At 39.1% G+C, this 70957-nt stretch overlaps 6 protein-coding genes across 20 annotated transcripts in view; 4 read left to right on the top strand and 2 right to left on the bottom strand.

The window, feature by feature from the left end:
• Positions 1-12518: 12518 nt before the first annotated feature.
• On the bottom strand, positions 12519-25588 carry zmp:0000001088 (trypsin-3). Its single transcript, XM_023261433.3, has 5 exons — positions 25442-25588; positions 20825-20984; positions 15634-15775; positions 15250-15516; positions 12519-14418 (listed from the first exon to the last, which is right to left on the bottom strand). The coding sequence occupies exons 1-5, from the start codon at positions 25494-25496 to the stop codon at positions 14248-14250; spliced, it is 795 nt and encodes a 264-aa protein (XP_023117201.1). The 5' UTR covers positions 25497-25588; the 3' UTR covers positions 12519-14247.
• A 4933-nt stretch (positions 25589-30521) lies between these two features.
• LOC111562745 (trypsin) lies at positions 30522-34367 on the top strand. The gene is made up of 6 exons (XM_035944074.2): positions 30522-30600; positions 31156-31227; positions 31555-31708; positions 32195-32333; positions 32489-32740; positions 33621-34367. The coding sequence occupies exons 2-6, from the start codon at positions 31170-31172 to the stop codon at positions 33771-33773; spliced, it is 756 nt and encodes a 251-aa protein (XP_035799967.2). The 5' UTR covers positions 30522-30600; positions 31156-31169; the 3' UTR covers positions 33774-34367.
• A 970-nt stretch (positions 34368-35337) lies between these two features.
• On the top strand, positions 35338-40749 carry pink1 (PTEN induced kinase 1). The gene is made up of 8 exons (XM_023261449.3): positions 35338-35802; positions 36696-36971; positions 37102-37205; positions 37296-37478; positions 37626-37789; positions 37896-38023; positions 38461-38691; positions 39405-40749. The coding sequence occupies exons 1-8, from the start codon at positions 35446-35448 to the stop codon at positions 39687-39689; spliced, it is 1728 nt and encodes a 575-aa protein (XP_023117217.2). The 5' UTR covers positions 35338-35445; the 3' UTR covers positions 39690-40749.
• Positions 40750-41033: 284 nt separating this feature from the next.
• LOC111562729 (tubulin alpha-1B chain) lies at positions 41034-43848 on the bottom strand. Its single transcript, XM_023261417.3, has 4 exons — positions 43689-43848; positions 42504-42726; positions 42264-42412; positions 41034-42168 (listed from the first exon to the last, which is right to left on the bottom strand). Exons 1-4 carry the CDS (start codon positions 43689-43691, stop codon positions 41188-41190), a joined length of 1356 nt encoding a protein of 451 aa, XP_023117185.1. The 5' UTR covers positions 43692-43848; the 3' UTR covers positions 41034-41187.
• A 2771-nt stretch (positions 43849-46619) lies between these two features.
• Positions 46620-51757, top strand: agmat (agmatine ureohydrolase (agmatinase)). Its single transcript, XM_023261432.3, has 7 exons — positions 46620-46963; positions 48084-48286; positions 48490-48538; positions 49618-49813; positions 50945-51124; positions 51255-51339; positions 51424-51757. Exons 1-7 carry the CDS (start codon positions 46662-46664, stop codon positions 51495-51497), a joined length of 1089 nt encoding a protein of 362 aa, XP_023117200.2. The 5' UTR covers positions 46620-46661; the 3' UTR covers positions 51498-51757.
• Positions 51758-60960: 9203 nt separating this feature from the next.
• The window catches only part of hspg2 (heparan sulfate proteoglycan 2), a 107960-nt gene continuing 97963 nt past the window's right edge, over positions 60961-70957 (top strand). For 9 of the 15 annotated variants that reach the window (XM_055012586.1, XM_055012589.1, XM_055012587.1 and 6 more), the window contains exon 1: positions 60961-61459. In XM_055012586.1, coding sequence (XP_054868561.1) covers positions 61391-61459 — 69 coding nt within the window. In that variant the 5' untranslated portion in view covers positions 60961-61390. The remainder of the gene's footprint in view (positions 61460-70957) is intronic. The other 6 variants (XM_055012588.1, XM_055012596.1, XM_055012597.1 and 3 more) reach the window with 4 other exon arrangements.

The following is a 70957-nucleotide window of genomic DNA, read 5'->3' on the forward strand; positions in this document are numbered from 1 at the left end:
GCTTTTCTTGTTACTTTTGAGATTATAAATTGGACTTTTTATAAAACCGTATAAAATACAATTGTTCAAAATCAAATCTGTGGTTTGCAGTCATTTCTGAGTTGCTAGCAGTTACCCAGATTTATCGAGTGTCCCGTTGGGGGGGCACGGCAATTCAGTTGAGAACCAGACTAAAAGTGCTTAATGCATCAGTATTAATATTCTAATAAAGTCATATGCAATATTGATTATTTGGGTACAATGAGACCTGTCAAGAAGCTGGATATATTAATCAGCAAAATAGCTCCGACCTGTCTAGGCCTGGACTCCACAGACCTCTGAGGGCGTGCTGGGGTGTCCCGAGGCTACCAATACACAAGCGACCTTCAGTAATGACTTCAACAGTCAGTGTGGGTCAAAATGCCATTACAGGCTTATTAAAAACAAGGTCACCAACATCAAATCTAATTAGGGTAAAAATTCTGCAGGGGGCTGCAATGGCAATCAGTGGGCCGATGCACCGGGAGTGTGCTAGTAGTAGTAGTACATACAAAATATATCTATTTTATGGAAAACCACAGCAAAAACAAAACAAACAAAATAACGACACAGTGTCACAGCAAAACTAACCCTAACCCTAACCACAGATTAACAGGTGAGTTTCAACTGCATCACCCCCAAGCAGAGGTTTGACCTCAGCCTACAGCACTAAAAGTCACTTAAAATCAAACAATGTAAAGCAACAAATAAAAAATAAACAAAAAAACAGATGAGTTTATTACAAAGCAAAATTATTGATGATGTTGAGCCTGAAGCCACCAAGTCTGCTTTACACTGCTGGTACTGCAGCTAATAGAACACGGAGTAAAAAACTGATTTGTCTATTAGTATTAATCAGAGAGAATATTCAATTAATACCATCAGTTTCACTTTGATTTGACTAAAAACTGAAGTGACTTTCACATTATTATCCGTCATTATGGGACAGAGTCAGATTTAAATGCACTTCTTCAGTATTGTGTTTAAGTAATGAACTTTTCCACCAGCACTCCCCTCGTGCATCATTTGCAGCAGCAGCGTTTTATACCGTAATAAATTTTTATATTCTTCATATCCCTCCATTAAAAAAAGAAAGCAGAAACCACTGTCATGACACCTGTTATCTCTGACTGGTTGTGTAGCTCCATAGCACACCCCTCAGCACTTTGTGAATTTAACACAATTCAGATTCACCTCAGAAATAAAAAACGCAGCTTAATATCATAGAGATAGCTGCCTACCTTGCTCCTTTATGATAGACAGCAAATTAGAGACATATTTTTTCAAATAAATTCCATAAAAAAAATCAGCACCTCAGGGTACTACATTACCTCAACAATTAAAATACAGCTAATTGTAAGAGTTTGCTTGGCTTACCAAGGAAACAGCACGCAGGAGTGATCACATAAGGCAGAGTGAAGCTGACACACCTGTACTCCTCCTCTTAACATATTAGGTGCTGTCAGATTGATTGGCCAAATTGTGCCTGAGTTCTATCTATCTGTCTATCTATCTGTCTGTCTGTCTGTCTGTCTGTCTGTCTGTCTGTCTGTCTGTCTGTCTGTCTGTCTGTCTGTCTGTCTGTCTGTCTGTCTGTCTGTCTGTCTGTCTGTCTGTCTGTCTGTCTGTCTGTCTGTCTGTCTGTCTATCTATCTATCTATCTATCTATCTATCTATCTATCTATCTATCTATCTATCTATCTATCTATCTATCTATCTATCTATCTATCTATCTATCTATCTATCTATCTATCTATCTATCTATCTATCTAGTGTCCCTCTACTACAGTCAAGAAGGTGGTACATGTCACAGTAAGAACCACATGAATGCCAGAACTGCAGGTTTCCCAGTAAAATGTTAATTACAGCGTCACATTGCTTCCACTAGCTCACCTTCTTCCCATAATGCATCCTGCTGCCTTCTCATCCACAGGGAAACAACACGCCCAAACATCCACATTATATAAATAAACACGTAGGTCATCCAACCAGGCCATCTTCTGCCATCCATCCATCCATTATCTATACACCGCTTAATCCTCATTAGGATCACAGGGGGCTGGAGTCTATCCCAGCTGACTTAGGGTGAAGCCAGGGGACACCCTGGACAGGTCACCAGTCTATCACAGGGATACACACAGAGACAAGCAAGCACACTCACACTCACACCTACGGACAATTTAGAATCACCAATTAACCTGAGCATGTTTCTGGACTGCGGGAGGAAGCTGGAGAACATGCAAACTCCACACAGAAAGAACCGGGGATGTTCTAGCTGGGAGGCGACAGTGCTAACCACTGAACAACTGTGCAGCCCCTATTGCACCAAGATGCAGGTAAAAGTCACTCCACAGGGCCAAGAAGTAGTTCTGCAGCTTCTTATAAAGCCACAGCTTGTTGTTTGTGCACTGGTTTCTGTATAGACAAACTAGATACAGGTTAAGCTAAGCTAAATGGCTGCTACCTGTAGGTTTAGTGTATAGATGCTAAAATGCTGTTAACAGTCTCATCTGCCTGTTGGCGAGAGAGCAACTAAGTGGATTTACCTCAAAATGTGTGCTTAAGCCAACCAAGCAACAAAACTACTGCGCATCATCCTTTAACAGTATTCATGAAGCAAAAATATCTAACTGTAATTGTCTAAAATTGCCACTTAAACTCACTTTAACTAGATTTACTCTGACCTTGTATCCCCAGTTTAGTGTACCGGCTCTTAATAAGGACGCCATGTGATGTCTGCTTCAAAGAGTGATTATAGTGAACCTATAAAAAGCCAACACAGAAGGTGGTTTAAGAGCAGGAGTGTCAGTTTGTTGTGGCGAAGGCTTGTTAATCCTAATTAGTGCCCTTCACTAATGAAGCCATTGGCCCTGTTGTGTAGCCAGAGGCATGCAGCGTGCTGCTACAGATGCTCTTATTTTCATCCTCTGTTTCAGCTTCACAAGTGGCCTTTAATAAATGATGAATCATGTACTTTAATTTTGCAAATAATGCTTGTTAAAAAGCACCTGTTCCAGATTATATGCACATTCAGTATTATTTTTAAATGTTGAGCCTCATTACACTAAAACACTTCAGCTGGTTGAATTTCAAATAGTGGAGTCAGTGCATCACTTTAAAATGAGTCTGGAGTTAGACAACACCTTGTTCTTTTGTTGCTGCAGTTTGCAAGGATGCTTGTTTGTACTTGTGAGCAGAGGCAGCAGCTGGCCTGAAGGCTGAATACTTATTAATGTATGGAGAACCCAAAATGCTAATGAATAAAAGCCTATCTTGGCAGCGAATCAGTCCATACTGCATGAAAGTCATTGAATTAATTAACTGGTGATCAAGCATCATCATGAAGTGGCCAAGAGTGCTGCTAAAATCAAACAGATGCTTCAAAGTCAGATAATCCATCAGTGAATTATTAAATGATCTTTATGTAACCTTGTCATATCTAATGTTCCAACTGTTCTTGTAGAAAAAAAACATCTAAAATAGTTGTTTATGATGCAAAATATTCTGCACCTGCAGCAAAGAAAAGACAACTAAACACATATAAAGTAGCATTAACAACAATGTGAAAGATGTTCCCAGGGTGGTCAAAACTGACAAATATGAAATACTTGGTTTTCTGGTTATATTTAACTACTATCGTTCTACTACAGCCTGTACACGAGTCCTTTCACTGTCTCTGTCTTGACAGTTTATTTGAATAAATTAATAGATGTGCTGCAAATATCCACAGCTGGAAAATAAATCATGAGATCACAAACTAAACGACTAAAATCAACAAATATATCATTAGCAACACAACTCGTGTCTGTGTTTCTCAGTTCTAATAGATTTTTGTGGCCTGTTTTTATATTCTATTTTTTGTATTTGCTGCATTGTATTGCATACATGTTGTGAATGTAGTGAAGACATCTTCCTTATTTTCTCATGCTGTATCTAGTTTTTGAGCTCATTTTGAGCTCTCTGGACCACCGTGAACAACAAAACAAAGACCTTGAACTCACTTATTTCCTTCTAACCACATCACACCAAACCCAGTCTGACAACTCCTCTCTCAGGTCTCACAAGAAGCATCATGTCTTGCACAGATTGCTCTCTTCTTTCCCATCGCACTCAGAGAAACTCCATCAAACTTGGGCATGTGGATCGCTCTGGGGCTCTGCAGCCTCATAACACCTGTCTCTGCTTGGAAATGGCCAGGCACTAACATGGATCTGTTTAGATCAGGCCGGTGTACTCCAATATTCAATCAGCCCCTCTTTCTCCATATTGATTGCCACGCCTCCTCCTCTACCAGCGATCCCTGGCTTGCAGCGAAGTGGGGATGACAGCGGTTCTTGCATTCTGCATACGGATGAGATGTAATCTGTCTGCCATCTCCAGCTGGAAGTGCTATCTGGCGGCTGCAGGGCAGAGGAGCGGAAATGACTCGTTCTGTTCAATCATTGTTCTTTCTGGAAGCAGGTCTCTCGGACAAAACCGAGAGCTGGAAGATTTTGCTTTCACGCACACACACGGAGGCTGTCCGCTTGATGAGTCCTATCCACCTGGAGTGCAGAGTTTCAGGGCGACAGTCTGACCTCTCAGTGTCCATCTCTGGCTCTGCTTTATTTTCTAAGTGACAGAGATAATTTTCTAAAACTTTCAAGTTTCCGGATCACCTTTGACCTTTGCAGTTCTGCAGAGCGAGCTTGATACCCTCTCGGCTCGGCAATCTGCAAAGAGTCACATGATGAAAGCAGCTCGGCCTCAGATGTGACACCACTGCTGGCCTCTGACACGGGATCGGATGCCTTTCTTGCCGGCGACACCACAGAAGCTTGTTAAAGTAGCTTCTCTTTGGGGAGATCTATTAAACTTTCAGACTGTTGGCCAAGTACATTTGAGATTCTGCCTGAGTGGTTCAACTTCAAAAGGAAATTCGGGACCAATCCGCAGCACACCCACCAATCACTGTCAAACCCTACCCTTGCTTCTCTTTGCACGACAGCTTTGGAGATCTCGTCTCTGTCGCCCTGCTAGATTTGGATGGAAGTGTGATTATGGGCTCTTCTCTGTGGCAGCATCAGTTTTACACAGTGAAGCTTCAGAGCACATGAAGATTAATTGCGCCACTTTGTCCTCTTGCCACCTTTGCCTTTACACGATTTCAACTTTGTTTAGCCTCATAGACGTCAAAACAAAAAAGCGTCTTGTCATCTGTTAACACGGGGCTTTTCTCTCTTATTACGCAACGTTCTCTTTGGTGTAATCACTGTAACATTAGCTGTAGCTGCAGTGTGTTATTAAGTTAGGATGGATGTTCTCCCCTTCTGTCCAACGTGACATGTACACTGGAGGCACGCACGCCGAGGGCAAGCAGTACAATAACGATGCTGCCTTCATAGTTTATTGTTATATAAAACCACAGCTCAATACTGACAGGAGGCAGTGGACGTGTATTATTAAAGTGGAAGGAGTGACAGATACTCACATCCAAGCACAAGAAGCCTCATGGCTAGTTTGCAACACTCTGTCAACTCCGATGTGATGAGATAGTTTGTTTAATCCCCTCACATCGGCCCTTCTTGACTCCCACTCTCTTATACTTCCTCACACATCTTCCATCGGAGCCCCAAATGCTGCCTGTCTCACCATCTGACACCAAGCGAGACATGAGTGTCACTTCTGACAAGTTTTAAATTAGCACAGTTACTTACTTGTAATTATCTTCCACCTTCTGGACCAGTGATCACATTATCTGGGAGTAGTTTCAGTAACTGAGGTGTAAGGTACTCCGTGGTGGAAGAAAACATTCAGTCCTCCAATATACAATGTATTTGTAAATTGGATTATTATTACAGATGCATTAATGGAAAGAAATGTTGCACTTCCTACATCACAACACTTATCTGACAGCTTTGGTTGCTTTTAAGGCGAAGATTTGACACACAGGATAATATAACAAGCTTTCAAAATACAACACTGTTAAAGATTAACTCAGACATTCCCAACCTTTGTGACTTCTTACAAAAAACACTACATAGTCGGGGTTGCATTTCAGATGTCTGTGATTTGCTAACAACTCCACCAAAAGGTGTTGTTTCCGTTGTTTCATTTCAATAAAAGTTCAAATGATCCACTGTCTCGCCAAAATTCAAAGATTAGAGAAAAACTGAAGGCAGATTTCTCTCCTTTCCTCCTTGTTTTAACATTTGGAAGCCCTTTAAGATTATGTGCTGTTCATGTATGATAAAGACAGGAATAAAATTGTTCAAAGCTGCAGCAGCTACATCAGTAACATGTTACTGGCACACTGATGTTTTAACATTATTCATCTCATGATGTCTTATATAATGATATTTCAACCATAGGGACCCAACCAGTACTTTTACTGTTATACCCACTTGCATTTTCTAGGTAATGCTGATGTGCTTTTACAGGAGTAGAATTTTCCTGCAAGCATTACTCGTAATGGATTATTTTGTCGCTGTTTTATTGGTACTTTTAGTTAAATGAGTGCTTTTTCCACTTCTGGCTAATTGAAGCAACTTTGGGTATAACAATAATCATGTAATTTTATAAGCAGATCAGTCTTAATCTGCAAGGTAACCAGTCACTTACTCATATGTAGTGAAGCTAATGCTACGTGTGCAGTAAAATGTTTGCAATAATGAATGAATCATAACTGACAGGCAACTCCACTGGACACAAACTCATGTTTCTTAGTTTCCTGGAAGCAGTTTTTGTCTTGCTACTTGGTTTCGTTTGGTTCTGTGCAACATCCAGATCTGTCTTTTTTTCAGTGCATTCAGCTCTCAGGTCTGACTTACTTATACAAACTATCGGCCAGCTGTTCTATAACTAGCTACAAAGCAAAATACTCCGCCCTGGAATGTAATGTATTACAAGTATAAATTATTCAAAATATAATTTAAAATTCACATTAATGCAATCCACCAGTAGACATAATCCATTGCTCTCTGTCACTGAGGACAGATTAACATTTAAAGCAACCCTGACAATACACAAGTGATGTTTCCACAAGTGAGTCTCCCCTGTTATTAGTTGGTACAGAGGTGGGGGGATAATGTCAGCAGGCTCTGATCTGAGGCTTTGGGGGGTTATCAGCCATATCGTCTCAGCAGAACAAAGCTCTGCCTCCCTTTGATGGCAGCCCTAAGTTAGGAAACATGATTAAAGTGCTCTACTTTCTGCTAATCCTCTGAGGGGAAACTTGATAAATCTACCGAGCACTAAAAAGGACATGGAAAGGAGCAGAGGCAAAATCGGAATGAAAAAAAAGTGGGAGGATGGAAGCGGCAGCTTTTCAAAGTCTGTCTTGTCATCCAGTCTTTACATGTTAAAAAGCAAAACTAAAGAAGCATTTTCTTGCCTGCATTTGATAATCAGTGAACAAATAAGTTCAATGAAATGTGTGTGAAACTGTGAATCCAAAAAATATCCTTACAGGCTTTCTCACTTGACTGTCTAAGAGCATGAAAAGATCTCTGTCATTCTCCGTGGAAACAGTCTTTCATGGAAGCTGAAGTGCTGTTATTTGCAATTATCAGCCCCATCCCCTTTCTCAATACTAATCATTCTCTATTTTCTTGCCCCTCAAACCATTTCAGACTGTCCCAGTCTGACATTTTGCACCGTACTTAGACTCTAAACAGTTTCCCACTTCTTCTAAGTGAATTAATTGCTGTGTTGTAGTGGAGCAGATGTCTTTTTGTCTCAGCATTTGTGTGTTATGCAACTCCGACATCTGTGTGGTACAGGCAACTTGATGAACAGCAACTATACCTGCAACGCTGCCCCCAAATCCCAAGGGCCCTGTACTGTAGTGCTTTAAAAATGCTCACATACACACAGTGCATTGGCTCACTGTAAAACACTATTATTCAGAGGGGGAGTGGAACACGGATGTATTGAGCCATTAGTATATGTGAGGGTGTATTTCCTGCTCTTGTCACCTAGTGCCATATTCCTGACTCCATAAATGTTTTAACATTCGGTTGCGCTCCCAGGTGTGCACTGCCAAAATTGTCAGGATGTAGCATTCAAGTAATTCATCTCCATTTAGCCCCAAACTCTCGTCAATGGATGGAGGAAACAAATGGCCCCATTTTAGGTGTAATGGATTTTTAGCACAGCCTGCTTGTAACACCTTGCAGAACTTCAGCTGAATTATAAGATAGGAAAAATCTCAAATTGAAGATTCCGTCTTCTGCAGCATGAATCGATGACTTATTTTCCGTATTAGCGAATAGTTCAGCTTGTTTCAGGTTTTTAGCTCCCCACGACTCTGAGTGCTGCATCCTGTGGAGTGGAAGTAGTCTGAACTGGAGTGGCTGATTCAGTCACCCAGCCTACTCATTACCCTGTGAATCTGTCCTCCTGTTAGAGACCAGCATCTATTTTTGGTGTCTAATACACTCATCAAGAGTGCTTCTGCTATGAAAAGCCACTAATAAAGAAAGCTTGACTGCACAAAAACACGGAGGGACTATTTTCTGGCATCTCCTCTGCTCATATAAAAATCATTTGCAGATTCCAGTAATGATCATCCTTCCTAAAATAATAATAATAAAAAACCTTAATTCAGGCTTTGCCTCTGAGCCAATCATTCCATCTACTGCATATTTTACACATGCCTGTTTGTCCTAGATTCATAAGAAAAGCCTTCCGGCTGAAGCCATGTCAAAGAATTAACCAGAGAAACTGTAAAAAAAAACTAAAGTGCACACATATCTGCAGGGTCAGAGGAGAAAGAAATGAAGGAGAAAAAAAATCAAAAAGAAACCAAACAGCCATTCAACTTCTAAAACAGAAGTTGAATGGCTGTTTGGTTTTGAGAAGAGGACTGCACAATAATCCGGTCACGTTTTCATCTCGGCTTCTGTCATGCCTTGAAGCTTCCTGGCATCCCACTGAACTCGAACAGTTGTCCGGCCTCCAAGACTCTGCACCACCATGGCTATAATAAGTAAAGAGGACCAGGGACATTCAGACAACAAATGCTCTCCTCTTTCTGTCCTGGTTCTCAGTTTCCCCTCTAATGAAGCTTCGCCAGCAGAATAAAAACACAGTAATGCTACATTTTTGTACCATAGACAAGTATGATGTAACGTTTTCATGCGCAGACACAACACTTGAGAGGAATATAATCAGAAAGGAGGAAGGGAAGAGCCAGCAGGGCTGCACCTCATCTGTTGTTTTCTGTTCCTCATGCTTTAGTGATCAAATGCCCCCTGGTGGTACAATTATTCATGTGCATTTTAAAACCTCTGTCATCTCTTGTATATAAAAAAAAATCCATCTGCTTTGAATCACTGGTGACTTTATTTTTTATCCAATAACAGGGTACCTTCAGAAAAGTGTCTGAGTGTCCAGATACAGGTGTAACTATACATGTAATGACTGTAAAGGACTGTGTTGAGGACCTTGTGGTACTGTCGTTAATTTTCAGACTGAAATTTTACATAAAAACACAAGTGATAATGTTATAAAAATGAATCAACTATTGAATTACTTTTTGGCATGTGATCCCTTACAATTAAATAATGAGTGGTTGCAGCATCTTGTCATATTTCAGAGATGATCTGTGAGAACATCTTGTTACCGTCTAGACATGGCATGACTGGTGTATTTTTTCACCTTGTGAGTCTGTGTGGCAAAACGTGGCCATGGAGACACCTGCTGTAGGGCAGACCAACACAAAGGTGGTTTTCAGTGCTTTGGCAGTCGTTCTGTCTTTCTGCGGACAGATTTTGTCCATGCAAATGTGTCGCACCTGTACAAAATGCAGCCTCGAAACTCTGTAGGTGTACAGCTGAGATAAAAAGGGTGAGTTTGAAGATGTGAGTGCTGCTGAACACTCAAAAACTCCTGTAACGATGCAGTAATGGCTGCTGAGGGCTCATTGCTCTGAACATGAGCGAATTCACAGACGTGACATTTAGAGTTTTGTGGGTGTTTCACATCATTTTGAGCTCTTTTCATACTTTATGTACACCCTGCATCCCCCATAAAAATGCAGTCAGTCAAAAACACCATACAAACACACATGTCTGAGTATTGGAACACCAAAGGCATCAAATGTCAGTTCACAACAATACTTATACAAACTTTGTAACACACTCCCACATTCTGAAGCAAATGGTGTTTGCACATACCCCCACTTAGGGGCTTGGTTTGCATCTCCTGACAGAGGTTGTGTTGTAGTTATTTGTCTAAGCAGTCACCGAATACTCATGCAATAATTTAGTATAGACCACCGAGTACTAATGGGTTGCATAGTGAACATGTAACATGTAAATTTCCTAGGTGAATAAATTTTATCTTGTATTATGTTATCTTATGTTATCTTAAAGATTTATTCTTCTCATTTTCACTCCTCAGAATTAGCTTGCGACCTTTTGACAGGGTTGATCTCAGTCTACCAATATACATTGCCTGGCCAAAAAAAGTGACCACCTGGTTTTAACTAAGGAAATAGTTAAGAGCCTTCCATTGAATAATTACTGAAGTGATGAATTTATTTCAGCTGGCAACAACTTATTTAACCTTAGCTGATGCAGTGAGGAGCTTCTCATTTCTTAAACAACCATGTCAGAAGACATATCTGGTGGTCATGGAAAGGATGTTAATCTGTCTCAGAAGGGTCAAATTATTGGCCTGCATCAAGCAAAGAAAACAACTAAGAAGATTTCTGAAACTATTAAAACCAGGCTAAGAACCGCATTATTAAAACCTGAAGGATAGTGGTGAACCATCATCTTCGAGGAACAAATGTGGTCTGATGAGTCCAGATTTACCCTGTTCCAAAGTGATGGGGGCATCAGGGTAAGAAGAGAGGTGGATGAAGTGATGCACTCATCATGTCTAGTGTCTACCAGCCTGTGGAGGTTTGGGTTATGATCTGGGGTTGTTCAGGTTCAGCAACATTATGTTCCCAAAGAATGAGGTCAGCTGACTACCTGAATATACTGAATGACCAGGTCTTTCCATCAATGGAGTTTTTCTTCCCTGATTTCATGAGCATGTTCCAAGATGATGATGCCAGGATTCATGGGGTTCACATCATGAATGAGTGGATCAGGGAGCATGAGACGTCATTTTCATACATGGATTGGCCTCCACAGAGTCCAGACCTCAGCCATACTGAGAATCTTTGGGATGTGCTTTAGAAGATTTTGTGCAGCATTCCAACTCTCCCATCATCAATACAAGATCTTGGTTAAAAATTAATGCACCTCTAGAGAGAATTAAATGCTGTGACATTGCAGAAGCTTATCGAAATGATGCCACAGCGAGTGAGTGCTGTACTCAAAGCTAAAGGCAGTCCAACAAAATATTAGAGTGGAAAAGTTTTTTTTCTGACTGGGCAGTTTATTATGTAGTTCAAATTAACATTACAGGATTGAATGCTACACACTTCAGTTAGCATTTTTCCTCAAGGATGATTTTAAATAAAGGACTTACATCTTTTTTTATGCTCATATATGATCACATCTCAAATGTCTGCAATTATAGCAAACTTTGTTTTTTACATACTGGAAAATAACCGATGCTGGCGGCCTAGTTTGGCGAAAAGAAGCCATTATTATTGTAAAGCCTGTTGTCTTCCCAGCTGCCACAAAGCACCGTCCGTTGGGAGAAGCTATGTGGGGAATGGCCACAATCTGTATACCTCAGTCAATACTTTTCCACACAGCGCAGAGAGGGGCATTGCTTTTTGTGACCCGAGCATATAGGAGGCTCTGCAACATCCACGTCAGCTGATACACTCTAACACTCCCTGGAGAGGCTTTCTCATGCAGGAACAAAGGGAATCAGCCCTCATGTAACCAAGCCTGTAAAATCAGAGGCATAAAAGACCCTGAAATCCATCAATCACAAGGGGCAGTGACACACCCATCAGCACAGAACAAACAGGGCCGAGGAGAGAAACCGGAGCTGCCTCTGAAGTAGGCCATCAACTATTCATTCTGTTGTGATGTGCCAACACCTATCAGGTGTGATGCAGTCTGTACTGATTTTACCTTCGCCGCTGCTCGCCTTTTCGGGAATCACTGCTTCATGAGGAGGAAGGAGTTCAGCGACTCCTCGGAGCCATTACACTGATTGCTCAGAGGGAGGACAGGCCCCATGCATATTTCATGAAGGCATTCCAGTTTTGGGATAATTCTTCAGCTGTCTGAATGAAGCTAGTGACAAGCAGCCGAGACTTGCACTCGCTATCAGAAGGGATCGCTGTAGTTTTGAAAAAAAAAAAAATCATCAGTGTAGTGATTAAAATGTCCCCCTGTAGTGGCTTCATTGACTTGTATAAATGACACAGCATGAAGAGGATTTTGTGAGTTATTTATCCAAACAGCCTGTGTAATCCATTAATAAAGGTCTTCACTCAGAAGCAAAGAGTGATGACAAGCCTCCGAGCTGCAACATCGGCTTTGTAAGTGCACATCGAGAAGTCAGCCAGACAGTGAGTGGAAAAAAACAAAGACGATCAGTCATTTATTAGAGTGTATAAAACAAAAAAACGCAGTTTATTTTGTTGTTTTGAAACACACTCACATTTCATCCACCTGCTTCCATGCATTTACTCATCTCTCACACTTATAAAGGTGCTTTATGCTCAGTCCATAAATACATCATGTGAAATTGGCAGTAATCAGTACTACTTACTAACTGAACTTCATTCTAAAAACCAGATACATGCTTATCAAGCAGCAGCTTCGTTGTCTTCCTCCACCACACACACATATACAGTAAATAAGCACTTAATTATTGTAACTGAGTTAGTTTACGTTCAAAGTGATGGAACAGAAATTCTGCATGCATGCATTGTCTATTATTGATTAAATGTGACTGCGAGGAATGAATCAATCTATTGGTATTAAAGCTGATCAAAGGCTGGAATTTTACCATCTGATGTTTGTTTTTGCAATTCAATACAACAAACCTGTAAACAAAATAAAACACCCTCCTCATGAACTGGGAGTTTTCTGTGCTGAAACTAACAATTATTGTCATGTTCAGTTAAAATTTGACTATTTCCTTAATTAACTAATTGTTATGTAGGAAATACTGGAAAACAGCACCAACAGAGATTATCATTGCACAATAATGTAAGAAAATGGCTTCAGTTTAATTTTTAATAATTTCTGCTTCAGTCTAACAAAACAAAACACTGCGTGCTTCATAGAGGGCACGTTTTTTTGGTTTCTGTTTTTGCTTTTTTTGTAGGTCTGCTGTATTGCCTTGCATTTGTCGCTGTCGGTGTGTCTCTCGCATTAACTGTGATGTTGCTGCTGCAGCACCAGTTACACTGTGGTTTAATGTGAGTTCACCTGCTTACAGCATTTCAAATACTTCTTCATGAAAGCTCTGATTTTGAATGATTTCGAAGCAGTGATATGGCACCTCAATCTTGATACTGTGGAGATGTGGTCAACATATTTTGTCTGAGGGTGTTGGTGGACTATCCATCACTTGTTTTGTTTTTGAAATGCTTAAAACAGACCAACAGTAGGGGTGATGCATGTCAAACTCAAAGAAATACTACAATGCTTTGGGAAGTGTGAGATGAGAAGATCGATACTGCTCTCATATCTGTCCTCTCGGGATGAGGATAGTGGGAAACACAAATATTTAAGAAAAAGCCCAACAAACCACAACAACTGGCAGCAACAAACAGGGAACACGCATGTTAATTGGTTAACTGTAGATATATCATGTATCCGGACTGGTTTTCTCTGGCTTCCTCCTGCAGTCCAGAAACATGCTCAGGTTAATTGGTAGTTCTAAATTGTCCATAGGTGTGACTGTGAGTGTGATTATTTGTCTCTATATGTAGTCCTGTGATAGACAGGTGACCTGTCCAGGGTGTCCCCTGCCTTCACCCTAAGTCAGCTGGGACAGACTCCAGCCCCCCCGCGATCCTAATGAAGATTAAGCAGTGTTTATAGTTAATGGATGGATGAATGTATCCAGACTTTATGCTACATTAAGCCTACACACTGCTACATATTTAACAAACAGCCGTGAGAGTGATATCAATCTTCCCATCTAACTCTCAACAAGAAAAGCAAATAAGACAATTTCCCAAAGTGTCAAACTATCTCTTTCACACATGACCATATACCTTAAATGTGCACAAACGGTAAAACAAATATAACAGTAGGTCAAAGAGGTCAACAGTGACATGAAGCTTGTCAAGTCTCCACTGAGTAACACTGGGCACTAAAACTTGTTACATCTGCTGTAGTAGCTGAATATGGTGTTGTCTATCCATCTACGGAACTTGGACACAGCCGTGTAGACTCCAGGAAACTGAGCATCAGCGCAGCCTCTCCCCCAGGACACCACACCGTAGACCCGGCCGTCGCATACCAGTGGACCGCCTGAGTCCCCCTGAAAGCCGGGATGGAGGGAAAAATCAGGGATGACATGATGCTTTTTCAAGCGTCCCACTAATGTGACATTTTACAGCCTGGTACCCGTCAGGCAAACGGATCTGGTGACACTCTGTAATGTTTATAATGTCGTAAACCAGTATGATGAAAAGACAACACTGAGTTGATCCATCTAATAAGAGGTTGCCACAGCCTGACAACCTCTTACATCTGTTATAAACGTTGTCTGTTTTAACCCACTGAACTTCAAGCAGTTTCTTTCTGTTTTTTGCTGCTGTTACATTTTACTCAATGTGGGCTCATTTGGTATTGACAATACTGGAAAATACAACAGACTTTAAACTATTAACATTTTAAATTCATTTTATTACCTTTCGCCTATCTGCTCTGTGTAAACATTTCCTGCAGTTCAGCCTAGTTCAGCTGAATAGTCCCCTAATTTCTGTCACTTGACTGTCGTTTGCAGTGGAATTACTAAGACTTTACAGTTGCACCAAGAAGCAGAGAATTCTTTGTTTTTTTTTTTTTTTTTACACAGACTTGTTAGAGCAAATCTTTAAATGACATGTAGAATGAAGTGATTTTAATGAATATCAACAGCTTTTAAATTAGATTTGGTAAATTTTCCTCATGAACCAAACGAAACAAGAAACTTTGTTTTTTCAGTTTCTCACTTCAATAAATAGTGTCATTTTGGCAATTTCTAAAAAGACAACAAGCCTCTCCACAGCAATTTTCCTGGTTCAGAGGGTTAAATTACATCTTACATTTATAAGACTGTCCATCACATCCACAGACTTGGTAAAGAAAAATACTGAAATCCTCTTACCTGACAGGCGTCCTTCCCACCAATACTGTAACCGGCACAGAGCATGTTTTCTGTGATGCTGCCGTTGAACGACTCACTGCTGTTACACTTTCCTGAGGAGATGATAGGCAGCTTGACAGTTCGGAGGGTGGAGGGGATCTGGCTCCCGCTAGGACTGGTGTATCCCCAGCCTGACACCCGACACACTCTGCCCTCTGATATGGTGGCGTCCTGCCTGGGCAGCAGGGCGATGGAGACGTAGCTGTTCAGATAGATGGGGGCCCTCAGCTGGACAGATGAAGGACAGTGTGATCAATAAACAGGCCATCTAACACAGATTCAGACACAGATGGAGTAACACCCACTAGTAAAGACAGAAGACGGCTGACAGTTTGTATTTCGGACCTTGATAAGCATAATGTCGCTGTTGTTTGTGGTGCTGTTGTAAGCAGGGTGGGGCACCACAAGGTGGGGCAGGATTTCCTGTTCGGTCCCCTCATAAATGGTCAAAGAGTAGTCTCCTGCCACTATCAGCATTTTATGTACCCTATAGATTAAAAAAAAAAAGACGAAATTAGACTTTTGTGTTAAAATGTAAGGACAACGATGTTAATAAAGTTGCTGTGAAAATTAAGAAATTGCTGAACACATTTTGGGAAATAAAATTCACTTTCTTCTTCTTCCTCCAAAAGCTAGATGGGAATACTGATTCTGCACATTATACAAAGCCACAGCCAGCAGCCAAACCTAATAAAATTCCCAAAGATGAGAGTATAACCTCCACAGTCAGACTCTGTACACACTTTTTGTCACATTTATGAAGCCGCACAGACACCTGACTCTGCTTTATAAATCCCAATCACTGTGGAATTGAGCGCATGTGGAGGAGCCTCATTTTCACTCCCACAGTCTGCAATAAATAGATGTAGAGAGACCCTTAAACACCCATTTGCATATCGATACTTGTGCCCACCACCACTCAGTAAAGCTGCCAACGAACTCAAACGGCAAAGAACAAGTGCCGTTCTACAGATCGTGTTGCGCTCGTGAAGCTCTCCAACCGTTTTGAAACAGGAGGCACAGAGTAATTCAGGATAAAATGAAATAATCATTAATGCAGGGAAATGATGAGTTGAATATTAATAAAAAGAAATTCATCACTGTTAAATAATTCAAAGTGAAGTTTATAAAACAGACGAAGCTTATGTATGCACATTTCCACTGCAGATTACTTTATAAATAGCACTTTATGCAAGGGAATTTTTTGTGCATACTCATCACTTACACACTCATCCCCAGGCAAGATGTAGACAAGGAGGTGGCAAGTTAGGATTCTAATAATAACAATAATAACTTTATTTATATAGCAACCTTAAGAACAGCATTCACAAAGTGCTTGTACAGTCAAAACATGCAACACAGACAATCAAGCAAGACATAAGGAGACAAGACACAGCAGTCAATTAAAAATAAATATTAAAAATGATAATAATTTAAATGAATAATTAGCTAGATTAGCACACATATCAAACAAAGGACCTAGACAGTTTGAAAATTAAAGAATAAGATGGAGGGTTAAAGTTAGAAATGAAAAGTCAATAAATTGTGAGAATTAAAGAATTAGAGACAACATGACACCAAAGAACCAGGCAGAGAGAGAACATCTAAAATAAACAGGACATAATACAAAATAGAACACTAAAACAAAAAAAGCTAAAAGTAAACTTCACATAAAAGCAAGTCTATAAAAGTGGGTTTTCAGAAGTGATTTAAAAGAAGTTACTGACTCTGCAAGCCTTATCTCCTCAAGCAGGTTGTTCCAAAGTCGAAGGGTCCTGATGGAGAAAGCTCCGTCACCCTTAGATTTAAGCTTCAACTTTGGAACAACCAGAGGGGATCTACCTGAGGATGTAAGGCTGCGAGTAAGGTCATAAGGGGTCAACAGATTGTAAATGTATCTGGGGGGAGTCAGTGAGACACGCTCACAAATTTATTTTGTTGCATTTTCCTCTGCTGTACTTTGCTGTGCTTTATGAAGTCGTGTATGAATTAGCTTTTAATCGCAACACATCCAACTCCATCTTTTAATTTTTTTTCTGTCCATAACTTCTAAATGTAACAGAAGTCTAAGGATCACTTTCACTATTGACCTCTTTCATAGAAGATATTTTGTCATAACATGAAAAGCACATTAAAATGAATGATAGCTGAATTCAGTTCATGTGCTTCAGTTTCATCGTCTTGGCACTTGAACAGAACAAAGCCACTGGAAAACAATTTTAATAGCAGGAAATTTTATATTGCCAGGAAAGGTATTAGTGTAAGTAATAGCATCAATAACTGCGGTGTTATATCAGGCCGTTCCAGTAAAGCCTTGCCAGTAAACCAGCACGTTAAATCCAGGTTTCTGGAACACTTAACTGGAGTGTGACTCTTATCACAGTTATTAATTACACACTTAGTCTTTTTTTTTTTTTTTTTTTTTTTTTTTTTTTTTTACAGAAGTGAGCTGTAGCTTGGCACACAATCACCTGAAAAAGTTGCATAACAACTTTTTCCAAAATGCTCATCCGGCAGTTACATGAATGTTCATCTGGAGTAATGTTTGTGATTATATAACAAATAATAGTTTAATTCACTCCCTTTTTCGCTCTGCTTTGGTCTGTGAGGATGAATGAACCAAAATAATGAGCTGAAAGATGTTGAAATACTCAGAGGGAATATTTGTCTTTGGGTCTGTCACTATAAGAAGCATCTGTCACATTTAATTTGTTGTTAATATTGAAATAGCATTAAGTGCAACCGTGAAATTACAAGTCAAGTTTTAAAGTAACGCAGAAGAAGCCTTTGCTCCCAGATAATGGCTGAATGTCTTTGCCAAAGAAAGGCTTGTTAATGAGTGGGATTATAGCATTGTATCAACATTTCTTGGGTTTTTACTGGATTTATGGGTCAAAACAAATATTGAGAGGCATTCATTAAAGACAGATTCATGCATCAAACAGCTCACAATAGAAATACGCAGTGAGGTTTCAAGCAAAAGACTGAATCTGTTTTTAACCCGACACTGGGAATTGCATGTCTTTTTTAATCATTCCTGTAGAAGTAAATATTTTCCACAAAAGTCAATAAAAACATGAAAGGCTGAGCAGCTTTCACATTCAGTCGGGTCACTTGTGTATTCTTGTTTATTTTATTTATTTATTTATTTAATTTTATGTACTCTATTGATCTATTTTCTCATATCACAGGAAGCTGGGATCAGATTGCAGGGTCAGCCACACTAAGGGCCCCTGGAGCAGACAGCGTTAAGGCTTTGACCCCTGACCTTCCAATCAGTAGCTCTAATGTTTGGCCACTGAGCCACCACTGCTTGTGTACAAGCCACCTTCTGGCAACGATTCCGTCTGTGTCCAAACTAGTTTCCAATAGAGGCACACTAAACTTCAAAAGTTTGGGGTCACTTAGAAATGTCCTTATTTTTGAAAGAAAATCTGTTTTTTCAATGAAGATAACATTAAATTAATCAGAAATACAGTCTAAGACATTGTTTATGTGGCAAGTGACTATTCTAGCTGGAAATGGCTGATTTTTAATGGAATATCTACATAGAGGTACAGAGGAACATTTCCAGCAACCATCACTCCTGTGTTCTAATGCTACACTGTATTAGCTAATGGTGTTGAAAGGCTAACTGATGATTAGAAAACCATTGTGCAATTATGTTAGCACATGAATTAAAGTGTGAGTTTTCATGGAAAAAAGGGTGAAATGTAGATCCATCACTACGTATTTGAGGGGAATGTAACTCTGAAAATATTCAGATTATAAAGGTGAAATTGTGCATGACTTCATTAAATATACTAAAGTTACAGTACAGAAAAATCATTTGATTCTGAGAGGATCAGTGGGGGAGGCACTGATTGAATGATAGGGAGTTGGGAAAAAATGATTTCATTTAAATGGCAATAAAGTAAACATGTAGAAGTTCACAATTTTAAGCTTACATTTAGTTAATTGATGGATCCATACAAAACAGATGAGACGTAAAACTCTGATGATACTCACTGTTTTCTCCAGTTTCTGGCTCTGATAAATGGTGTAATTCTGCTTTTTATAACAACATACTTTTCCACAGCAGTTTTTATATTTAAGAGGGTTAAATTACATTTTTGCATTAGAACTGCAATAAGTTGATCTTTAATAGGCAACACCTATAAAAATGTTCATCACATCCATGGACTTAAATTAAAGTTTGCCAGTTCAGGATTCAACGCAAGAGGCTGTAAGTTTGTGATACAGAGAAAGAAGGAACGAAACCCAGCAACTACATCTATAAAGGAAACAAACTTTTTAAAATAACAAGAATTTAACAGTAATTGCTATCTATTCCTTCTGTGCAACAGTTTTCTTTATATACTATTTTGTTTTTGTATTTCTGTTTGTATTTTAAATACTCTGTACTCCTTATATTTATTCCATTTTCTTTTTACAGGTACACATCTTGAAGAAATTAGTGGTCAAATACAAAGTTGTGGGTGGGATTGATGAAGGGAACTGATGGCATCTATGTAATCATATTTATACACATTGCAATATTCAATATAAGGGTTGCTATGTTTCAAAACTATTAAAGAGAATGTTGAAAAAAATAACACCTAAAAAAAATATAGATGCCAAAAATATTATATCATGCATTTCTTTTGCTTCTCTGCTAGTCTAATAACATACCAAACTCTTAACGTGCAACCGACAGAGCAAAACCCAAACACGGTTAATTTATGATCACAAATGAGTGACGCTTGAAGCACAGTTTTCTCCAAAAAATGAAAATCAATAAAAAAATTACTCTTCCTTCAAGATATATTTGAGTGCAATCTAGTTCTAGAATACAGAGATGCTCTGTGACAGTATTTCATTTCTGTGCTTTGTCATATTGACATTTAAACAAGGTCTGCAACTGCTATAAAAGCAGAAATTAATTTGACTACAGAAGCTGTTGTTTGTTGACTAACAGTAAAATACGTAATACTGACATTTGGGAATTTGACAGTACAGACAATCCTGCATATGCCATTTAATAAAAGGTCTAATATATCAGTTTGCCGACTGCCGTAACCCTGGAAACTGGATTAAACACCAAACATTATCTAATATGACTGCTTCCTTGTGAGCCAAAGCCATGTAAACCATATGAAAGTGTGAGCCTGGAGGCCATCATATGCTTGTGTCAGATTCCAGGAGCACAGAGCTCCATTGTTACTGGTGGGATTGTATCATTTTCAGGTGTTTTCTTTCAGTCCTGACAATACACAGAAGTGACTATCTGATATGGACTGAAATTACTGGATCTTCTAATGAAATCTTGTCTACACACATTAACACGCAGAGAAGTCAAGTCGAGGTCGTCCTGTGTCAATAGGCCTTTTACTGCTGAATACAACTTCCTTACAAAAAGCTAAATCAGGATACAAACATGTTGAGTATACCGTGACCCAGGATTTATTTTACCACTTCATCAAGTTTGTGTTTATGCCTGAGGTTATGCAACTTTTATACTCAGTGGAGGTAAATCAGAAGGAGAAAATGAGCTCACCCAATGTTACAGTGTGCTGCTGAGACTATCCAGTACTTGTTTATCAAGAAGCCCCCGCAGAAGTGCTGCCGGTCCCTCGTCTGTATCGACACAATGTACTTGATTGAATGTGGAACCGGCGCGTATCCTCCCACTATACGTTCCTGTACGATGTGTTGACCTGCGACACACACAGAGGGAGCAATAAAGATCAGCTCAGACTGGATATAGTGGCAGTAACACACATGGAGGTCCATAAGGTTTTTTCGCCAACCACGCACTCCAGACACAGCTGTACTTTTATTACTGCAGCTGCAGCATCAGCTAGAACAATACAAGTCATAAAGAAAACAACAGAGGAATTCACTCTACGGGCGCCTCTGACTCAGCAGATCAATGAAAATCAATCACATCTCTGTGGTGCATTGATCCACAATGACTCTAACCATCATTATCTATCTGCTGCTAACACAGAGTAATTATGAAGTACTTATTAGTAAGTAATAGGAAGTAGTATTTAATATTAGTATATAAATATGTAGTCAGCTTATAAAATATGATCAGTGTTAAGAAAAAACAAGCAGAACAAGGTAATAGTTCAAATTATCTTCAATTTAAGCAACTACATCAGTAAAATCCTACTTTACACATTGAGGGTGGTCGTTAATGTCGCTGCTGTTATGAAAGTACACTTAACATTTTTTTGCATTTTCAATCCAGGACCTTTATTAGTAGCAGAGTCTTGTTATAATGTAGTATTGCTACTTTTGACCCACTAAAGGACAAAGCAGGTGGAACTAATGATATAGGAGTGTTACTATTTTTCCTTGTAGATCCCATATTGTGTATTTTCAGTACAGTCTCAAATGTCCCTTCAGTGCATCTTTCAGTTTTTCAGCTAAAAAAACTGCAAAGATGGTTCACTTCATCATGACTATGTAACCCCTGGTTTCAGGATTGTTGTGAACAGGTGGTTTTGGTTTGTGAACCACTGAACTTCTGCTGTTCCCACCCCCTTTAGGAAGAACATGTTGTCTGCGCCTGTGATTGACAGCCAGAGCTATGAAGCCCAAACATCTAAACTGCACTGTAGAAAACATCTTTTTGAGTGAAGGAAAACACTGACTCGCTGCATCACCTCTTTTTAAAATTGATGTGGCAACCTTGTTTGGGGTAGCTGTTTAGTTCAACATCCAGCATTGATGGAGTAACATCATCAATTACTTGTTTCTGGCCACCAGATGAACATTTTTTTTTAATGAGGATTAATTATTTCCCCCTTTAGCTCTGATTTTGGTGTCTGCTTATTACTCCTGATTTTAAATTTTCATTCTTCATTCAGCTTGTTAGTTCTCTTAATGGAAGTTAGATAGAGGGTTACTATTAATTAATTTGCCTTCAGCAAACAGGCTGAGGCAGGTGTGATGAGGAGAGGAAACAAAGATCTATCGACAGAGGAGAAAAGACTACATCTGGACTAAGGATATTACAACAACTAAAACTCTGGTGTCAAGTTGCTTTTGAAGGTATTGTAAGGTAGATTACTGCCTCGGGGCAAGCGTGAGATGGTGCAGACCTTTACAGTAGAGGACCCATAATCTGCCCTTTCAGCCCTTCTGTTTCTTTTGTGGTGTCGGATTCCACAGCTTCAACGATAACATTAACTCAGAGCGCACCAAAACTATGTCAGATCATAGTATTCTATGAATACGCAGAAAGGACAGTGGCAGTTTGTTATGTTAACCTGTAATGTGACTTTGATGTTACTGATGGCAATGTTAGAGAGGAGAAGACTGACAAAGACATTGAGAGGGCAGAAAATTGGTGTTTGCTCTCACTGGATTTTGACTAATTATTGTCTGGGTCCACACAGCAGTTTTTTCAGGGCCACTCAGAAGTTGGCTATGTACCCTGAAGTGGCACCTTTTCTCCACCAAAAGCAGGGCTGAAAGAGGTTCTACAGTGGCGATTCCTGTGCTCAGACTAAGTACAAAGACTTAGGCCACCCTGGTAGTAAAGCCAGTAAGCAAATAGCGTCACAGAGCACTCTGAATAAGGAACTTATCAAAGACATACATCCAGGACTTAAAGAAGGGAGAAACCTGTCGGGGGTACTGTGGAAGAATGGGGTACCAGGGCCATTATAAAAAGAGAGAGCTGTCTTCATATCCTCTGCATAAAGTAAAATATGTTTCTGGTTGGCTTTAGACTTGGCCAGTGTTTCCCCTTGTCACTGATCTTGTTTGTGACATTCGTGGACAGAATCTCAAGCTGCAGCTGGGGAGAGGAGGGTGTCCAGGTTTGGGGACCTCAGAGTTGCATCTCTATTTTTTACAGATGATGTGGTTCATCAGCTTCATCAGACCATGACCATGAGTGCTTTGCAGCTGAATGTAAAGTGACTGGGAAGAGAGTTGGCTTCTTCAAGTCTGAGCCATAGTTCTCTCTGGGAAAGTAATGGATTGCTCTCTTTGGGTTGGGGGTGAGTTGCAGCTACAAGTTAAGGACTTTGACTATGTTAGCATATGAGTGACAGGAAAATGGATTGCAAGATAAACAGATAGAGTGATGCAGCATCATCAGTAACACAGGTGTTACAACGGACTGTCATGGTGAAGACGGAGCTGAACCAGAAGGCAAAGCGCTTGATTTACAAGTCAATGAGTGTTCCAACCCCGTATGGTCATGAGCTCTGGGTAGTGACTGAAATTATGTGGATACTAACGCGCAAAAATGAATTTCCTTCATAGGGTCAATGGCCTCAGCCTTAGAGATAGGGTGAAAAGCTTGGACATCCAGAGAAAGCCGTAGAGTCGCTCCTCCTTCACGTCGAAGGGAACCAGTTGAGGTGGTTCAGGGATCTAATTCGGATGCCTTTTGGATGTCTTCCTTTAGAGGTTTTCTGGGCGCATCCAACTGAGAGGAGACCTCAGGGTAGATCCAGAGCTCGATGGAGGGATTACATATCTCATCTGACCTGGAAAATGTTGCTAGGGAGAGGGAAGTCTGGAATGCCCTGCTGCCACTGTGACCCAGCTCCGGGTAAGTAGAAGAAAAGGGATGAATGGATGAATTCTTGTAAAAGTAGTGGAGAATTTGGAGTTCTTTAAGGGCACCCTTGACGGAGAAGTAATAAGTAATGTAGTGCATTACTTTTTTTTCAAATTGCTCAGCACTGATTAAGACTCATATTTAAATTTGAGAACGTTTAAACAAGAAGACTAGTATTACCCCATCAGAACAGGCTTTTAAACAACAGACTTTTACACTGCAAGATTGATTCACTAAACAGCTGACTGACTAAATAAAATGTGAACGTTCAAAATATTTAAACCTTTACAGACTGAGAGGGTGTTCTCTGCACCTGAGCTCATAAGTTAAGTATGTCTAAAACCCTGACTGGGACCCTGAGAGTTTCTACATCGTGAATATTTGAACCTTAAAGGCTAAAATCTAAACTGTAGAGCACAAGAGCGATTTCAAGTGTGGAAATGCTGTCAGGGATGAAATTGTACCTCATTAGTGTCCTAGATATTGATCCCAACCTATAATTAGCAGCAGCGGTTGGTGTCAAGAGCAAAACGGTAACTTTATACAGTACACAGAGCAAGGATTCATTGTGTGAGATTCACATACACTTGCAGGTGCATTAGAAGCATTATGTAAGACACTGGGACCAATGTTTGAACCTCTGAATACAAAATTACACAAAATTAAGGGCTCACTATTAATACACTACATCCATATTTTTAAAAGAAGCCAAAGGACAGGAGGCAAATAAAAATTTTTCCATTTCCAGCATCTGTGAAATTAAAGCTGTATAGTCTCCAATCTTAGACCTGTTTAAGATGTATATCAAAGTCTCTTTTTCTGATTTGTCTTTGTGCCATAATTTCCAGGCACAAAGATAGGCGTTGACCACAATTACTTATTGTTATTTGTGCTGTCAGCCTTCATCTATTGTTGCTGAGGTTTCAAGTTCTTTTTGTGAAAAAATTCACTTTTACTGACCTTTCCTTCACAAAAGCTCTCCGTCTCAGAAGGATATCCTTGTTGTGCTGGATAACAGTGTTTATTCTACAGGAATATTTCATTTTAATTAAAAAACTTTAAAAAAACAAGAGGACCAGACACTTGTGTATTTGCACAACCCCATATCATGAACAGTTACACTGCAGAGGATTTTACAAGGTCGAGAACTATTGGATCTTACAGATTTGGCAAAGGAATATGGTATCTATTTCACTTTTTCTGAAATATTCTTATCATTTTATTTCAAGTCAAATTTATGCCTATTTTCTTCTTTCTATCTCTGCCTGTGTGACTCGTAATTTAAAGTTTCTCAGTCATACCCAGATTGAAATGGCTCTGAGTCACACTTTTTCTCTCAATGGAACATCAGAGCTGCCAGAGCCAAAAAGTGCTAAAAAGGATGTTGCTAAAAATTAATAGAAGAGATTCTAGGAATATATTAGTTACATAATCAGCCCTTGCAAGTACACGCTCAGTTTACGAACCCAAAGCTATTAGTATGTTGGATTTCCAGATGCAACAACCTATTACAGCATTTCAACTTTCTTGCCATTGTAAACCAGAGGATTAATGAGGTGAATGTTAAATATAAAGAAGCTTACTTACATTTTACGGCCACGACTTCCAACAATATGCAAATCAATAAAGATGGCAGGTCCATAGTCAGACAAAGGGAAGAGCAGTCCACCTGCAGTGCAAGGCTTAACCCCTGAGCTCCTTCTAATCTTAAGGGGAAGGCATCTCACCTGCACTCTCAGGTTTCTTTTAGTTTCTGTTTCCGTTTCCATGGTCACCTCCTTGCCCTATACCGATGTATAATTGAAACTTGCAAAGCACGGCCCCCTTCCATGATACTCAAGCTGTCCTATACTTTTCCATTGTTTGTATAACCACCTATTTATTGATGGCTAATTTACTGCCACATTAGGGCTGAAGGATACATTGTGCTTATTGTGCTGCCATGAGCCTAAACAGCAGGACTACCTGTTGAGTTTCAGCATGCATTATTGAACAGCTCCTCTGATGCTGTAGCCCTGGACAGTATGGACATATTTCCATGTGTGACTGGAGCTCCTAATATGGATCAGATGGGCTGCTGTCATGTAAATGAAAGAAGATGCAGTCCCTGCAGCTAGCTCTCATTGATTAGGATTAATGAGGGGGTTTGACTGATGTTAAGCAGCAAAAAGCTTTCGTGACAGACCAGGCCAAGCAGCTCAGCTGCTCCACATCTTTTCTAGGACTTGGTGTCATTAAAAATGGAGCACAGCTCAGGCCGGGCTCATCACAGCTACCATTCCTCTGTGGACTTCCCGACCTCAGCTGACTAATAGCCCTTTCTATTGCCCTCCGTGCTGCTGATAGCTGTAGTTGTGCTCCTGGTACCTCTGTCATCCCCTGAGTGCTGACCACTGCCGTTTTTCCACATGACCCCCTCAGTCCAAGTGTTGTCATTACGACAAAAGGCTGCCACTCCCCAATCTCACATTGATCTGCCACAACGCTGTAATCTACAACTCTCCTCTTTGTTTTAATAGGCTCTCTCAGTGTAAAGTTATGAGTGGAGGTCTGCTTGTTACACTTTATTTTAACACTTTAGCCCCTCTCATTAAGTAAACTTGTATAGGAAACAAGAATATAAACTAATAGGCACACTACAGTACAGTTGGAGGCAGCATAAGGACATTTTATTATATTATAAAAATTCTGTCTATGAGGCATTTATAAGCGGTGCACTAGCAGACAAGAAATAAGTGACAATATAAAACATATATACTATGTAATAACAGAGCTGTAATAAGAGGAAATATGTTTCGAGTTCAACAAAAGCTCAACATGTTTTCATGATTTACAAAATTGTTGGCGAATGTCTTGTTGTCATGTGTTAAACTACAATGTGGCACATTATAAAGATTAGAATGATCAATACATATCATTACAGCTATGTTATAATTTGCTATTAATCATCACTCTTTATATGTCCATTTTGAATGATTTAAAAGAGTTTCAAATATTTACAAATACACCCACAAATGTAAAAATGCCCAAAAATGCCATGTCTATGTAATGCTCATAAATGTTGACCTCCAATGTAAATGTAGTTTCATTTTATTATATCTGCACAACTTATAAATAACCGTATAATTAACCTATCATTAAAAAAATTTAAATCGAGTAGATATTCCTTGAATGGATTTTACAAATTGATGTTTTTTTGTTGACACATGGAGAAAAAAAAATGAATGACTGTAACAAAATGTTTTACTGGAAAGAAAAACACCGAGATCTCCAGATTTTCTTGGTTTTCAGTCTGTTCACTGGAGCAGCAATGACATCTTATCGGTGCCAGTATCACTATCGTCACTTCTCAGCATCAGTGACTCAGCAGCACACGCTTCATGTTTAACCCTTCAGTGATTCCTTCTGGGCAAAATGTCTTCACTTACAAACATGTTTAGCTTGTAAAAGGGAATCCCTAACATGTGTCAGTAGATCATTCTATTTAGTGTCTAAATGTTTTGTTAAAGGTTTCATCCTGCATCAGTAATTTTCGGTGCAACGATACAAGCTGCAAACACAACATTAACATTTAATCGCTTAGTGCAATCACAAGTGTGTTGGCAAACACTCGAACATTTACACACTGAGATACATTAGCATCCATTTTAAGTTAGGGTTGGGTTGCACCTGTTACTCATTAATACATCATGAAGTCTGATTTACAAAATCTGGCTGCACCAGTAAAGGCTTCAGCTGTGTGTTGGTTGGTTATTAGGAAAGATCTGCCAAAAGCCATCAATTACAGTCCTCAGTGATTCAAATCTACTGGCGCTGTGCTTCATCAGCAGACGCAAATGGAGATAAAAGACATAGTATGTTAAAATGACCTGGGTCATCTTTAATTTGAGCAGGTTTAGTATAGAAATATATGTCTTTTCAGTAATAGTTGATACACAAACAAGCTCACATGTTGCCCAGAGTTAACTGAGAGGTGCTTTTTAAAATGCTGAAAAAAGTAGTAGTGTGTCTCGTATGATTAGGGAGTGCATAGCTGCCAATGCAAATGGCCTAGTGGCATTTTATACAGAGCCGTGCAACTGGTTAGATTCTGGACAGTGGCACAGTTCAGCAGCAATAAAATGGAAGTCACTGTTACAGTTTAAGCAGTAACATAACTTATTATAATAATAATGAGTCTGTCAGGTTTTTGTATACATACCTATGACAGCGTTTAATTTCATCAGTGGGTCAAAACCAGGCAGTTTAGTTAAATTAACCATCAACTCTTGTGTTCCCACACATCATTTTCTAAATGTTAAATAGATTAAATCATATTCAGTAGATAAAGTAATGCTGTGATCAGTTGGATGTATAGCCTTAAAATTTTACACAATCTCAAATATTATCATGAAAAATTTGTGGAAAAATCTTGTTTGTGTTTCAAAAGGTGTGGTTGCATTAGACAGACACAAACACAAATTATATATTTTTTTGTTTATTGTTTACAAGAAAAACTAACAAAACTAAATTCTTGACAGTTTCAATATATCAGTTCTCAACATTGTCGGTACCAAAGTCAACAAATAACAGACTGTGTTCAATACGGAACAAAAAATAAATAAACCATCACATCATCATTAATATTTAGTAGTCCTGCCATTAGCAGCAGTAGAGCTCTAATACTGGCTGGCATGTTCCCCATGAACCGTTCACACTGTTGAGAGGTAATCTTTGTCCCGTTCTTCTTGAATTACTGCTTTTAATTCTTCTAAATTCTTTGCTTTACGCTTTGAAATAGACCTTTTGATAATCCACCACAGATTTTCAATGGGGTTCATGTCCACGGATTGAGCTGGCCACTTTAAGACCTGGATACTGAGCTCCTGGAGCCAAGTTCTACTGGCCCCAGATGTGTGGCAAGGGGCATTATCCAGTTCTTGTGTGCTTGGGCCCAACGCTGCTGGGTAAACCTCTGTTGCTCATTGATCAAGGGCTTCTTGACAGCCTTGTAGGACCTTAAGCCATGATCTAAAAGTCGGCCATGTACAGTGCAGTTGGAACACTGGACACCAGTTTGGTTTGACCACTGCTGCTGAAGCTCCTGTGAAGTCGTTCGGCAGTTTTCCCTGCACATGTGGATCAGGATGCGACCAGTTCTTGCTGAAGAGCGTATCCAACTATTGAAGGACTGCATCTACACTTCCTGGCTATCTGGCGGCAGCTGGACCCTTCCTGACTGAGAATCTATATCTTCAGGCATGTTTCCTGCTTTAGGTTCCTTGTTTTGGCCATCTTTGTCTCTGAAGAACTTTCAAATGTGCTGGCTTTATATAGACACGAAGCACGGCAACAAAAATTCTGTCTTTTAATAAAAAGCACGACCTTCATGAGTGGATCACTGGTACTCGAATGACCCAATGCTCAAAATTTCTTATGTATTTTACAGAACCAATCAATTTTATGTTTTTAATGGCTTTTTTAGGATTTGTTTAGTATTTTGGCTGTGACTGTACTAAAGAAATTGCATTTGAAGACCTAAGAGTGATTCTTAATGCAATATTTCACAAATGCATGGAGTGTCGGAAAACTTTTTTTCCACCACTGTAGTTTGTCTCTCTTTCATGTGGACCACTTTCATGTTAAATAGTGTTTTAATTTATCATTAGGCCTTATCGCATTTCCCTCAAAACTTTCTGTTGTCTTCTCGTATATGAGGCTTTGTTGCTTTTCTTTATTTGAAATCACTGTAAACTGAACCTCTTCAGTTAGAAAACTCATTAAAAACACAGTTTTCCCTTTTCAGAGACAATTAAAAATTTTGACAAAAAACTATTATTTTCATTATGACTATGCCTAATATGTTTTAAATGATCAATTACTATTGATTAATTAATCTAGAAAATGTGTTTTCTGAGTTATTCAAATGGCAGCTAAAATAGTCTTTCTTTTAGAAGAAGTAGATGGTAATTAGTATAGTATTCATTACTGCTGCCTGAGCTTAAGTAGTAGGTAGATTTCAGAGCAGTAGCTCACAACTGTATTGTTGAGCCTTTTTGTTTAGTTTAAAAATGTCTGATGATCACAACATATAGCATCTTTGGCTAAATGTGTTGTATATCAGTGATGTCTAACAAAACCTGGAGGTGTAGTACAACATAAAGCCTGTTTGAGGCTGCTTGTAATGGAGACAACAGAGCGTACATCAGATCAGGTAATGTCCTCTGAGTTTTCTACTGAATATGTCCTCATACAGTGCGTCATTTATACAGATTTAAAAGGGAAATCAATAAAGAAATAATGCCCCTTTCCTGGCTTCTATCAGTGTTCTTTATAGAAAAAGATTTGTTTTTAATATCTACATGCTGTCCTTGTATTAACACAATATGCAGCATATGGCCAGACAATCAAATTTTTATAGCCATTAACATGGTGGAATGATTAATCTTTTAATTAAACTTTCATTTAAGATGTACATTTGTATTTTAAATATTTACTCTGCTCATAGCCCGGTGATGATGACTGGAGAAATTCCCACCCTAAAAACCTTTGGTACAAGTAGAGCTTAGAAATATACATAATACAAGAGAACATCTCAGCTTTGTCATGTAGTAGGTCAGTTCCATTGTTGCAGCATGAGACGAAAAAGATAATTTAAACAAAAGGCTTGGACAAGGATACAGTTACAGTATAAAAGACAGCAGGAGAGCATTGGTATCATCAGTTGGAGATACTCTAATCTCAGGTTCTTGTGTTTGGACTTTCAGGTGAGCAAAAAATTATTCTAACCATTTTCAATTAAATGTAATACTTCAAACGTAATTGTCTGACCAAATTTCATAGTATACCTATGTTTTAAACATTAATGAAAACTAAATGTCTATTACTGAATTACTTTGCATATACATTTACATTAAAATGATCATTTAATACACTAAAATTCTTGCATGACACACAGCACGATGATAAATTATTATTGTACAATTTTTTAAGCAAGACAGAAAATGTGAAATCAAATCCTAATGAATTACAGTCCACTAGTACATCAGTAACGACAATTTAACCACTGATTTAACATCGCAGTTACCAAAACAAGAAGTGTGTCAGTTTTTGTCAGTTTTGTCAGTTTCTTATTAGTCTCTTACAGCAAATTGTAATGTGATTATCTGCATATGTCATCATACACTATATAAACATCCGTTTTCTTTTGTTTCTCTCAAACATAATCCATTTTATCAGAATAGCTTGATCCTGAGCAGTTAAAGTAATTGGTACATTATACACTGCTAAAAGCTGCTTCAAGTTATGTTTCTGTATTACAGGTATAAGTGAAAACATGGTTCTATTTCAAATCTCTGCTCTGCTGTTGTTTTTGGCCTTCTCAAAAAATTCAGGTAAGTTTTCAAAGCAAGTCTTCAATTCCTGGGCAAATAACAATGTTACGATATCCTAGATTGCAGATCCACAACCATGTTGAAGGAGATTTTTGCTGAGCAATGGCTGACTAGAGGGTGAAAACCTCAGATTTTTAATTTTTTTTTAATGTAGAAATGTTACAACACTGTTCTCTACCTCCTTTTGCTTTGTACTGGCATTCAACGCTTTTTCTCTTTGGCAGGCCACAGAACAATTTGTTTAACATTTTCTTTGGCAACCAAAGGAAATAATAGAAGATATGAACAGTCCAGATGGCTGATTGAACCCGTTATTGCTGTCTACAGAGACGCTTGCAGGGAGGATCATTGGGGGTCATGAGGTGGTGCCATACTCCATCAAATACCAAGCATCTCTGCAGACTGAGACGGGGCAGCACTACTGTGGAGGAACCCTTGTCCACGCACAGTGGGTGGTGTCTGCTGCCCACTGCTGGAGACCGTGAGTACTGATACGACACAGCAATAGACAAGGATGTAGGAATAACACTGATGTTTTGAAGAGTTACAGTGATTTTTTTTTTTATCATCAATTTTTTATTGAGAAAATCACAGTATACCCAAGGCATGTACATTGAACAGTACAATGTAACCATAACTGGTGATCTTCTGTAATTTTCTTAACATCGCATGCTCTAACCCACCTCCCCATCCTCCCTCCCTCAGTCCCACCCCCCCATCCTCCCTCCCTTTGTCCCCTTGCCATCAACAAGCTACAGTACATATGCATGTCATGCAACTACATTATCGCAGAACATATAAATGGCAGTTACATAACACTTCATTCTGAGAGTATTTTTCCAAGATCTTCTATCAGTTGTGACCACAGTTCAGAGTTACAGTGATTTTGAATTGAGTGTGCCATTTAATTGTATTTTATGGTAAGAATGCGGATTTGGAAGAAACTTTGTCTGTTTCTGACTCTCAGGAGCAGTAAAATGAAGGTGGTGTTAGGTGAACACAACATGAATGAAGTAGAAGAATATGAACAGATCTTCAATGTCTCAAAAATATATGTCCACAACTATAAGTACAGGACATATGACAACGACATCATGCTTATTAAGGTAAGCATAAACGTAGACACCTGAACAAATCAATGCAATACATGGAGCTGTTGGCATGTGCACACACTGCTGACTTGTGCTCAGTTGGCAAACGACGTGACTGCTTGTTCAGCATCTGAGAGTTGTACAGCGGTGACTTGGTGTCTGTGTTGCAGCTGAGTAGGCCGGCAGAACTGAATGCAAAAGTGGAGCCAGCCCAGCTACCTGATCAGAACGACTGTCCAACCAGTGGCACGTGCACAGTGAGCGGCTGGGGTGTGACTCAGGTTTACTCGTACTATCTCTCCCCTGTGCTACGTGCTGTGGATGTGCAAATAATCCCACGCTGCAACTGGTACTACTGGGGCAGAATCACAAATAATATGCTGTGTGCTGGATTTCGGTGGGGTGGAAAAGATTCTTGTCAGGTAGAAATGGATGCCACATAAATGTTTTTATTACTACATAATAATATAGCACACCGTTGTTTTGTATGGTACATACCATTTTTTAAATTAGTATTCAGCATGATCTGCATTCTATGAATTACAAGCTTCTTTGTTGTGTGTTAAATCAGAGTCAGTCACTGTTACACTGCATAACACACTTAAGTTCTCTACAATAAATAAGTATGATTAACATTTAAAAATGTACTTAACAACTGTACGTATTACGGTTAAGATTGTACAGCATTTATTTTACAAAGTTTACCTATAAAGCAAAACTACTAAATGAATATTGATAATAAATATTGAGGTTAACACATTACATAATCATATTGTACTGATTTATCTGATTGAATTAAATATTAAAGATAGAATTATTATATATAGTATAAATTTATCTGACGAATTCAAATATTTATGTGAAGAACCTACAATAGTATTTATTACACAAATATACCAGACTAATTTAAATATAAAGGTTGAGACCCCACAATTTTACACATTATACAGACACTACCTGACTACCCTGAATATTAAGAACATACCTACTTATCAAATTACCAGACTATTTTAAAAATTAAAATTAAAACCTCACTAAATTCTACAGAACAACCCAACAATTTACCTTTAAGCAAATATATGGACATGTGGAAAAATGCATCAGAAAAGTCCAAAGTTAGCATCCACCACCTCAGGACCATAGATAAATATATTAAAGTTGATGACGAATCCAGTTATAGAGATATTACAGGCTTACACAAAGCTAGTATATGTCTAAAAGTAGTCTTTTCCATACCATTCAAGATTGAAAATGATATATAATACACGTTCAACATCTCTGATTTGTCTTGGTGATCCACAGGGTGACTCCGGTGGTCCCCTCATCTGCAATGGCTACTTCGAGGGCATTGTCTCCTGGGGGATCAGCTGTGCAAATCCATACTTCCCTGGTGTCTACACCAAAGTGTGTAAATACGTAGACTGGATCACAGACATTATTAACAACACAGCATAAACAGGCACTTATTTACTTTAGAAACAAAGTGATCATTCAACATTATTTTCAGTGGCCTTGTTTAAAAATTACTACTACCTTTGTGTTTTTATAGCACTGAATGTAAATTTACATATTTACTACAACTGCAACTTATAATATTAAGATTTAGTAATTTTCAAATACACGGTTTCCTGGAAAAATGATACTATGCTTGTAATTCGTTGATTTTTTTACTGTTGTTATTGTTATTATTATTAATATTAGTAGTAGTAGTAATAGCAGTAGTAGTCGCAAACTTAAAGCTGTGTTAATTAATTTGTAGAACTGGGCAAAGACAAAGTCAGTAATAGTACTGAATAATACCCAGCCCTATTTATCAATATTTTTTCTTTATTTTCACATTGAATGAAATGACTGTATGTAATGTGTTTATGAGTGACACCTGTCACATTACATCCAATGTAAATTTAAAAATATTGATAAATGAAGCTTTAAGGACATCACAACAGCGTACTGTTTGATGAATTTATAATGTGACTATGTAAAGTGTCTTTGAGCATTTTGAAAAGTGCTATAAAAATAAAATATATTATGATTATTATTATGAGTTGACACATGACTCTTTCCTGAATTTGCTGCCAGCCCAGAATGAAAGAATAAACCATTCACAGTGACAGTGAAGATGAGCTGTTTAATTAATGCTAAGGATTATCTTTGTTGTGCTTCTAGTAATGTCTTGTCAACAGAAGAATAAAAAAGTCAATGAACACAATTGTTACACATTGAAATTGGATTACAGGGAAAATTTTGAATGTCCCAATAGTAGTTGCTCCAAGTAGGAATGATCCTAATTAACATTTGCAATTAAAATTCTGATAACAAGTAAAAGAAAAACTGATGCCTTGTCAGATGTGATTGTATAAATGAGTTGTAACTGGCATTGTGAATGCAACAAAAGTAATTATGACAAACAGATGGGCTGACCTGAGAATGACGGGCAGACTGCACATTGACAGGCAGGAGTTGCCAATGACATGCAGACACATCCTAGCAGTTGTTTCTTCCATCACAGCTGTCAAAATGTGCAATCTTCCAGGGTAGTTTGTTACGTTTGAAGCTAACTTGGTGGACTGTAAGGCAGTTGCTCTTTCTGAATGGCTCACCTGGAACCTGCAGGCAGTGAGAGGCAGACATGAGTGTGACCTATATAATTATTGGTTTGTTAAGTAGCACTTATGTCATATTCTTACATGCTGGTGAAGCTGGGAGGGTATCTGGCTGTGGGGAGGCTTGAAGAATGGCAGAGGGAGACACCTTCATATCTTAGCAGCTTCTACGTTACACCACCAAGTTCAGAGCAACTACACAATAAAAATTAATTTTCAGCATATTTAACTCTTTAAGTTGAAGTTAAGACTAGTCAGAAAGGCCTTTCTAATGCATGTCAAAATAGCTTTCATTGTGGGTTTTTGTATTTTTCAAGGAGAACATTTAAAAAGCGAGTTTTGTTTACCTAACCAGAAGAAGAAGAAGAAGAAGAAGAAGAAGAAGAAGAAGAAGAAGAATTTTGCGCATGCGCAGCAGCAGCAGGCTTGTTTACATAACAGTGTCCTTGCTAGAGCTAGTTGCGACGAGGCTGCTATACAAACGGAACCTGTAAAACAGCTTAAGTTACCTTTCTGGGTAAGTTATGTCTGTGAAACACGCCATTAGCCGTGGGCTCGAGTTGGGCCGGTCGGTTTTTCAGCTGGGCCTCCTCAAGTCAGGTGGCCGAGTCGCAGCAAAGCTCCGAGCTGACCGTTTCCGTGTAGGCCCGTCGGTCCGCACCGTTCAGCCTCAGGCTTTCCTGCCATCTCGGTACCGATATTACCGCACCTCTCTGAACGGCCTGGCAGCCCAGCTTCAGTCCGCCGGCTTTAGGAGGAGGTTTACCGGCTCGTCCCCACGTAACAGGGCCGTGTTTTTGGCATTCGGCCTCGGTGTGGGTCTTATTGAACAACAGCTGGAGGATGACAGAAAGAGTGCAGCGACATGCGAGGAAATCCAGGTATGGTATCAAACAGAAAAAAACAACATGCATACAATGTTGAGGTATTTAGGGATGTCCCATTTACACTACCTATCCTGGTATGTATAGTTACAACGTTAGTTACTTTGCTGATCAAGATTTTACATACAAACCATATGATGAGTATTGTGACAGGATTAACTGCCCCCAAAAGGGATCAAGTAAATACTTTTGCACTTAATGCTTACATAGCAATTTGACATTTTCTTGTAATGACGTAGTTTACTTTGTTTTATCAGCTACTTTTACTTGGGTGAAATACTTAAGTATTTTTTCCACCACTGACCGTCTGATTATAGTGTAATATTGTGATGATGCTAATAGCTAAGTTCAACCTTTTTGTATTGTGTAAGTTTCCCTCATATTATTAGTAAGACGGTGCCTGTGTAGTAGTTACAACTAGTTGTGGTTATGCTTCAAAATGGTTACAGTGCATTACATGTATAGCTAATTTGTATAACAGCTACATATATGGCTTGTTGTCGTGTTTTAAGATATATATCTATATTAAAACTTACAGAACTTAATCAGACTGAAATAGAGGATTTTGACCATTTCAAAAGCAAATAAAATTTTAGGAAACACAAGTGTGTTGGTATTAGTCACATAATGGCAGACACATGCTGATTATACTCAGTGCTTACTGTACCTTTTATTTTTTTACTTTTCTTTTCAGTTGACCTTTTACTCCAAGCAGTGCTTTTCATTAATCAAGTATGAATTTAGTCTAAGCCTGACTTAATTTCTTTTTCTTGTGTCATGGTTTGGAAATTTGTGTACAGAGCGTAGATGTTCCGTTTTTCTTTGACGGAACCTGTTATCTCTATGCTGTGCACACAGCAACTTTAAGTATTACTTCTTCTAATCTGCAGGCTGTATTCAGGAAGAAAAGATTCCAGGCCCCACTCAAGCCATTCACCTCAGGTTATAAACTGGAAGATTACATTATAGGGAACCAGATCGGGAAAGGCTCCAATGCAGCTGTGTACGAGGCTGCAGCTCAGTTTGCCCCTTCAAAGGAGAGTGACCGAAAGTGCTCCCTGGTGCAAATGAGAGAGGATGAAGAGGAAAGTCACACGGCTCGATCACTGACATGCTGCTCACTGAGAAACTTCCCTCTGGCTATCAAGATGATGTGGAACTTTGGGGTGAGTAATCTACGACAGACTTAATTCCCGAGCATTTATTCACTAATTATTAATCCTCAGTGGAAAAGCCAAGGAAATACAAGCCCACATGAGTACTGGTGGACATTTTATTTGTGCTGCTTGTTTGCAGGCCGGATCATCAAGCGAGGCAATATTAAAATCCATGTCACAGGAGTTGGTGCCTGCTGGCCCTCTTGCTTTAAAGCAGGATAAAGAGCAGATTTCTCTGGATGGGTAAATATTATGTCCTCAGTACTTTCAGTCCTGTCCTGCAGTACTGGATAGAAACATGCTCATGAACTGGTGTGATCTCTTTGCATGCAGACATTTTGGAGTCCTGCCCAAAAGAGTGTCAGCACACCCTAATGTGATTAGAGTGTACCGCGCTTTCACAGCAGACGTCCCATTGCTACCAGGTGCCCAGGAAGAATATCCAGATGTGCTGCCAGCCAGACTTAATCCTGCCGGCCTGGGCAACAATCGCACTCTTTTCCTGGTCATGAAGAAGTAAGACCTGCCATGTTTCACCCTCATGGTCAGATCTCACACTGGATGGGAATTAGAATGCTTTGTAACCCACTTCAGATTTTACAGTGCTTTTGCAGTTTGTAGCTATAGATGCAGTACTAAAAACCTGTCTTTTCTGTGTCATAGCTATCCCTGCACACTGCGACAGTACCTGGAAGTTTCCACACCAAGTCACAGGCAAGGCTCTCTGATGGTGCTGCAGCTCCTTGAGGGGGTCGACCATCTGTGCAGACAGGGTGTCGCTCACAGGGATCTCAAATCAGACAACGTGCTGCTGGAGTTTGACACAGGTTAGAGACACATTCTCTCAGCAAAACAGATGAAACACAAATCATAATTAAATCAAATTATGTTTGTTTCTATCAGTTGTGTTAAACAGATTTTCCTTTTATACAGATGGTTGCCCTCATTTAGTGATTTCTGACTTTGGCTGTTGTCTGGCCCAGAGTGACTCTAGTCTGCAGCTGCCCTTCAACAGTGTCTGGGTCAGCAGAGGGGGTAATGCCTCCCTTATGGCTCCTGAGGTAGGCTTGTATAGTTATTTGTTGTAATTAAGTAGTCAGCAGTTGCTGTTCCATCTCTTTTTGGCCACTGTTACAATTTACACATTTAAATGTCAGTAAAGAAGCAGCTGCAATGCTGTGGCCTGTTGACAGCACATGTCTGTACACATAGATAGCAACATTAAATGACACTATTAAAATTTTGATATGACACTTACTGACCAATGCACATGTACATAAGTGTCCTTCAGTCTAGTGTATACAAGAGTGATACGTTAGAGTATAATTACCTCCCACTCTGGATGTAACCACAGGTGGCGTGGCTCAAATTACCAGTGTAGTAGTTTAACTGTATGTTTATATTGTGATAAATACAGATTGACACAAACAGAACTTCTCATTGAAATGCCACTACCCACACATTTAATCAGCATTTTTCTCAATGTTTCTGCCATTAGGTGACCACTGCTGTTCCGGGATGTGGGGTGGTGATTGACTACAGCAAGGCAGATGCCTGGGCTGTTGGTGCGATTTCCTATGAGATATTTGGACAGCTAAACCCGTTCTATCGAGCAGTGGGACTGGAAAGTAGGAATTACCAGGAGAAGCAGCTTCCTACCCTGCCCTCCAGTGTTCCAGATGATGTGCAGTTAGTGATACGATTACTCCTCAGGAGGAACCCAAACAAGGTATAGCAGGAGTTGAGAGGGATTTGTCACACCACTGTGTCATCAGTTCATGATTGGGTGTCTACAGATGCTACTGAAAAACCCTTCAAGTAACATTCTATAATGGTTAAATTCAAGCATTGTAATTATTGAAGTGTCATCAAATTGTAGTATTTTCAGTCTTGTTTTTTCTTGTGATTTAGAACGGTTATACATGAATAGAAGTTAATCACTAAAATAGTTTAAAAAATAACTTAAACCTGCACCGACTGACTTTTTTAGGGAGCCTGTGCAATAGTTTTTACTTAAAAACTAGGATATACTCTGTCCACTATGTGGCTAAGTAGCATGCAAGGGACATCACAATTCTTTCAATGAAAGTGAACCAAAACAGTAATATTGTTGGTTGTAAGAGGAAAATAATGAGTCACATAATTTAAATGCTTTCAGCCTAGAAGAGAATAACAACATATGAAGTCATTCTCTGTGGGTTTCTACAAGCAGCTTCTGTTACATTGTACATTGTCATTTTTGCCAATTTTAAGATAAAGTACTGATTAGAACGGCTTTAAATGTAACTCATTTTGCACTCATATGTGTTTAAGTGATTAAACAGTCATATTGATGTGTATCCTGTGGTTTTAAATGAATGTGATCATGTTTGTTTTGTCACTGTAATGATAAACCATCTCTTTGACAGCACACTACTCATATATGTTATTCTTACTCCGCAGCGTCCCAGTGCCCGTGTGGCAGCCAACATGCTACATCTCAGCCTCTGGGGTCGGAAGGCCCTGGCTAATCAAGACAGCACTGGCATGAGGAAGCTGGCTGATTGGTTGCTGTGTCAGTCTGCTGTGGTTCTCCTCAAGGGATGCAGTGGACCCAGTGGAAACAGAGTGGAGGCGGAGCTTCAGAGGAGCTTCCTGTCCAACCTTGACCTGGAGGACCTGCGCACCGCTGTAGGCTTCCTCCTCTATGGGCGAGAGCAGCGCCAGGCCTGCATTCTGTCTGCATAGATTGACTGAGACATGTAACTTAGAGTCCTTGATATGGTTAAAAAGGGAGCCTATAGGTTTATGTCTTGCTTTAATATTCAGTCAGACATCTATAGTGTTTGTAGACCTATCCATAACATCTAACAGCTATGTGGTGGAGCAAAATCCCAGCACTCTTATACTATTATATGACATCTGTGCATTTATGATTTTGATGTGTCTGCAATGCCCAAACTTGTGTTGCTTTATGCTCCCAAATTTGTTGACCTGCATTTCCCACAAAAAGTTCTCACAAATTAATGACTTTGTTTCACTTGGAATCCCTATTATACTAGCAGACGTTCAGATAGTCCAGAAATATTGAGGCTTCTGCTGATGTAGGAATCACCTCATCATCCCTGTTTTAGCTTTTGTTCCCCAAGTTTTTAGTACTAATGGCTGCTGGTAATTCTGTGGGGAGTGAAATGGATAGTGAATGTTTTATTTTTCAAGCTCTGATGCACTTTTAAGATATTTGCTAGACAAAGCCCCGCACTCAGTTATTTTTACAACTGTGCAGAAGTTTTGTACTGATGAAAGTGGAGGCCAGTGCAGATATTTTAGATTAAACTAAAAAACAATATACTCTACTGTGTAGGGTTACCAAAGGGTTTCCGTGTAGGGTAGCATCCACTTAAATGTTTATCCTGTGCATTTAATGCACGGAAAACCTCCCTAATCTGTTAATATGTAGCAAGCACAATGATGTAGGTGAGTCATGCAGAGTGGTCTGTTTCCGTTTGCACTTTATGTCCACGTTTGCACATGCTCAGATCCGTTGGTATGGCTTATATATGATACCTGTTAATCGGTAAACTGAATATAGAGACATAACCATTCAACTACACTATGATTTGCTATCAGAACTAGTTCAGTCTCCAATGTGCTTCCTTAAATATTACAGAATTTTGTGAATAGTTAGAGGTGCAAGACAAAGAGTGTGGATATGGTTTCATACAAGAGTGAGAGAAGTATTTTGGATATATGTAGATTTTTCTGCTGTGTTTAAGAATAAAAGGGTCTGAAAGAGCTCTGAATGTCATTTTACTTGTCAGTGGACTTATTCTAAACTGACTGAATCTGTATCTAACCAGTGGTTTTACAATGATTTTGTCTGTGTTAACATTGTTTTTGAAATTACATGTTCCTGTAGGCTGATCCTGAATGCCGTTCTTTTCGAGTTCCATAGAAGATCTCCTATGGAATGTTTCACTGGGTTTAAGACCAACTTAAAGCAGCTCTGTAGACATAACAAGCATAAAAACAATATTTATCACCTGCAATGAGTGGCTAGGAGTTTTCACTTAAAAATAACACACAGACAGCTTCACATTACAGGAACTTTATTTAAGACAGAGCCATACTGGTATTTTCATGATTTTTACTCTGAACACAGTCAAACTGGTAATTAAACATTTCTGTTTGGAATGTATTTAGGGGGACACTGGAGTTTCCTGACTAACTCCCTCCTTCATATCTCTTAATACTCCTCTCCTTCCTCCTCTCCTTCACCCTCAATGGAGTCGACTCCAACCTCTTCATAATCCTTCTCCAAAGCTGCCATATCCTCTCTGGCCTCAGAGAACTCTCCCTCCTCCATACCCTCACCTACATACCAGTGAACAAAGGCACGCTTAGCGTACATCAGATCAAACTTGTGATCGAGCCGAGCCCAGGCCTCTGCAATAGCAGTGGTGTTGCTCAGCATGCACACAGCCCTCTGGACCTTCGCCAGGTCTCCACCAGGAACTACAGTGGGCGGCTGGTAGTTGATGCCAACCTTGAAACCAGTGGGGCACCAGTCCACAAACTGGATGGAGCGCTTGGTTTTGATGGTGGCAATGGCAGCATTGACATCTTTGGGCACCACATCGCCACGGTACAAGAGGCAACAGGCCATGTACTTGCCGTGGCGAGGGTCACACTTCACCATCTGATTGGCTGGCTCGAAGCAGGCGTTTGTGATCTCAGCCACTGAGAGCTGCTCATGATAGGCCTTCTCAGCGGAGATGACAGGGGCATAGGTGGCCAGGGGGAAGTGGATACGGGGGTACGGCACCAAGTTGGTCTGGAACTCTGTCAGATCAACATTGAGGGCGCCATCGAAACGAAGGGAAGCAGTGATTGAGGAAACTATCTGACTGATCAGCCTGTTCAGATTGGTGTACGTGGGACGCTCGATATCGAGGTTCCTACGACAGATATCATAGATGGCCTCGTTATCCACCATGAAGGCACAGTCAGAGTGCTCCAGGGTGGTGTGGGTGGTCAGGATGGAGTTGTAGGGCTCCACCACAGCAGTGGACACCTGGGGAGCTGGGTAGATGGAGAACTCCAGCTTGGACTTTTTGCCATAGTCCACAGACAGACGCTCCATCAGCAGGGAGGTGAAACCAGAGCCGGTGCCGCCACCGAAGCTGTGGAACACCAGGAAGCCCTGAAGACCAGTGCACTGGTCAGCCTGAGGATGGAGAGGAGAGACAACAACCAAGTATGAGTCACAGTTATAGGACTTAGTTTGCTATTCTGTGCTTCACGTGCTCTGAATTTACCCACCAGTTTGCGAATCCTGTCCAGAACCAGATCGATGATCTCTTTGCCGATGGTGTAGTGTCCACGGGCGTAGTTGTTGGCTGCATCCTCCTTGCCAGTGATCAGCTGCTCAGGGTGGAACAGCTGGCGGTAGGTCCCAGTGCGCACCTCATCTAAGGAGGAAGATTTAATCAGCAGTGATGCAAGAATCTGCTTAATTTAAATAAAGAGGCAACTGTGATGCTGATGTTACTAAGAATTTACCAATGACGGTTGGCTCCAGGTCCACAAACACGGCTCTGGGGACGTGTTTTCCAGCTCCAGTCTCGCTGAAGAAGGTGTTGAAGGAATCATCCCCTCCACCGATGGCCTTGTCACTGGGCATCTGTCCATCGGGCTGGATCCCGTGTTCCAAGCAGTAAAGCTCCCAGCAGGCATTACCAATCTGGACACCAGCCTGACCAACGTGGATGGAAATACACTCACGCTGGGGAGGAAGAAGATTTGGATTAAAAATAAGTTGAGTCATGCACTTGTGATGAGATTTCCAGAGCAGTTGCTGCTAATTAAAATGGAGGAATTAAACACATTTCTCAAGGTTACAATTAAAACCTATCCAATTATCAGCCTATTTTAAGCTCTTTTCAAATGGGCTGCTTTAAATATTTCTCCCTATTTTGCACGAAAAGCCTTCATTGCTACTTTTCTATATTTTCTAGAATGTGTGAATGAGGTTCAGTCATTTATTCTACAGAAGCCAATGTATTTTGTGCTGCGACACAAAACTGTCTATTGCGCATAGCATCTCTCTGTAGAGAGAGGGGATTATCTAGGTCAGATACATGGCAGTGGGCTGTCTCTTTAAAAAGCCACATTCAGATTTTCCTCTTAGTTTATGAGCTATAGAATCTGATTTTATTATATATTTTACAGCTTGTAAACATAGATGCTATGGGTGTCTTATAATCCAATGAAACACAACTAAAATAGGATTTATGATTTAATCCGAGATTAATAAAATATAAAATCATCTGTGGACACTGCATTGATGTAACATATATTTATATAACAGCTGTGTACAGGGCCAGAAAATCAGGTTGACATACTGGCGACGAAGTTAGTGGGAAATTAGTGGTCAAGCAAAGGTATCTAAGCTGATTTACCAGAGTTACGTGGGAAGAGGATTAGGCGTTTTACAGTGCAGGAATGCATTACTCTAGATTTGTGCAAATCTAACGAATTTTCGACGTCTCACAAGCATTTCAAATGACAATTAAATGATTTAGAGTCATAAAAGGCTGCAGAATACACAGAGGCAAGCGTGCGCAACGTTGGAGACGTCTCAAAACAACGACCTACTTTCCGTTTCAGCAGCTAGAAATTAGTATTTCAAGGCAATTAATAATGTGCAAATAAAATGCTACAAATCAACGTTAAAGTCGTGCTTACCATGATGGCTCGTCGATATTATGTAATGTAATGAGACAAGCCTGAGGAGCGTTTGCGTCCGAGGTGCGCGGTGGCTGAAGCTGCTCTGATGACGCGCAGGTGAAGTGCGCAAACTGAAAACCCTCCTCCGGCTGCTGCAGCACCACAAGTGGTCCCCGTCTGTGCGTCCGACTAACACCAGATAATACGACCCTCAGACCCACCTAAGCCTCATTTGGAAAGTGGAATGATTTGATCAAGGGATACTCAAAGTAAGTTAAAGATGCAACTGATTCAAATGTGGCAGAAGGGAAAAACTGATCCAATGCATGTGAATTGGTACAATACACTCTCCTGTCCAAATTGCACTAAGTCCACATAATGTATATACACTAAAACGTGCAAAATGACTGCCTATTACCTTTAATAAAGTGTAACTTTGTACAATATTTGTTGTTTTAAAAAGCAAACTCAGGATCTATACCTTGTTGACTGATTTGGTAGATTTTTATGTATTCATTACACTGTAAATAAAGAAGTTGTTTTTACAGTAAAATTCTGGCAGCTGTGATTGTCAGAATGCTACCACAAAATTACGGTTAAGCATTTTCTACATTTACAGTAAAGAAATGTACTGATATTGTTTATTTTAGGGTTAAAAGCGTGCTGCATTCCATATATTACTGTAAAAAAGTTTTTACCTTTAAAAATTTGAAAATTTACATGAAAATACCATATGAAGTAAAGTTTGTGCAACTTATTTTAAATGTTACAGCATTTTACCATTATCGCCGCAACAGTTAGCATATTTAACCTTAAATATATGTATTTTTAGCAAAAATTGTGGTTAAAGCTGTCATAAATATTAAAGCATATGTCCATTATTAACACAAAAGTACGTCAATTTAACCGGTGACAAATTATATTTCCTTACAGGTAATAAATGCAGAAATTGTCATGTTATAAATATTGCAGCATGTTTCTGTTACCAGTACAACAATATGTACATTTAACTGGGAAAAACTGTATTCTTTTCGAGGATTAAATGCAAAAGTTATGGTATTGTTATACATATTACAGCATTTTTCCACTTAAAACCGTGCAGGAGTCGGGAAATGTATTTTTTCAAAAGAAAAAAAATCTACACACTTTTCTCCTGATTAACCTATTTATGGTGATTCAGTGTTATATCAACTGCATCAAAAATGTTTACAGATTTTTACCGTCATGGTTTGACAGTTTTTCACCATAAAATTATGAGCATTTTTTACAGTGTACTCTTTTTAGAATTCATTTTATTTATTGTCTTCTCTATGTATTCACTTATTTACATATTGTAGTCTATTTTATGTACAGTTTACTTCTTCATTTTGATAATTTCTTATTGTTTTTGTCATTTTTATCTCCTATTTCTTTCGTGATCATCTCTATTTTAACAATAGACCATTTATTTTATTTTGTTTATCTAGCTTGTTTGATCTTATTTAATTAAATTTTTTTAATTTAATCTGGCGTTTTCTCATTGTACATATTTCCTATATTGATACTTGGACTGTGAGGCTGGGGTGGGGGTGGGAATAGGGGTAGGTTGGGGGTCGTTTGTACTGTTTTATTGTGTAAAGCACATTCTGTTGCATTTTATTTATTTGAAATTTGCTGCATAAATAAAGCCTGATTGACTGATTGTTTCATTCAATGTATTTTCATGTTGCAATAAACATGATTAAACGTTGTATTGGCAAGATAGTCACCAACTTAATATTTATTAGATGAATTCATGTTAAGATAAACATCAATCAGTGCAGCCTATGTAGAGTCTCTGCACTAAACTGGAAAAATAAGCTGAATCAACTCTAATGAAATACGTTGACTTAACACATTTTGTTGTGTGTGTTAAATCTTCTAAGTATTGCTTACGTGTGATTAAACGGCTTTTTTTCAACATCAAGAAAATCTGCTGGACCAGCTTTATTTACTTGGCTCAAATAAACTGAATTTACTGATGTCATGTTTAATAGTGTAAAATTAGTTGGCCAACTTGATTAAATTAAGTTAAACCCACCCCTTGGAAATAAATTGAATCAACCCTAATAAATGATGTCGCACTAACTTTTTTTGTTGAGGCTGTTATTTTTTTAGTGTAGTTGGAGATATTTAACAAAGTGGCAACTGAGTTTAAAGTTCTCAAGAGTCATTTTAACCGCTACTGAAAAAGTTTATACTGGATCCAGGTGTTTTAGGTGAGTGTAGACCCATATCCAGCCTCCCTTTTATTTCTAAAATTATTGAAAAAAGTTGCAAAACTTGCTGTGATTGAATGCACAGAAATAGTTTGTTTAACGTGTTTCTGTCAGGATTTAGAAGCATCATAGTACACAGACAGCACTGGTGAAAGGCAATGATCTTCTTATAGCCTCGGCCACTGGACTAGTTTCTATACTTGTTCTGCTGGATCTCAGTGCATTCTATTTTTGCTTTTCCCCACCATGCGCAAGTCGAGCTTGACTTCTGTCATCATTTTATTTAGATCAAACTATTAAAAAGGACACAAATGTGTTCTTTTGTTTGTTTCTGCAGACTAAGTCACAATCAGAATGTCCTGGACTGACCTGCTCTGTTTCAGTTAACCTGTTGCTCTTCTCTCCACATCCACTCCTCCTACCTGGTTTTTGGACCTGTGTTGCCTTCAGGCACAAGATCGTGTCGTAATTTTAAAAACCAAACGCACCACGAAAAGGAAAAGAAATAAAAGCACCCTAACCACCTCATGTTCTGTGTGCTATGTGACCTGTATGGGACCATCAAAGTGGTACATTCAACACCACATAGGGATTTATTCACAAATATTTAATTACAAATGACACACTCGGGCAGACTTGTTGTCATTGCTAGGCGGAATCCAATATTACGAGTTTTCTCGGTAGAACCAATGTCTCACCAGAAGGTTTATTTCTCCCCAGCTGACACAGATCCATATCACCAGCAGCCAGCAGAATGTTTGCAGCTTGGAGGAACGTGAGTTTGAGTCGCGCTGTTGCTGCAGCCGACTCGTTTTCCTCTTTAGCTCCAAGACAAACTTTGTCTCTGTGCAGCGACAGACGACGTCTGCGTTGGACCCCCAGCAGACAGAGTTCAGGGAAAGGCTTCAATGTGCCACCCAGCGCCGAGTTCGTGGCTCGGGTGTCGGGGATCAACACCATGGCCAAACTGCCGCACCAGGACTCTGCAGACGGACTCGATGCGGCATTTATTGGAGTCCCGATTGACACCGGAACCTCGAACCGACCCGGAGCCAGGTAGAGTTCTTCTGTGCAGCTGCTGACCGCACTAATCCCATTGTGCTCTGACTGTATTCTGCAACGAAAGCTTCTGTTGCATTACAGGACAACTATTATGTTGTGGTAGCGTCTCATATGCGACTGTTTTCAAACTTGTGAAGACTAACTCAAACTGCAATCAAGTTCAAATTCAGTTTTTCCATGATAGCAATCCAATCTACAATGTAAAAAAAATCCTGTAAAAAAAACAAAACAAACTAAAACATGATTAAAATGTACTAAGAATGATTTAGATCTCTAACATCAATAATATTAGAATAGAATAAAAAAAAAAAAAACCCAAAAACAATGAAAATCAGTTTGGCACACTCAGTATTAGCAGCAATATAAAATAAATTATATAAAGCAATATTAAACACAGATTAAAAATATATACAACTGAAATATATACAGAAGAGCAAATATGGACCAGAGATATCAACAATATACAACCGTAAATATTGTAATTAAACATAAATATTACACTTGACTATGAATTATGCAAAACAAAACATTGTAGAAGTCCCGTTCAAAATTTTATGTTAATTGTAAAAACAAACAAAAACAAACAAACAAACAAAAATCTGGAAGCAAGGATGCCAGAAAAAACATGCATCAAAAAGTGGAGGAATATATTAATATTCAAACACTGTTAAAATATCTTTAAGTTAACAAAATGTGGAAAATCTGCAAAATAACAGGAAGGTTTTCACAAATTTGCAGTTAAAGCAGTTAAATGGTGGCCATTTTTGTAGTATAGATGTGCAGAATTAACTGGTGTAAGAATTATTTCGATCTCTAACATCAGTAAAAGCACAAAACAATTGTAGAAGTCCTATGTTCAGAATTTTACATTCACTGTAAAAAAAAACAAACAAACATATATATCTATAAAAAATCTGGCAGCAAGGGTGCAAGTACCAAAGTAGTGAAGTTAACTGAAATCTTAAAGTAAATTCTCAAATAAAATACCTAACAATATGTATTTGAGCTCTTGTGCTTTGTTTACATTAAGAATCCAGACTGATCCACGCTGATTCACAGCCTCAGATTCAATCACTGCAGTGCTGACATTAATTCCCAGATATTCCCTCCACAGGTTTGGTCCGCGGCACATCAGAGTAGAGTCTGCCCTGCTGAGGACCTACAACAGTGGCACCAGGGCAGCACCTTACGAGTCCCTCATGGTGGCTGATATTGGGGATGTGAATGTGAATGTGTACGACCTGAAGGACACCTGCAGACGCATCAGGGAGGCCTACAGGAAGATCGTGGCGACTGGCTGTATCCCGCTGACTATGGGTGAGACTGACGAGAGGAAAAACAAACAGAAACGCCTCCTAAACTGTCACCTTGACATGATTTATCCCCACAGATAGTCAAAGAGGGCAAATTAAAGCAAGCTCTGCAATATCTGTTTAATTATAAGCTTCGTAAATAGCTCTATAAACTGCAGAGAAAGCTCGATCAAAGGTCAGATGTTGAGGAAATGTTTGTGTCTGCAGGTGGCGATCACACAATTGCATACCCAATACTGCAAGCTGTTGCTGAGAAGTAAGTATGCCTCAGATCCACATTGTCATAAGTTAAGATTATATCTGGACTAGGTCAGGCCAAGCATCTTAGGCTTACTGATTGATCAGATGTTCATCTTTGGTAGTTAAATTTTGTCATTTTAAAGACTAAAAATATCAATAATCTTGATCCTAAAGATGCCGTTACATAGTGCAGTCTTATTCAGTTTTTACAAAATTAGCTATCTTTATGTGCAAAATTAAAAATCAGTAATGGAAGAAGTATTCAGATCTTTAACATAATTAAAGGCACCAATAAAATTATCATATTATAAATCAAAGTCCTGCATTCAGAATATTTGTTTGTCAAAAACTACAACAGCCAAATTTGTCTTATCAGCATTTTCACGCTGTCAAAGTATAAATATGCTTCATATTTTATCAACCAGATATATATTTTATTTGCAAATCGTAATATGAACAATACATGTAGTGGAGTAAAAAATACAATATTTTCCTCTAAAATGGAGTACAATTACAAAGTAAAGTATAAAAGTAGTAAAGGTAATTGAGTTAGTCAAGTAAAATACCTAAAAATTATTTAAAGATATTTAGTTTACAATAATACCAAAAAAAGAGGAAAAACTGTAAATTCTTAAATTTAAGAAGCTTTTATAATTGATAAAATTATTCCTATTCTGTTCATTCACTAACTGATAATTGTTTCATATCTAAAAACATCCAGTTTTTATGTATATTTAGTTATGCATGATAATATTCTGCTCCACAATGCACTGTGTGACTTCAAGTCCTACTCTAGCAAAAAGGTATTGTATGTTATTGATGTTGGGGAACTAGCAAGAATGGTCAAAACTAATGCTGAATTGAGTGGTTGACACTTTATGAAGCCCTTTGAGAGCCACAGGCAACACTATACAGCTGTTTTTTGACTGAATAGTTCTCCTGAGCAGCGGTTATAATAATGCTGGGTTCCTTTTCAGTGCATGACTACAGTTTTGGTAGATAAGTGCCTGCTTAAGTTAAACATTACCAACTCTTAACACTTTCATATACTGTTTCATTACCCCTTATTCAGTCTGCTCTGTAATAATTTATCAGGCACGGTCCAGTGGGTTTGATCCATGTGGATGCTCACGCTGACACCAGTGACGTGGTGTTGGGGGAGAAGATCGGCCACGGCACTCCGTTCAGACGCTGTGTGGAAGAAGGGCTGCTGGACTGTAAGAGAGTCGTCCAGATCGGCCTGCGGGGAACCGGATACTCTCCAGACTCATACGAGTGGAGCCGAGCTCAGGTATTCTGTTAGATTACTGTTGTTAACCTGCAGCAGTGAAATGCCTCAGACAAATGTGTACTCAGAGATATGACATAAAATCATAATAAAAGTAATTTGGTGATACATCTTAGTAGCTGGTCTGTACTTTCAGTCCAGTTTTTGGAAAGGGAGTAGGCCTCATAACATGAACCATCTGAAGACAGAAAAGCAGTTTCTGTGTATTTTTTTTCTCCTGTCACATTTTTACTCACTGTGGAATCATTTTTTTTTACTTCAGTGGTGCCAAACACACGGCCTGATGGATGACTTTGCAAAGTGTAAAAATTACAAAGAAGACATTAACTACAAATTGTAAATCTGTAAAACTATAAATTTCAAACAATTTCTAGGTCTTGACAATTTGTTTTGGTCATAAAGTAAAATACTATATCGTTCAGTTCCAGAAACCCGAGACTAAATGTTCTGCCTTTGTAGACACACTGTGATCTGTAAGTTGTAATGCACATGTGTAAATGATAAACTGAGGCATTATGTTTAAATTGGACTTACAATTTGGAGTCGTTGTTATTCATGGGTTAATATGCTCTGATTTTACTGATCCGGCCCAATTGAGATCAGATTGTACGTGGCCCCCGAATTAAAATGAGTTTGACACCCCTGGTTTACTGCAATATAAAGTCCTGTGCCTGTATGGAAATGGCACAACCATGGCTAGATATACAGAGAACTCAAACTCAACACGTGCAACATTTTTTAAGTGTCCAGTGGTGGCTCCACAAAAAATAAGCACAACCTGCAAATGAGCTGATATCTTTTGATCAAGTCCAGAGATTTAAAACCTGATTTTCGAGTCTTTTTAGCTAAGGTACAGTAGTCTTCAGCTGTGTATTTACAGGACTTGCATGTGGGGAGTATCAGTCTTCTCAACTGGTTTTTTAATTAATTTTTTTGTTAAAAAAATATTACCTGTAAGGACACACTCGAATCTAGGACTCACAACTTGGTTAAACAATTACTAAGGTAGCCAGTAATAGTTCTAGCCTGTTCCCTTTTTGCTGTTGTCAATTCTAATTTTACACTTTGTGAATTTAAAGCTAAGTAAAGAATACTTGTGTTTTATCAAAGCTTACTTATTTGTTCATCCTGCAGGGTTTCCGTGTGGTCCAAGCGGAGGAATGTTGGTTCAAATCTCTTGCACCACTCATGGCTGAGGTCAGAACTCAGATGGGCAATGGTCCAGTATACCTCAGTTTTGACATCGATGCTCTTGACCCTGGCTTTGCTCCTGGAACAGGCACACCAGAGATAGCAGGACTCACTCCCATACAGGTAAACATGACGGAAAAGGCTTTAATCCATCTAACTTATTAACAGAGAGTACGTACTGGAGTCTTGGTTGTTTACGGCTGTTTCCGGTGCATGAATATTAATGTATCTTTGCTGTCTTGGTTCCATTTAGGGAGTTGAGATTATCCGAGGCTGCCGTGGTCTCAACCTTGTTGGATGTGATCTAGTGGAGGTGTCTCCACCCTACGACACCACAGGTACTATTCACATTTCATTTCCTGTCAAAATCTAACTCTTTTCCAAACTGTCATTTATACTTCTTTTTTTTTCTCCCTCAACAGGAAACACTGCATTGACTGGAGCCAACCTCCTCTTTGAGATGTTGTGCGTTCTCCCAAAAGTGAAATATTACTGATCAGAACTCTCCACTAAAAACAGAACAGGTCATTTGTTAACAGCCAGTACAGACACCTGAGTGCCAACCAAGCAGTCTGTCCTGCTGTATAAAACCAGAAATGAAAGTAAATTTTACATTTGCACTGTTGAAGACCAGAAATGCATGACACCAGAAGACCTTGTCTACTGTAGGTTTGATAAATCCATGCATGTGACTCTTCAAATTACAGCTGAAATACACAGTTTATGTTGCCATATAATAAACCAGTCACACAGTAAGTCTGGATTCAGTTTTCTGTGTTTGTCATGTGTCATCGTTTCTTCTTACGCTCTGAAAGACTCTAGTCCAAACAGCCTAAGTTCAAATAGTTCTGACCAGTAAAAGCTCTCAGTTTTCATAGTGTTAATATAGATGACTGGCATGTTTGTGTTATTGATGCAGTTGTTATCTGTGCCACCGAAGATAAATGGAAAAAGCAATATTGTAAAGTTTGCTGAATTGATGAAGATTCTCCTTGAATTGAAACGTGTACCTAAATGAAGTGGTTTTTATTTGGTGTACAAGTCTTTACTCTTTTCATCAGGGCAGACTTCCAAAAACCTACATGTGATGTGGAGCAACTGTGCTATTTCAAATATACTCTGTCCATCATCTGTTCTGTAATGCTAATCAATGTCATTGCTGATGGCGAAATCAAACAATTTATCTAATGCGCAAGTCCCTAAGGGAGAATATGTTCTACAATCTGCCTCAGGGCCTCCATCACTGATGACTATTGATGGGGTTCCATGAGAGAGAGAGGTAACACTGAGGTGTCTGGCTAACTGCCTCTCATACCCAAGAGGGAATCACCACACACACATCACATTTTCGACTTGTAATTAAGTAGAACACAAAGCAGCTGAATAATTTTGGGTGCTTTACACGGTCCCTGGAAACATCTCTTTTCAGAGAGGCTCAATACTTGTTGAGCTGAATCTCAGGAAATGGAACTAAATACTACACTTCCCAGAATGCACCGGCAGCAGCAAAGAGGTGCTTGACACCTGATCAGTGATCACTGATTTAAAGCACCTGGGAAGGACTGGGGGAAACTCAGTCAGTCAATCAGCCAAACAATCTTCAGAAGAGAAAGACACGAGGAAAGAACAAAGAAGATCCAAGTTCACTCATGGATTCAGTCCAAAGACGCCAATGGTTGGTGAAATGTTTATTTGCTTTCTTGGTGGTTTGAAATGTTTCTTGATATGGCCAAGTTTGTTAACTGCTCACTGTGTGATTGGTTAATAAAAGCCTGCAGCATTTACTCCATTTTTATGTCAAATGAGTTTGAAATAAGATGTTTCATTTTGAGTTTAAGTAAAAATATAGAAAATATATATGTTCTGTTAAATGTTAAAACTTTACTAAACTTCACTAAAATGTTGGTTATTCTTTATTTGCTTTAAAAAGGTTTAAGTGATTGATTCATTAAAATGGTTCAGTGGGTAATATGTTAACTTTTGGGTTCTGTGTTTGATGGTGTGAGCTTTGTTTCTCTGTCTTTAAAGGTTTACAACCTATTGAAATATCATGACCGACCAACTAAAAGGAAATGAAAGTTTGAGTTGGAAATTTGAATTGGGTTGTCCTCATGTCCTTTGGAGGGAAAGAGAGGTGGATTTGACAATACTACTGCAGTTGATGCATCAGTCAGAGAGGATCTTTATCGGGTCTCATGTCGCTGTTGACATTCTTGTTAAAATGCAGTGTGGGTTGGCTGTCAGTAAAGTCCATGCAGTTCTTGCTCTATACTTATTTGAGTAAATGCTAATGACAAACATGACACATTTCTAAACAGACTATTTTTTTTCAGCTATACTTTGCTTGAAGGCTGAAGTTATTCATTTGGGTTCAAGTTAGGCAACATGTTTGGCCCGGCTGTAGTTTTCACTTTTTTCTTCTTTAGAAACTCTTGTGTGATTTTGGCAGTGTGCTTTGGACTGTTGTCATGCTGGAATGTTCTTCTTATGTCAAGCTTCTGCAGACTGGTAGTCATCTTGTCAGTCAGTGTTTTGGTATATCCACAGGCATTCATAGCGCCATCTATAAATGTCATCTCCCAACACCTTTTGCACTCACGGAGTCCCATATCTTCACATTTCCACCTGCGTACTTCACTGTCAGGACTATACATTCAGTATGGTAGTCCTGGCCAGCTTCACGTCCAACATGCTGGACCCCATCCGAGCTGAACAATTTTATATCTTATATGATCATAGAATGTGCTCCTAATAACCATCAGGCTTTTTAAAATTCTTTTTAGCAAAGTTGCATCTTGCAGTTTTGTTCCAAAGCAAGTTTTTTTTTTTTTTTTTTTTACTTGGACACCATCCATAGAGGTTGGCATTATTCACCGCCTAAGCTGTCACAGAAACTCTGTTCTCCACTGATAACCCCTGCACAAAGTACTTGCCAGTGTTTTTTTTCAGAGCTAGATGGGGCTACTAGTACGCTCTCCAGAGGATCATTTTAGGAGGACGGCTGCTGCAGCTGTGGTTAGTCATACCAATACTCGTTCTGTACCTCCTGAGTGATGCTGCAACTGTGCTTCCACTCATTCTTAGTTGGCCATAGACATTCCTGTATCTTTTTCTATACTTATAAAGTATCTTTGGCATTTTTTATTTCCACATGGAGCCATGATACAGATAGACATGTAGATAGACACAGCGTGTATTTTCAATGTAGTATTTTGTTCTTAATTGTTCAAAAGAGGAAATACTTAGCTTGCCAAATGAGACATACTGTAATTGAGAGATGATACAGTTTTGAATCATTTGACATTTTAGTGATATTGCAGTGTTACACTCATCTCTGTTGTGTAGTGTATCAATATTAGTACAAAAAAATAATAATGTAATAATTTTTAAAATGGTAACAATGGAAAATATGGTAACCTTGATGAAATTACCTGTTGTTACTATTAAGACTGTACGAGTTCATCTCTGTCAGAGGCATTTTGTTATAAACTTTAAAGAAAAGAAAATATTGCCATCAGTCAAAATGACTCTGCATTCTCTGAAGGTTCCAATTTTATTAAAAAGAAAGAAATTGTGGCTAATGGTCCCAAGAGTTTATTCTTGATAAGTAAGATTATGTAAAAACTGGCGAGAACCTCAAGAGAATGTTCCCAGAAAGATATATATTTTGAAGCAGGCTTTGAAGTTAAAATTAGAAGGATAACTTTTACAAATGTAATTTCTGTTCAAAATATTTTAACAGTATCACTATACAGCATAGGTGTAGCAGATTGAACATACATCAGCTTCTTATATACAGTCTACAATGTCAACTCAGTAATACATCAGCAAACTTTACAAACCTACTGACTTGTCATAAACACTGATGATGTGTAACATTATTTCTCCATGATAAAATTTTTCATCACTAAATTTTAAGAGACTTTTCTAATAGCGGTGAACCAATTCCTTATCTTTGAGGCCTTTTTTTTTTTTTTTTTTAAAGCTTCAGTGTTGTCAGATTTGATTGACAAAAGGTAGCCCAATCAGAGCCTAAAACCCACCCAACTGTCATAAAAAAGAGCCAGGATTTTTATAGCTAACAGTGATGTTTTGAACATACATTTTTACTGAGCTTCTATATTTTGACAAGACGGGTTTATAAAAGGATTTATGGATGAATACTATCAAAGATAGCAATATTCTCTCACTTCAGTGCCTTCTTTATAGTTTAGAATTTTATGAAATAAAAACTAAATTTAATTGGAAACAGTCCTAATGGTACGAAAAGCTGTCTAAAGTATACCAATCCGCGGAAGCACTTTTAATCAACCCAATTGAAGACAAACTTGTCCAATCTGGCAACACTTTATCGGCATGCTATTTAAGCGACTCTGGTGTATTCAGTTTCTACCTCGTTGCGCCGCCATCTTCAGTCTAACCGTAAAGTGACGTGTTGCTAAGCGGCAGCGGCGCGCAGGAACAAAATCAAACATACCCAGATAGATTTATTCTCCCCGTGCTCTTTCAGTGGACCAATCACAGCACGCCGCCATGTAAACACGGAAATGACTAATCCAACCGCGCACAAATCAAAAGAAATGACGAAGAAACGTTTCATATTTCAACGTGAGCAAGATATTGTTTCATAAACAACATTTTAGGACACCGACTATCATTGTAAGAGTTACTTTCTCAGTGAATTCCTGGTGATTTCTCTTGTTTGTTGGGTATCTATGGACACTTAACTATATTGCCAAAAGTATTCGCTCACCCATCCAAATAATCAGAATCAGGTGTTCCAATCACTTCCATGGCCACAGGTGTATAAAATCAAGCACCTAGGCATGCAGACTGCTTTTACAAACATTTGTGAAAGAATGGGTCGCTCTCAGGAGCTCAGTGAATTCCAGCGTGGAACTGTGATAGGATGCCACCTGTGCAACAAATCCAGTCGTGACATTTCCTGGCTCCTAAATATTCCACAGTCAACCGTCAGCTGTATTATAAGAAGAGACTGAGATCCAGGTCTTCTTGTCCAACATCAGTGTGTGACCTCACAAATGCGCTTCTGGAAGAATGGTCAAAAATTCCCATAAACACACTCCTAAACCTTGTGGACAGCCTTCCCAGAAGAGTTGAAGCTGTTATAGCTGCAAAGGGTGGACCGACGTCATATTGAACCCTATGGATTAGGAATGGGATGTCACTTACGTTCAAATGCGAGTCAAGGCAGGTGAGCGAATACTTTTGGCAATATAGTGTATATGTATGTATGTCTCTGTACGATTCAAGAAACAAGAGTTTTTATTTAGCACACGCTTATTCATCCACACAGCTTTTCTCTACCTGTAAACACAATGTTAATAAATATTATATATATATATATATATATATATATATAAAAAAAAAAATATTGTTCCTCTTCTCAGAGAAACTCCTAGTCATCCTGGTTCACTTAGCAGCACAACTGATTCAGGGTTTAAAATGTAGTTTTCAGTGGTTTTGAAAATTCAATCATTCACTCTGTGTGTGTCAGTCATGCTTTTGATGGTCTCTTATGTGGGATGCTCCCCCATATGTTTTAAATCTTTTCCAAATGAATATTAAACTTTAAAGAATTACATTTCAAATCAATCGCAATATCAGTCAGAAAAATCTATTTGATATCTCCCCCAAATCGTAAAGCACAGCACTTTAAAACCAACAGAAAGACAAAAGCTACTGTAGAAGCAAATAGCCAATTCTAAAAAGCACCCATCTTAATTTCCCAGACAATGAAAGTTCTTGCAAGATCTGTTTTTTTTTCTCCTGAGAACAATACACAATGACTGTCATAAAGAGAGCGATGAAAGATAAATTCACAATAAAAGTTGTTGCATCACCTGCATGCAACAACTTTTGCGCGGCTTAATGTTTTACCAGAAACTTAAGGAGTACTCCACAAAACTTATAGCTCATTTTGTGAAAATAAATCTGCAATTTTGGAAGAAAAGAAGGAATTCGCCCAGATGAGGTCATCGTGGTTATTTCTGGATTATCTCAGCCTGGGTTTTGGGACCTATTTTATGGACTGGAAGTCAGAGCATTTCTGTCTATGCTGCATTGCCTTGAACCATGGACTAAGTGGTGTACAGATAATGAATGAATGTCTCAGCCTCAAGATGCAGCTGTCAGCTTTCAAAGATACATTTAATATCTATGTTGTACTCTGCGAAGTTATTCAAAATGTATTTTTTTGCTCACTCTAATTTTATAATCTCTTCATTATACTGCACTTATGAAAACAACAGGATTTGTGGGGTTATTTGGTGAAAAGACAAGGCAAGATATAGCCTTACATATTAGTGTTCAATGAAGGAAAAGGGGAAAAAAGACCCCCACATTGCTTTCAGTATGTCATCTAATGTGACTCCAAAGGTGTTGACCCTCACTGAGAGGGGAAACATTTCATATTCTTTGGCTGATCTTCTGACTTTTGTCACAGCTGTTTTCTGCAGCTGCATAATCCAGCTACAGTTGGCAACACACACTGTGCTACAGTTACTCTAACAGTAACACACAGTGCTCCCAAAATTAAAGTCTTTACTGCACATCCTCATGTGACAAAGATGTCTCTCAGCAGTGACATAAAACTTATTACAATGCTTGATCTTAACTTCTGGATCTGTTTTTTATTATTATTATTATTATTCTACAGTTCATTCAGCTTTCCAACTTCAACATAAAACTCACCAACTGTTTGAGCATTTCAGCCTCTCTGAATGTTACAGGAAAATATAACTCATAGACTGTAGTCACATTATATAGTACATATGTATGCTAGTTAAGTAGTAATGTATTTTAGTCAACTTCAGACACCAGCAGATGATGTTTGGCCAGTGTTGCCAACAAAGAAACAGAAATATCCTGAACAGTGTGTTGAAGGGTTTGTTGGTTTTGGGACCTATAATAATGGGTTAAGAGAATTTTTACGTAACATGTTGGACACAGTTTTTCCAGTACTTTTCTGCTGACGGGAGACAAGGGAGGAGTCCCTCAAACACGCCACTGTGGTCAGTGAGATGCTTCTTGAATGCACTCACAGTCAGAGGTCAAGCAGCTCCAGAAATGATCCCTCTCTTGTGTCCAAGCGGGGTCTAAACAGCACAGAAAGAGATTCCTGCTCTGGAGCCTGCAGTTTGCTTGTTATTTAGCCTCTAAGACACAGCATATAGCTTATACAGTGATCACCCATAGCATAAAAAGCATGTCTGATATCGTGGAGGTCTCCTTCGTGCTGCCAAAGTAGCTCTGCCCTGTTGGGTCTTGGACACTGGACCTCTGAGACCTTCTTTGGTGTCTGTGCCTGGGATGAATTGGGATCTGTGGAGTTTGGAGGCCAGATCAACACCTTGGGTTCTTAGTTGTGTTCCTCGAGCTGTTCCTGAGCAGTTTTTTTGTAGGGTGGCAGCAATGTTGAGGTGCATGGTACATGTCAAAGTAACATCCACTAATGTGCCAGGACCCAGCAGAACATTGCATTGTAAATAGTTTTTCACTTCAGTTTATCAGTAGTTCTAATGTAGTGGCTGATCAGTGTCTATGGAGGTTGTATGTACAATATGTTATATCTCCCAAAAAAAATTAAAACTTTTGACACCTTTAAGTCAAGTTTATACATACAGCATGTTTAGCACTAACTGAGTTGAACAAAGTGCTGCACATGTTGGGTAGCAATGAAAGTAAATCCAAAAAACAAAAAAACAAAAACTAATTGTAAACTAGAATACAATATAAAAACATATTAAAACATTGCTAAACATGATAACCAGTTGTAAGATTAAAGCCTAACATTAAACAAATATAAAATACTACAAATTAGGTCCATTAAGAACTACCATATACGCCTTTCAACAATCTTTCCCACGCTCTTTGAAAGGTTCTCAAACTCTGAATAAGGAACCACTGTCCTACTGTATGGCGTTTCTATCTTTACCTACTGTTTCTTTTGACATCTTTCCTTATTTATTACACCGTGACACACAGAAATGCATTTTTAGAACATTGCATTAGTGTATTATTAGACTGATTGTGGGATGCTGCTCACAGGTGTCACATTCACTAGATGCCAGCTGAACTTGATAAGCCTATTCTGCTCATCTTCTTTAGCCTATTCTGGTGTCTCCATTTTCTATTCAGGGTTCAGCTTTTAATTGGCAACAGCTGTTCTCTGAGACCTCTGGGTGATGCTGTATACTTTTCACACCAAGTTACATGATTGAATGCAAACAGTTAGTCGACCACACAGCTACTGACTCACACTATACCATGTATTTCTGCATGTTGTTTATATTTAGGACATTTCTCTGATGGCAAGGCAACAAAGGACAGTTAATTGTATTTCTGTTTTTATTGGGTGCTTAAGTTTCTTCTTTGCATTCAATTCACTGAGAAGTCCTTTTAGTTCTCAGTGTAATGCACCTTCCAACCCCAGTAGAGGGCACTTGAAGCTCAAGTATGCTGTGTTCAGGTGCAGCGAGGTATATTCATAAACTCTGCAACCATAATTTCTACCAACTGGAACCAACATCAGTCTTTTAATAAACACAAGCTTTATGCAATTTCGAGCATGACTTATTTATTGGGTTGGTATTGAGTGGTTGGAATCTGTTTTAGGGATACCGCTTTCCAATTTAAGAAATATGTGTCCGGAGGGCAAAAAAGGCAGAGTTCAGCCGTCGAACAGGTTTACAGCCTAATCAAAGACGAACGACTGATGTCAGGATTAGGTGCAGACTTGTTTTTAAAACTATTTTACATCAAGTTTTACACATGTTTATTAAAAAAACATGTCACAGGCATCAATGACTCATACATAGAGCAAAATTAGGGTAATCTTGGAATGACAGGAAAATTTAGAGAAGGGCTTCAAATTAAAACCCTAGAATTACACACTTACACATGCATTAATGCCTTAAAAACAGTTTTAATGTGTTTAAATCCAGCATTTCCATTTTATGCCACCTCCAAGTTTTATTTAACTACAGGGAAATATTGTACATTTTGACAGTGATTCATATGTGACAGTCACAAAAGTCGATGCATTGTTGTAAATTACACTGTAAAATAATAGTAGAAAAAAATATGAAAATCTGGCAGCAAGGATGCCAAAAATATAAAAAAAATCGAAAAACAAAGCTGAAACTGAATATAATGGCATGTATCTGTAAAATATAAAATAACAAATTACTATTTGTAATGATAAAAGTCGTTCATGTGGACATTATATACATTTTTTATGTATTTGACGGTTACAATTTATACCGTTTTCTGTTATTTTATCAATTGTGATAAGTAAATAAACAAAACAGGGAAAATCTGTAACAGTTTTCAGACCATCTACTATTTTTGTCCTTAATATATAATATTAAAATATTTGAAATATATATATATTTTTTTAAATAATGGAAAATATATGTAAAATAATGAGATTTTCGGGGACTTAAATGCAGTAAAATAGTTTAATTTTATGCTCACACATTAAAAAAAAGTATTTCTATTTATAAAAATACACATTTTGAATGTGAACATTACATACAGTTTAGGAATATTTTTCACAATTAACATATAAATGTAAAAAAGTAAAGTATTTTTCCAATTTATTATTAGGAAACACCATAATCTGTAACAGTAAATTCTCCCCTAAAATGCAGTTAAAACCTGTTTAAAAATTATTTTACAATTTATCAAATCAGTTCCATCATAATCTATCGGGGGGAAAAACACTCCAGTGATGCATATAAATTCCATGAATGGACCATTGTTCCAGTTCTGTTTCCTATAGCTGCACTATTTTAACAGTGTGCTGTTGCTACTTTTGCTCATGTTAAACATTCCCAAACCACCACACAGATATTTTGTGCAGACTGGACCCATGTGAGGGGAGTGTGGTCCTGCGCACAGCTAACATGGCTCTACTAGGTGGCGTTTCCCCACGCTGGGATTAGCTGTCGTCTCTTTCAGCACTCCCTGAATTCCATTCCGCCTTTTACTTTTTCGGCAGTGCTCTCTCTCTCTGTCTGCACAAGACTTCCTAGTGACTTTGCAACACAGCATTCAGCCTACAACAAGTCCCAAGTTTCGGAGCGCAACGGGAGGAGAAGGAGAAGCAAGTTTGGAGCCCTCCTTTGGACTCGATATTTGTGCGTTCCAACTGAGAAAAACGCAAGTGCGTAAAGGGATCCGTGTTACCTGTGGATGAAGTCCCACCGGGTGCGGGACGCAGAGGAGCAGTCGGGTTTCTTCACAGAGAAGGAAAGTCGGGAAAAGGTGCACCGCTCCAGTGGCCAGGAGGAGTGAGGGACCTCGGTTATTTTTTCTTTTACCTTTTTTCCCCAGCAATCGCAGCCTGTGCTGGGTTGGTGGAAAATGGGCACTATGACCACAGCGACCTGTGGACTTATCCTCTCCTTGTTACTCACATGCCAGCTGGTTACTGTAAGTCACCTCAAACTTTCTGTTTACTGCTTGTTTTCACTCTTAAACACACTGGAGGACTTTACTTTCCACTCACCCACATTAATTGACTTATAAAAGCCAGTAATCCTTCCCAAAGGTCAGGTCAAAGTTAGAACTCTGTGCATTTATGTCCTATTAAAGGCAGAATGTGTTGCTGTTTCTATTTATGTTGAGTTAATAGTGTGATCTGTCTATGCGGGGCTGCTCATATGCAGGTGGACTGTGTTACAGATTCCAGTCTGCATATCAGCATGTACTGTAAAGATGCTTTTGGAAGTAATATGACAAACTAGAACCTCCTGTTGAGTGAAGCCGGGCTAAGTTTGTCCATAGAAACTGGAAGCTATTCATAGTCTCCCTGGTGTCCCGAACTCCCAAACCTTTTCGAAGTTTGTCAGCTTACACTTTGCATTGCCTTCGCTGCCCAAGGAATCAACCAAATGCATGCAGGTTTCGCCTTTGTGATCAAAATGTCTGAAAAAGAAAAGCCTTTGTGTCCTCGTGCTGCTTTATTTTGTAAGACCTCTCAGTGAACCAGTTCTGGAAAACCAGGAACCAAATGGGGGTTCATTCTAGAGAAAAAAAAAACCCTGCAGGCTAGAAATACTTTTTATTAATACTAGCTAATTAATACCTTTCTCTTTCATCCATGATCTACGACATGTGAGAGAATGCATCATATTGGGAATTACTTCAAAATTCCATCTTGGGATGTTTTTCATTCATCTGGTAATCATTCACTGGATTGTCAAAGTTACTGAGGTCCAAAATTATGTCTTGCTATTACTCGTTTTGTTCAACCAGAGGCCCAAATCCATCGTATATTCAGCCCACAACAAAGAAAAGTTCCAATTCCTCACATAGGAGAAGTTGAAAGAGAGACTGTTTGGCCTTTCTGCTTGATAAATAACTTTAATGATTATTCTGTGGACTCACTAATCAATTAGTAGATGAATTTTTTTTCACCTCTGGCACACTGCTCATGCATCATCGGGTATTTATCCTAGAGTAATTACTGATATTGCAGTCTGAGAAATACGTTGTCTTCCCTCTTCTATATCTGTGGTATGAATCATATAGAGGGGATGACTGCTGCTGAGAATAGACTGCCCCCACCGTTTGCAAATCCCGTCTGGTCTCTCACCTTTATGCCCTCCAATAAACAGAGCTGTCATGGTTGAGATATCTGTGACACCTCGGTGTTGATTTGATCTGAAGCAAAGCCTTTTTGAATGATGGGACGTAGTTGCGGTGGGCAGTGGACATAAATCTCTCCCATGCTGGGTCTAGAGTGTACGGGCATTGAGATGCCTGACGTTTGAAAAGCTATAGTGTTAAAATTTGGATGACTTCAAGGTATATTTAACATCCAGCGGTGACAGGCTATTGAGCGCCGAGCCTTTCCTGTGAATGAAATGGTCTATCACGTTGCGTCACGGCACAAAGCCGAGGCAGAGCGTCTATTACTTGCGTCTTCAAAGTCACACAAGTTATGCATCTTCGATATCATCGATCCGCAGAAGCTTTGCAGTCCCCAGAGGGCTATCATCATCTGTTGTGTGCTGACACTGGATGGTAACAGGAGTTGGCCTGTACTATTTTACCACAGCGTTGATTGACTGCTAGGCCAACAATACCAGCATAATTGAATTATCTGGAACCACAAGCATCTGTTTCTTACATTATGACTTTGAACTACAGCAGGCTGGCTGTCTTTTGATTCAATTAGGCACACGTACTGGTGTTACTACGGGGCCCTCCGTCCTCACTGCTGGAATGTCAGGGTCATGTGCATCAGCTCAAACAATCAAAGTCAATAAAAAGTCTCTATGGGTAGGAGTCTCCATACATAAAGAGTGCCTGTATCCTACTGTGCACCACCAGCAGTACTAGTGTGTGGAGGCCAAGCATGTTTACAGCTGCATGTTCAATTAAAAACTAATGATGGCGACCGGAAAATCTGTTTTTCAGCGTTTTCAAGGTGAAAATGACTTGATAAGGCCTGCTGTCTTTGCTTCTTATCCCAGTAAACCATAGACAAGACAGAGAGGACACTTTTTTTTCTGGTGTATGACATCAGACCAACCATGAGCACTACTGCTGACAATTTTGGCACTGTGATCTCTCCCAGTATAGACAGTCACAAGTGTCCCTTGACTTCATTGGGTTTGGGGGGAAGGGCGGCTTGGATTCCTATGACTATATAGTTGGAAGAGTGTGTGTCATTGGCGCGAATTGTTCCCTTTCTCCGCCGCATGTTACTCAACCCCTTCATCCTTCTGCTAAATTTTCTGCAGCGACAGTTTGATCTGATGATTTAGTTCCTCTGTGCCGGCAAAGTGGTTGGTCTCTCCGTGCAGCACTTTGTTATTTCAGATCAAGCTACCTGCTATTTAATTCCAACAACTCAATAGAGTCCTCATCGACTCTATAGAGTTGCAAAGCACAGCAGTGCAAACATGAACTCCACTCCAAAGTTTGAACAGTAGAGAAGGCCTGCCTCTCCCCCCTCCAAGACCCATTCACATAATTGCTTGAAGACTGGGTTCAGTAAACATGGCATTGTTGAATTATAGCTCCAGGAGGGAGGCCATCTTGGCTGATGGGACAATGCTGTACTGAATTGGCTCGCCCCCTCCTCGAGCACGTTGGCACATATGGAGCGCAGGCCGGCTCGCTGGCATTTGTTGACTCTGCAGTGAGGTGTGACTTGGGCCGGTATAGGGGTCAGAGAGGTGAGGACTCTGAACCTGACTCTGCTTCACAGCTCAGCAGGGCTCCTCATGATTAGCTGCAGCTAGACAGTTTCCAAACTTCTTTGCTTTTGTCTGTACGTTCAGACACGCTGCGCTGAGGTGGTTTGAGTCATCTTGCTGTTCGACTTCACTTATTCAGTGTTTTGCATGCCTTTGTGGATTGCACTCACTTGAAAAAGTCTGGTACTCCAAGAAAAGCTGTGATGTGGTGAATAAACAAGACAAGCATTTGCTGATTAGTTCCTTTATTTTGTTGTATTTTTTCCACTGTTCCATTGGATGCAGATGTGGATAATATTCCTAATTAGTTTGTGCTGCTTTGCCTCCCTACAGAGAAGTAAACCTTTGGTCGGTTTTGATTCAGTTCATAGCTTGGTAGAGGCCAAACAGGCAGATTTTAATACTAGTCATCCAGTGGTGTCATATAATTTTGCTGTTTTTTAGGCGGCCAGTTCTTTTTTTTTAATTTGTTACTGAAAGCATGAAAATAAACTCACACCAAGGACATATTATTATGTTCCTTTATGAATCCTCAGCCAGGTGTTAGTATTATAGTATTATTACTAGAAACTAATGAATTCATGCACTTTTTAAAAGAAGCGTAATTTCTCCCATCCTCAGAGTTGGGTGTGATACGTGCCCTGCAGTATGAATTCCGAGTTGAGGCTGCAGAGATGCTTCAAAGCCTTAAAGATGTGTAAGATATATTTGGGTTTTTCACGCCACCCTCTCCTCGAGACACACCTTCACGCAGACACATGCACGCCGATGTTTTTTTTTTTTTTTTTTTTTTAACAGTGCTTTGTGCTTCACGTTTGCGGTAGCCCTGTGCTTTCATGCCCGGCGTCGCATCCATGTCGGACAGAAGAGCCGACTCCAAACACAGCTGCACCTCAGCTGGTACAGCAGCAACTCTGTGCATGTGCTGACATGAGCACACATACTCTGAGTACCGCCTGTTGTAACTGGAGTCCCACTCTTTCCATTCACACCTCTTTACACATTTACGTTTTCTGAAGCGCCTGTGTCCGGATGGCTTTTGTTCCAAAGCACAGACTTGCATATGTGAATCATCTTCAGATTGGTGTGAAGAGTCTATGAGGCCATTTGGTGATTAAATCTTTAAAGCCTTCTGTGGAATACAATGCAAGTTTTTATTATTCCTTTTTAGGTGGTAGTGCATAAAAAAAAAATGTCAAACCTCTCCTGATTTTATTTTTGGTGAGGTAACAAAGTGTGTTCAACACACCTCCAAACAATAACCTATTTTCATTTTATTTCCTTCAGTAAGACCCAGTGGTTAAAATAGTGAGCCATTAACTAACAGCTCTTGGACAGGGCCAAATTTGTCCAAATGAATGACTAACTGAAGTGCCCATGAGCAAAATTCCTGCCACTTTTTGGATTCTGTTTTAGAGAACCTTGTAGTCTGAACTCTGCAGTGCAACCAGTTCTTAAGGATTTCCTCACCAGAATCATTTAAATAGCACGCTGATATGAGTTAAATGGTGAAATACCAGCCCTCGTGCCTTTTCATGTTTTTCAGCGAAACATGCTTTAAGTATATATCACTCTTCATTCCTGAGTTATGGAGCTACAGGTGCAATAAAACCAGCAGAGTTCATGGTGAGGTCGCAAGATGTCTTCAGGATGCCGTCCTGCCACCACAAGCAATAAAAAACGGGTGATGGTCAGAAAGTATTTGAGGGAAGCAAATTCCAAGTGTGTGATTTTTATTATTTTTTTTCCCCTTTCTCACTCATGGCCTCTAAGATGCGGATTGGAATATTAATGGTATTGTTTTGGAGATCAGAAGCAGAGACAGATTGGTTCAGTGTGGAGAATGGTTAATAGCAGGTGTTCATTCATTTTTATTACACAAGCAGGTCTGTAAATTGATGTGCTTTAATGCCAATTGTCATTCTGCTCCCGTGGAACTAGTGAGCTTTAAATCTAAGAAGAGTCACTCAGTTTGATAAGAAGAACAAAAGGCTTGTAATAGACTGGAAGCCACTCTGACTGATTCCCCCATCTTAAACAGTCTACTTCAATCTTTTCATGGGCTTTTTCCCAGGCTGTGCCCAGGCTTGCACCTATTAGAGATTCATTGAAATGCTAAGTTTACTGTATTGCACTTTCTCTTTGAAGGCGCTCCATAGTTGTCTGTGCTCTATTGAATCTGCCATTGTCTTTACCAGAGGCATTGATGTGAATTCGCTTCTACTTTTTGCTTAAAAGGAGCTGCTGCATTGTCTTGTATGGTCCCTCCCAACTTATACAGCTACACTGATGGGGGTCGCTGCCCTTTTCACCGACTGTGTTTTTGTGTGTGGTGAACAGAATGGATTTTTTCTGGGGTACTTAAGCAAGCTGAAGGATTGTTATCATTCCTTTTTCTTCACCATTGTCTTTTAAAACCAGCTCTGACCCTGACATCCCCTGAAGTGCTTATAAAAAAAATCCCACCCTGGTGTCTTATCAGTGCTGATGATTTCCCCCTGAGCACAGACTTGTAGCGCCCTGCCTCCACTTCCTCTCACGGGGCAGCAAGTCTCTACCTGTGAAACAAAAAGGCTTCCACCTTTGTAAGACTTTATTGTAAGAAGATGCAAATTCGCTCAAGCTGCTGTTAAACCCTTAATGTTCACAGAGGGAGGTCGACGAGTGGAATTTTGCTGCCTTCAGGGTGTGAATGACTGAAATGAATGAAAGGTAAATACAGAGGAAACACCGGCTACCCCCTCTCAGCTCATTTTTGTTTAATTCAGGAGTCTGTTCACTGGCAGTACCAGAAGCTTGCTGCTCTAGAGAAGCCTAATTAGCCAATGACTCACAAATTAAAGGATTTGTACATTATGAAAACCAGAGAAATGAACTGTTTTTTTTTTCTGTAATCAACTACAGCAAATCTGAACATTGTGAGAACTGAACATCAATTCAATATTTTTCTTGCTTCAGATACTAAAATATGTTTAAGGTTCCCCACATATTCTGCCATTAGACCAAAACATTACCGGAAAAAGTATTTTTTACCAGTCAAAGTTAAGTATATTAGCCAAGCAGTTAAGATCAGAACACAACAATGATCTGATTATACATTTTTGGTACCCATACTAATTATCTCCACACTGCAGTAAACATTGTGAATTTTAATTCCAGTCATTATCATTGTAAATTGTTTGTCTTTAAAATTACTCCTTATTTACTATTCACTACATTTACTGCCTGCCATTTTTTTGAGCGTATGGATTCATAGTTTTTAAGAGTCTCCAGTGTACAGTGCCTCCCAGTCTACATTGGAATGAAAAAAGCACTTTTTAGATAGATACGACAGTGCAACATAATGGTAAAATGACTCTTGTGCAACTCAACAGCTGGTGGTGATAGCACAAAATGATGATAAATGAGTGTTGCTTTACTGCTCACCATTACAGGGAATCGTGATTGAGTGTAGAAGCTGATTATTTCAGACACAGCCTATTACCAATATTAATTTCTCGCTTGTAAATAATGTTCATTTTAACATCTTACTTTGATATATCTGACTTGCCCCTAAAAATTCTGTGCAGGCAAATGCATGCGATTGTGGATGTCTCATGGATGTCAAGTTTAAGGCAGTATGCTGAAACGCTGATGTAATTATTGTGCTATATGGAACAAGCATTGTAATTTAACCCTCACACATCCAACTCGAAACACTTGTTTTATTTATGGCTGTCACGATCATGAAGTTTTAGTTGATGATTTATCTTAGTACAAATAATTGATTAATGGTTTAATTTTTTTTCCTGTTAATTTTATACCTCCATTAGTTTTAGATTAGTAGTATTAGTGCTTTTGAAAGCCACATTTTGCTACAAGTCAGGTAAATTGCTTTCTGAAAGTTATTTGATGTTCCTGTTTCTTTCAGCTTAAAACCAAAATGTCTCCAAAGCAGTGCTGTGGTGTTTAGCTTTGCAACTAAATGCATGATGCTAATAAGTAAATGCTCACTGAAAGTTGATTGAATATTGCAAGTTAAGCGCCTCGAGATAAACACTTAGTGTCATTAAAGCATAGCAGAAGAAATGGGTGCAAACATTGGAGAATAATGTGGGAATAGTAATTGAAACATTTCTGTTTGTTTCCTCCAGCTGTTCTCATAAAAGTGAATAGAAGTAATTGTAATGTCTGTGTAAAAGGATCACAGTCGGCTCAAATAGCTGCAACTAGACGATAATGTCATAATTGTGATAGTCCTAATTACACTTCATTCAAATTACTCCTCCATAGAAATGCCATTAATGGTGTTTTTGGCAAGCGATTTGCTTGTGAGGTGTGAATTTGAAAAAGTGGCCAGTTTGTGTCTTCCTACTAAGTTTTATTAGTGTTTATGGATTAAGACAACTGGAATGCCCAGTAATGGGTGAAAAGCCACAGCAATAATTAATGGGAGTTGCGGTCTTGAGTCTATGACATGCGTAACTTCAGAATTGGAGATGCAAATTCAAAATTATTTTCTTAATCGATTAATTGTGAGACTATTTTTCAACATGGACAGGTGACATCACCACAAATGCAGCTCTCTTTTTAGTCACTTGGATTAAGAAATGCCATCCTAGCAAACTCTGGCTCCTCTTGAAAACACAAGCTCCGACTTGAGACCATTAACCCCCACAAAGATCTTTGTCATGGTGCCCATTGCTAGGTAAACCTCACAATGATTTGTGCTTGCCAATACAGAGCTGCCTGTAGTCTAAGTGACCACCTCTTTAAGTTAAACACTATTAAACACAAACAAGCTGCAGTCTTCTTCCTTGACAGTAAGAAGGTCCACCTGATGGTACAACCAGGTGCTACAGTTAATGCACAGCACATTTTCTGCCACACATGCCCTTGTCATCTGCCTTAATGGTTAATGTTTTTTTAATTGGTTATATTATAATAAATTAACATTTAATCATTTACATCCCTAATGAGAAACTTTCTTACTATTACCCTCCCGCCATCATATACTGCATATGTGCTGTGCAACGGTGTCCAAGCAGCAGTAACTAAGGGTGATGAGACTTAGTGAAGATCAGTCAGTGAATAAAGAGCTATGAATACCTTTTGCACACAGGATGTGACACGTCAGCCTTTGAAGCCGCTATTTAAGTATGTGCCAGATTGCTTCTGGTTTACAGAATAGTTGGGTTCCTGTGTGCTGGGTCTTGACTGTACCCTGCAGTGAGACTACAGAGGCCCCCAGGAGACACAGGAGGAGAGCTGCACCAGTCTGGTCTGTGTTATCATGTCAGCTGCAGTCCCATGAGACATAACAACTTCTTCTCTTTGATATACACACAGGGAGTAAGTCTTGTTCTCAGAGGAATTTTCTCTGTCCGTTGTTTTCACCTCATGTCCTTCCCCCTTTCTGTTCCCTCACTAGAAGCTTTTACCGTTCTTCAAACCTCTGATTCTGTCCACCTTGCAGCAGTGAACCAGCATTTGTAATCATATTTGTTGTAGACAAATGGCTGTCTGACCACCAAGTCCTCCAGGAACAAGGATAGCAATTTGGACAAGTGATTTGCTCCAAGATGAGATATCTTCAGAGCCTTTCCAAAAGCAAATGGCTTTGTGGTTAAGAGATTGCCAGCAATCTATTGTTTTGGTGCAGTGGCTTGTGATGGTCTGAAACTTTTGTCCCTTGCTGAGTCACCATCCTGTTCGGGAAATGAAACCTGGAATTATCTACAGGACAAGAGGACCCCACTTCCCCTGAAGCAAAGTTTATTCAGGCTTTCCTGTGCACCGTTCAGATGTCCTGCTCTATATATGCTCAAAGAAATAACCCAGTGTAGTTGTTGTTCTTTCAACCCCCATACCCTGTTTTTTTCTACTCGAATCATTTTCTCTCTGAAGTATATTTATTTTTGAAAAACCCCATAATCCTTAATCATTGTACTTCTTCTCGATTCATATCCCGACAAGCAGAACTCTTATTTAAACATCTCCCCTGCATCTTGAGTGTTTATATCCTGCAGTTAAGACACAGAGGCACTTTTCACAAGTTTTTATTTCTTGCACAGCGTGATCTACTTCAGTTGGAGTGCCTGTCAGCTGGTCACAGAGTGTAGTTGCAAAGCTGTACAGAAGGTTTCATAAGTTTTTATAAGTTGGCAAGTAACATGCTGCAACTAAGGATTAATGAATTCCCCTGGACCTAATTATGCCGAAGTACAAGCCCTTCTTGTTTTTATTTCTTCTTTCTCAGCTAGAATGTGACATTTGAATTTCCATCACAGTGTGTTTCAGCTGAGTTGAACTGCTTGGTTGGAAATATTTTCCTTCCAGGTTTGCTGCTTTTGAAGATGCATGCTCCCTGCCATGAGCCAAACTGTGCTGTAATGGAAAAAAGTCTTTGATTCACGCACACAAACACACATGTGATGTATTTTTTAATGAAAAGTGAACATTACTCACTCACTTTGACCTGATCTCAAGCTGTATAAATGAAGCCTAAAACTTGAATCCATTATTACGCTTCTGAAAAATGCAAGTCTTTCCTGGAATTACAGGGGACAAAATAAACATCATAATAGCTTATTATACATTTTTCATTTTAATATAAATTAATATTTAAAAAAATCAAACTAGATACATCCTGGTAATTGATTCAATTGAACTGATTGGGCTTTGCTACCCTTAGTTGCTGTTGCTGTGCCTCATTGAGCTTTCTGTTCTTGCACTGCACATA

The sequence above is a fragment of the Amphiprion ocellaris genome, chromosome 8 (genome assembly GCF_022539595.1).
Source record: "Amphiprion ocellaris isolate individual 3 ecotype Okinawa chromosome 8, ASM2253959v1, whole genome shotgun sequence".
Classification (NCBI taxonomy): Eukaryota; Metazoa; Chordata; class Actinopteri; family Pomacentridae; genus Amphiprion; species Amphiprion ocellaris.

Excerpts from the sequence above, each read along its gene's own strand:
- zmp:0000001088 (XM_023261433.3), bottom strand. The coding sequence starts at position 25,496 with ATGGACCTGCCATCTTTATTGATTTGCATATTGTTGGAAGTCGTGGCC. Across the intron at positions 20,985-25,441 it reads GGAAGTCGTGGCCGTAAAAT|GTCAACACATCGTACAGGAA; the intron begins GTAAGTAAGCTT and ends TGTGTGTCGCAG. Across the intron at positions 15,517-15,633 it reads GCGACATTATGCTTATCAAG|CTGAGGGCCCCCATCTATCT; the intron begins GTCCGAAATACA and ends TCATCTGTCCAG.
- LOC111562745 (XM_035944074.2), top strand. The coding sequence starts at position 31,170 with ATGGTTCTATTTCAAATCTCTGCTCTGCTGTTGTTTTTGGCCTTCTCA. Across the intron at positions 31,709-32,194 it reads GCTGCCCACTGCTGGAGACC|GAGCAGTAAAATGAAGGTGG; the intron begins GTGAGTACTGAT and ends TCTGACTCTCAG. Across the intron at positions 32,334-32,488 it reads ACGACATCATGCTTATTAAG|CTGAGTAGGCCGGCAGAACT; the intron begins GTAAGCATAAAC and ends TCTGTGTTGCAG.
- pink1 (XM_023261449.3), top strand. The coding sequence starts at position 35,446 with ATGTCTGTGAAACACGCCATTAGCCGTGGGCTCGAGTTGGGCCGGTCG. Across the intron at positions 37,790-37,895 it reads GCTGCTGGAGTTTGACACAG|ATGGTTGCCCTCATTTAGTG; the intron begins GTTAGAGACACA and ends CCTTTTATACAG. Across the intron at positions 38,024-38,460 it reads CCTCCCTTATGGCTCCTGAG|GTGACCACTGCTGTTCCGGG; the intron begins GTAGGCTTGTAT and ends TTCTGCCATTAG.
- LOC111562729 (XM_023261417.3), bottom strand. Across the intron at positions 42,413-42,503 it reads CCTGGAGCCAACCGTCATTG|ATGAGGTGCGCACTGGGACC; the intron begins GTAAATTCTTAG and ends CTTCCTCCTTAG. Across the intron at positions 42,169-42,263 it reads TGGACAGGATTCGCAAACTG|GCTGACCAGTGCACTGGTCT; the intron begins GTGGGTAAATTC and ends CTCCATCCTCAG.
- agmat (XM_023261432.3), top strand. The coding sequence starts at position 46,662 with ATGTTTGCAGCTTGGAGGAACGTGAGTTTGAGTCGCGCTGTTGCTGCA. Across the intron at positions 48,287-48,489 it reads CTGTATCCCGCTGACTATGG|GTGGCGATCACACAATTGCA; the intron begins GTGAGACTGACG and ends TTGTGTCTGCAG. Across the intron at positions 48,539-49,617 it reads CTGCAAGCTGTTGCTGAGAA|GCACGGTCCAGTGGGTTTGA; the intron begins GTAAGTATGCCT and ends ATAATTTATCAG.